The 72,089-nt window shown below is 34.6% G+C and overlaps 2 protein-coding genes and 2 long non-coding RNA genes across 4 annotated transcripts; 3 read left to right on the top strand and 1 right to left on the bottom strand.

Moving 5' to 3' along the window:
- The first annotated feature begins 26,191 nt into the window (after positions 1-26,191).
- Positions 26,192-27,459, top strand: LOC123883822. The gene is made up of 3 exons (XR_006800469.1): positions 26,192-26,236; positions 27,088-27,151; positions 27,439-27,459. It is a non-coding gene; the product is annotated as an uncharacterized LOC123883822 (long non-coding RNA).
- A 19-nt stretch (positions 27,460-27,478) lies between these two features.
- LOC123883821 lies at positions 27,479-28,098 on the top strand. The gene is made up of 2 exons (XM_045932756.1): positions 27,479-27,658; positions 27,869-28,098. The coding sequence occupies exons 1-2, from the start codon at positions 27,499-27,501 to the stop codon at positions 28,081-28,083; spliced, it is 375 nt and encodes a 124-aa protein (XP_045788712.1). The 5' UTR covers positions 27,479-27,498; the 3' UTR covers positions 28,084-28,098.
- A 4,365-nt stretch (positions 28,099-32,463) lies between these two features.
- Positions 32,464-36,509, bottom strand: LOC123883817 (histone H3.2-like). Its single transcript, XM_045932753.1, has 5 exons — positions 36,383-36,509; positions 34,692-35,531; positions 34,445-34,607; positions 34,021-34,137; positions 32,464-33,775 (listed from the first exon to the last, which is right to left on the bottom strand). Exon 5 carries the CDS (start codon positions 33,157-33,159, stop codon positions 32,641-32,643), a length of 519 nt encoding a protein of 172 aa, XP_045788709.1. The 5' UTR covers positions 33,160-33,775; positions 34,021-34,137; positions 34,445-34,607; positions 34,692-35,531; positions 36,383-36,509; the 3' UTR covers positions 32,464-32,640.
- Positions 36,510-66,416: 29,907 nt separating this feature from the next.
- LOC123883820 lies at positions 66,417-68,178 on the top strand. Its single transcript, XR_006800468.1, has 4 exons — positions 66,417-66,461; positions 67,315-67,378; positions 67,666-67,885; positions 68,096-68,178. It is a non-coding gene; the product is annotated as an uncharacterized LOC123883820 (long non-coding RNA).
- Positions 68,179-72,089: the final 3,911 nt, after the last annotated feature.

The following is a 72,089-nucleotide window of genomic DNA, read 5'->3' as shown; positions in this document are numbered from 1 at the left end:
TCATTAATCAGAGCTTAATTGAATCTAAGTCCTGCACACTTAAATTAAATTTTTAGTCCTTCCAATTGTTTATTAATACTTTGTTATCATCAAAACCTTAATAGATTTAGGGGCAAACATTTTTAAATCAATTTTGTTCCAACAGATACGCATTACACCGGCCTAAGTTTCTCGAAAAACCACCAAGCCATTGACCATCCGAATTTCTAAGTAATCCACCACAACCAGCTGACATGTGTTCAAGCTTAACCAACCTTCTTCCACCTTCTATCGATTTGATAGCACAATAGTATACCACTGACATTGATGTCATGTATTGCAAGACCCATCGCAAGATGAACTGCCAAGGCTGCATAGGTCGCAATCGAGAGTCACCGTGCACTTCTCTATTCCGCACAACCAAAGAAAGTGGCAGCTGGAAGTCCACACGCTTGCCCAACTCAAATTACAGTCACGCCAAAGATGCTGCTGCATATTCAAAACAATCCACTAATCAAGAGCAGCTGCAAAAAACCAATCTCTATCATCACCATTTAGCAAATTACACCAAACACTCTTTGCTAAAGGACAATCATTTTTACCCAAATACTGTAGTTCATTTTTACCCAAACTAGTTTTCCTAGCATATATAGCAGTAGCAGTGTTTACTTTGAAGTAGCAAAGTTTTTCACAAGAAAGGGGGGGGTTTGAATTGTGACCCTTTTTAAATTTAAACTTAAGTCACAAAATAAATAGTTAGTGATAAAATTATTTTTGTGTTCAGTGAGATCGTTCTAAGAATGATCTGTGCTGTGTAAAAACAGTTGCAGAAAATAAAAGTTAAGGGAAAGAAGATAAACACAAAGAGTTATCCTCGTTCACCCCTAATCTTTGGGTTACGTCCAGTCCCCACCTCCTGTGAGTTTGTCCACTAGAATCACTTAAAAGTTACAGATCCAAGACTTACAAATTCACTTTGATCTTGACCTAAGATCAACAACTTACCAAAGCTCCTAGAGCTTTGAACTTTCCTAGTCACCTTGACCAAACAACACTCAATCAATAGTCACGTATTGACTTGAGTAATTACAATATAAATGATTTGGTTCTAAGCTTATTTTCAGACTCACTATAAAAGAGAACCTTAGATGAAAGCACTCTAAAGAGATTTGTACTCAGATTTTGATATAAAAGAGTGACTTGAAAAAGACTTTGAGCTAAAGAGATTGAATGTGTTTTGTATGACTTGAATTGCTTGAAAACTCTTGCTCTTTCTCTTGGACTTGATTGCCTTTTATAGATGCTTGCTTGAGATTGAAGCTTGGCCTTCAAGTATATCAGTTAGAGGGCAAAATAGAGTTGTTACTCAGTGTTCCATATGCAGCAGACAACATCTGCATAATTTGCAGATTCTCTGTTTAGTCTTGGAACAGTCTTGATCTTCATTTAGCTTTGATCCATAAGATCCAAATGTGTGTGAGCTGTTAACAAGTACATATGAGTTGTTTCTTACTTCCTTCTACTGTCCTGTATCAGATATAGCCGTTTGGATACTCAGAAAAGGACTTATGACAGTTGGAAATAGTTTTGAAAAACTGTGTGCAGGATCAGTCTTGCATCAGTCTTGAAACAGTCTTGACTGCACCAGCAAATGTAATGAACCTTCATCCTTCCTTTCTTGTGGCATGCAGCTGTTTAATAGCTCTAAGGGCTGATCAGTAGTAGCCTTAGCTTGAGAATAAAACCAACTGGAGTTGTACAAAGTATATGACGCAGAACGGAAGCGCTAAGGTTAGCAAAACGCTAACCCTAATGGATAAAGACAAGCCGCAAGCACAAACTTGTCAAAATAGGGTTTCGGAGTCCACCGAAAGAGTAACTAATCTAGAATCCACTAGACTTCCGGAATCCACCAGAAGGAGTAATTTGGAATCCACCAAATTTAAGAGAAAACTCTATATCTTATTAAATCAAAAAGTTTCCTTCAAGGCTACAATAATTTAGTTTAAATAGGAGTGAAAAATAAAATTAACAAATCTCCTAAAAGATTTTAAAAATAAAAACCACAAACCTAGCTAAATAAAAATTACAAATCTACCTAAAATATAAAAAAATAACTAACCTAGGTGAAATATAAAAATAAGAAATCAACCTAAAATATAATAAAACTAAATCTAACTAAAATAATAATATACAGAAGAAATCCTCCTACATCAGACTCCTCTACCTCAAAAGAACTCGACCCCGAGTTCTCGTCTTGATAAAGAGCTTCCTTTGCAGGTTGACTCCTCAAATGAACAAGAGACCACCCTCCTGGATCCCATTGAATGAAGTGAGAGGAGCTGTCTCGTGTCAACACATCCAAACGAGGTATTAGAATATCTGGGGTGCAATTCTCAGTGAAATTTAGCACTGCAGAAGCAATACCAACTGACAATACATGCTCCAGATTCTTTGTCATCACCTTTGAACAACCCTCTGCAATTTGTGCGATGGAAACGAGCGCAACATTGTGCTTTTGCCATTCAGGGGAAACCAAGTAAGTCGGCAACAACTCAGACGCAACCGGCACAATCGTGTTCCCACCCAAAGAAATTGAAAGTCTGTCCAAACATTCCTGTCCAAATCCATAGTTAGTAGTCTCACCAGAATCCTCATCCTCGGTCAGTGCAGCATGCCAAGCAGGATCATCTTGGTCGTTGGAGGTTGACATGAGATTTGTAATTAGGGATTCGAAGTGAGTGGAATCTTGGCCGAGAATTAACGCCATCTGAGTTTGGTTGTTTGGATCGTTGGCGGCGGCCATGGTGAGAGAGGCGGTGGCGGAGGAATTGAATTGAGTTTTTTGAGTGGTGGTGTTGTTGGATAACTTTGTCACCTGTGTTGTCAGAGCTGTGATGGCCGCGGTTAAAGCCGTCATGGCACCGTAAAACTCTGCTTTCGTCACTGGGTGATCTCCCATCTGATCACGTTAGAAAAGAACAGGAGAAACCTGCTCTGATACCAACTGACGCAGAACGGAAGCGCTAAGGTTAGCAAAACGCTAACCCTAATGGATAAAGACAAGCCGCAAGCACAAACTTGTCAAAATAGGGTTTCGGAGTCCACCGAAAGAGTAACTAATCTAGAATCCACTAGACTTCCGGAATCCACCAGAAGGAGTAATTTGGAATCCACCAAATTTAAGAGAAAACTCTATATTTTATTAAATCAAAAAGTTTCCTTCAAGGCTACAATAATTTAGTTTAAATAGGAGTGAAAAATAAAATTAACAAATCTCCTAAAAGATTGTAAAAATAAAAACCACAAACCTAGCTAAATAAAAATTACAAATCTACCTAAAATATAAAAAAATAACTAACCTAGGTGAAATATAAAAATAAGAAATCAACCTAAAATATAATAAAACTAAATCTAACTAAAATAATAATATACAGAAGAAATCCTCCTACATCAGTATATAAGACAAAATTGTACTTCTTATGACAAGCCATGGAAGAATGTTCCATTTATGTACTTTGCATAAGTACAATACAACTCATAGTTCAAATCTGGTTGTTCCATTGTGATTGGTCTATGATATTATATCAGATATATTCATTGGTTAGCCAATACCACAATTGATCAAGCTCATGGTTTTCTTCATGATATATGACTAGGAAAGCATATACTTAATTCCATCACATGTTGTTGATCCCAAAAGAGATTATCTCCTGTAGTGATTTGGTCCAAAAATCTATTGTAAAGTGCTTATTTGTTTTGTTCTTAGTTGACTTGAAAAACCAGAAAGCACTTATTCCAAAACGTGCTTATTATCAAAATTGCAGTCTGTCTGTTAAGAATGCTCTCAGAATGGTCTTAAAACAACTTTGCAGGATTTTTACTTTGCAAGTGAATTGTTAGAATCTGTTTAAACTTATATGCCACTCAAAAGCACTTGTTAGATAACAAAATGATCAGAATCATTTAAAATATAATTAAAGATGTTTGTAATCTTTAAAACATCAAAAGTGGATTTTGCCTCAACATACTTCTCTAGCAAGTCACTCCAACCAGTGAGTTTTCCTGGCATTATTCTTCTTATATTAAGCAACAGCGAGTGTTCCAACCATGCAACTAAGAGAAGAATTGAGAACACAAGTAACTAACATGCAACTAAGAGTAGGGATAGCCTTTGTTTTCCAAATCCGGTGATGACGGTTTACATCTCTTCTCTTCTCCATTAACCAATTGCATTGCAACTGAGATGAATATATGCCATCAAATACATTCAAGGCACGCTACTTTTCCAAACATAGCAATCGGTTGATGAAATTCTGATAGGATAGGAAAGTTAATTAAAAATAAGATCGAATATAGTATATTGTACATGATAAGCTCTTATAACTAACTATTCAATATGAAATTAAATTTTCCATAGTATGATGGATATAGTTCTTTATATATCCAATGCACAAATCTTGTATTTGCACAGTGATGAGTAATAGGCCATACAATTTTGTACCAAAAAGAAAAATTATTGTTAATGAAACCTGATAAGAAAGGCAGTAGTAATGGTATGTAGCAAATTAAAAATGTTATGCTTTATACAAAATGAAGGGAAATGAGGACAAATGAGTTATACTTCATCAGTATAGCTGAAAAAACCTTCAAATTTGGAGTAATGAATAATTATGAAAGAAAAAAGCAGGATGCCTAACCAACAACTAAAAACCTGTCTGACATAGAAAAGTGTGACATAAGCTCTAAGCATTTCAATAAGCTAGGATAAAAAAAAGGGTAAATAGTGTTATACCCCCCTGCAAAATAGGCGAGTTTTGCGTTACCCCCCCTGCAAAATATTTTTTTGAGATTACCCCCCTGCAATGTCAAGATTCTTTGCGTTACCCCCCTGGCTCAACAAGTGGGCATATGACATGGAAGAATCTTGACGTGGCATGACACATGGAAATTAATTTATTTTTTATTTATTTTTAATTGCCAACTCATTAATTAATGTGGGTTTTTAATTAAAAAAATGAAAAAAAAACTTAAAAGTTGTTATATTTTTATGAACTTACTTAAAAGAAAGTTTTTTTTTTTTTACTAAAAGTTGTTATTATATATATATATATAAAAAAATTCTTATATATATATAATAACTAATAATAGAGTAAGCAAAAAAAAAACGAAGATGAAAAAAAAACTAATAATAATAGTAACCAAAAAACTAATAATAATAATAATAATAATAATAATAATAATAATAATAATAATAATAATAATAATAATAGAGTAACCAAAAAAAAAAACACTGCAATCACATAGTAATGCAAGAACAATCGCTTTGCCCTAACCCCCAAATTGAAATTGAAAACGAAGAACAATCGCTGCATATGAACGGAACGAAAAAAAAAAGTTTCTTTAAATAAAAAAATTTCTTTAAAAAAAAAAGTTTCTTTAAAAAAAAGTTTCTTTAAAAAAAGTTTTTTTTAAAAAAAAAAAGTTTCTTTAAAAAAAAAAGATTTCTTTAAAAAAAAGTTACCGTAAAAAAAAAAGTTTCTTTAAAAAAAAAAAGTTTTTTTCATTTTTTTTTTAATAAAAGAAATAATAATTACTGAGTTGGCAATTAAAAATAAATAAAAAATAAATTAATTTCCACGTGTCATGCCACGTCAAGATTCGTCCATGTCATATGCCCACTTGTTGAGCCAGGGGGGTAACGCAAGGAATCTTGACATTGCAGGGGGGTAATCTCAAAAAAATATTTTGCAGGGGGGTAACGCAAAACTCGCCTATTTTGCAGGGGGGTATGACACTATTTACCCTAAAAAAAAACTCTAGAGCTATTAATAAGCTAGGATAAAAAAAAAACTCTAGCTTTTAGTGTGACATAAATAGAAAAGTGTGAAATAAGCTACTTGGGTAAAAGATAATAATTAAGCTATTGATTTATAGCTATAACCTCTAGAGCTGGAGTAGAAAAGAGATGAACATAATCAAAATTATCAAAATTAAGTGAAAAAATAGACACGAATGGGATCGATGGTCTTAAGAAACCTTTGTTACAAACTCAAGAAGCTGATGTTACACCTGAACACACATGTGAGATAATATGCAGAATGTAGCAGAGAAAGAAATACCTGCATGCTTAGGCTTGAAAGTGATAATCATTTTGAAATGTTGTCTGTGAAAAATGTTAGATAATATGTTAGTGATTTAATAATATAATAATAATGGGCTTTTGGTTGTAATTGGGCTTTGGGCATAATAGTAATTTAGTCTATTTATGTTTTCTATATATTCATATGACAACTCATTGTATTCTATGTTATTGTAATGTAATTCTATGAAACCCTAGTAGTCTCCCTTTGTTCATTCTCTCTACTTTGTTTGTCTAAATCTAACATGGTATCTAGAGCTTGTTTCGATCCACCTTGAATCACCGGTTCTTTCCGCCGTCAAATTCTCAAAAGTTTGAGAATGTATTTGGTTTGATCTTTGATGATTTGTTCTTTCCCTGGGTTAGTTCTTTCTCTTATTGTTGGTCAATTTTTCAAGTGGGTATTATCTTGGATGGTATTTGTGAATTCTGTGTGTCGTCGTCTATTATTGCTTGGAAGAAACAAATTGGTTATTACTTATTTCTTGATGGGTTTTGAATTTTATTGGTCGATATTTGCAAGGTTCATCCACGTTTTGAATTTTAGTGACATGAGAAGGTATTGTTCCACCATTGCCTTTCCTCTTTTTCTCTGGTTTGTCCATTATAGTTTGATAAAATTTGTTTGTTTGTCCTCTTGCAACATTTAATTTGGATAGTGAATTTATTTGGGAGTTTATTGCAAGTTCTGTTGTGGATTTCCTCTCTCGGCTTGTTTGATATGCTTGATAATGTTGGCTGCGGCTGTGTCGTCAATTTCATTTGGCGTGGTATTTTTTGGTTTAGTTCCATTTGGTTTTGGTATCGTTTAAGTTCAGTTGATTTGGTTTCATTTGGTTTGGTTTGAAATGGTTTGGTTGGTTTGGTTCGACTAATTTGGAAATTTGTTTGAATGAATTTGGTTGTTTGGTGAGTCTAGTACTCACAATTTGGTTTCTTATGATCTCTCTGATTTGATTGTCTCTCCCCTTTTGATTTCTTCTTTGTTTGATTGGTATTCTCCCTCATTGGTTTCTTCTGTTTAATTGGTTCTCTCTATTTGGTTCTTCTCTTTGATTGTCTCTCTATTGATTTCTTCTGATTGATTGACCTCTCTTTGTCGATTCTTCTGATTGATTGCATTTCTCGCTATTGACTTCTTCTATTTGGTTGCACTTCTCCCTATTGTTTCTTCCGATCGATTGCACTTCTCCCTCTATTGATTCTGATGGATTGCATTGCATTTCTCCCTGTTTGGTTTCTTCCGTTTGATTGCCTCTGTCTGAATTCTGTCTGATTGCTTCTCTATGTTGATTTTCTGATTGCATCTCCCTCTGCATTGATTCTTCTTCTATTGGAATGCTTCTCTTTCTCTCTACTTTGGATTGGTTTGATTTGGTTCAATTTGGATTGAAACAATTTGGTTTGGTTTCCTCTTCGGTTTGGTTTTGTTTGGACGTTTCTACTGGTGATGGTGCTGCATTTTCAATGATGTCAACTCACTTTGGTTGCTGCTCTCTGTTAGTTATTTTGGTTTGATGTCTTATTTGACAAACTCTCAATGCTTCATGTCAAGGCATTGCGAGTTTGCAGGGAGATGTTAGATAATATGTTAGGGATTTAATAATATAATGGGCTTTTGGTTGTAATTGGGCTTTGGGCATAATAGTAATTTAGTCTATTTATGTTTTCTATATATTCATATGACAACTCATTGCATTCTATGTTATTGTAATGTAATTCTATGAAACCCTAGTAGTCTCCCTTTGTTCATTCTCTCTACTTTGTTTGTCTAAATCTAACAAAAAATATGTCACCCTTTGTATGGTGTTCCTACAAAGAATTTTGTACAACTTTATAATAATTTTGTACTAAGCCACATTTGAATACAACATGACTACAAAATGTTAATCTTTATCTTTGGTTCCAACAGAGCTTCTCTATAATATTGTCCATGAATACATAAGGACTCAATAGGTCATTTCAAACAATCCAACAACAATCATGTAAAAACTATCCCCAAATATGTGTTAAACCGATGAAATATATATTTTCAAGCTCAATAGGACTAATGTGTTGAGAAAATAAACAAACAAATTATTATTGAAAAGGAAGAAAATAACATACAAACATCATCATAAAAATATGATGGTCTTTGATGGATTGAATGTTGTTCTACTGATTTGTGGATACTGGCTGAAATCTGGCACGCAGTGAACACAATGCTGCACAAGATGCTATAGCACACGTTGCAGCAAGACAGTCGCAGAACACAGTAAATAAATAAATAAATTGCAGAACAATAAATAAGACAGGTAATTGTTAACCCAGTTCAGTGCAACGTCACCTACTCTGGGGGATACCAATCCAGGAATGAATCCACTATAATAGCTCTAGTTCAAAGCCCTCGACCAACACCCGGTACTTGACTTATCACCTAGACACTACCCGTGCAATCCTACCTAAGAACCTCTTAGATAATGAGACCCCGTCCCAAATTCCCTCTAACAACACATACCATGTTGCTGTCAATAATAACGATCAAGATGGAGACACTCTCCTAGAAACTAGACCACACTCTTGCTTAAAAGCTCTTGAGTGAATCACACACACTAACTCCGTGCTTCAAAGCTTAGGAGCAGCTTACAATAAACAACACAAACACAGTCCTAAACTTGCATCAGATTGACACAAGAAAGGCTGACAAAAGACACAAACTCTAAACCCTTAAAAACTCACACTTTGTAAAGAACACGGTTTAGGATACATGAGTAGAATAGCTTGAGGCTTCACATATTTATAGTCTTCAATTGTCTTGATGGGCAAGCTAGGTCTTCAGACAAAATTGTGGCCAACCCTAAATTATTTCCAGAAATATAATTCATGTTGTACCAAACAAAAAAAACGCCAAAAATATAATATAATTATATTTTTGTTTTAAATAACATTCCTTCAACCGACTTCAATAAAACTTGCTGAGCAAGGCTCGTTTTGCCTAGACGCACGTGCCTGAATATATAATTGAAGCAAATCTTGACTCAGATTTGAAATAAAAATTCTGCACGAAAACAGAGCTTCAGTATGCTGTACTATAATGCTACAACATCTCAGTCCAGCATCTGGCTGGTTGGCTTTTGCAAAATGTAGCCAATCAAAACACCAACACTGGCTGAATGGGCAAAAAACAAATGAGTTGACACAACTAATAATGAAGAAAGGCGACATGTTCTTCACTGGAAAGAAAGTCTTCCATTTTAGCATGATGCTTAATGGAAGCTAACATGGTAGTGAAACAAGGAACATAAGCTTTAACAGACGGGGTCATCGGTACAAAAGAGCTCACAACCTCACCATCCATACGAAGACCAGTCAAGAATGGCAAGTCGAAGAGAGTCAGCTCTTAACAGCTCTTAACAGATCTAATGCAAATCAAGTACTTCACTTACTTATCAGCTCTTAACAGATCTAATGCAACTTGCACAGATATACACAAACTCGGATTCCCTGCAGTCAGCAAGAACCCACAGTCGTGCGGTCAGGACGACACGGATCGTCTAATCTTCATGGGGCGGTTAAAAAAGAAGGGCATATTTAGTTTTTTATTTTAGAATTTAAAATATGAAGCTTAGATTTGGATTGTTGAATCTTGATCAGACAACCCGCGGCGTCTAATTGCACGACTGTGGAAAGAAATATATCTTAGTATGCTAATAAATTGACAAAGGATGCTTGCACAATCTATAGATGTGGAAAAAGAATGCATGAGGCGGTATATTACATGACAAATATTTTAATTTCTAACGAGGTTGTAGAAGATTCCAAACTATCTATAGAACAGACAATAATAGATTAGCTGCTGATACCTTTTGAAAGTTTATACCAGCATCTGACTTATATTAGCAGATGGTGGAGATTAAATTACAAGACAATTTAGTGGATAATTTAACCTAAATTATCTAGCTCCAAACTACATCACTTGGAAACGCAACAACAATATAGTTGCATCTTGGCTTCTAAATTCCCTTTCACGGGAAATGCAATCCCACTGTTCTTCATTGCTCCACTGCAGCAGCAATTTGGAGTGACCTTAAAGAACGTTTATAACAAAGCAACGAATCCAAATTTTAACAGATCAAGTGAGAACTCATGGCTATTCAACAAGGTACTCAATGTCTGTAGATATAATTCGTGCAATTCGTGGCCACGTTTTGCTTTGCCGGCTCCCACTTATTCCTCCTTTCTAGTTCAAATCTTTGCTCTATAAATACTCTTGAGTTATCATAATTTTACTCAATCCGATTTCACAATTCGAAATCTTTTTTCTCCTCTCTTGCTGCTTCTATTCTTACTCGAAAAAAAAAATTCTTTTTTGTTGTTTCACAGAAAGTGGTTGTTGCCACTTCGAATTGATATTTGTATATCAATATAGACTGGTTCTTTAACAATCGAAGGTGTTTTTCTGCCAGTTTTCTACGGTGCAGTAGAGAACGATAATTTCAGTGATTGGCTGTTTTATCCTGGGGACTTCAAGGGTGCTAGTCTACCTTGCACAATTTGGGTAGTGCCGTGAAAAGTCTTAAAGAAAGCGTATCGAACCGCGACTCGGCCAGTAATTTCTTTGTTGCTTGTTTTTATATTCGAATTTTTCAAAACCGAAAAATAACAGATTGTGATTTGAGGGAGAGGAAGGAAAATTAAAAATTGAGATGTGAGGGAAAGAAGTGTTTGGGGAATATATAGGGAAGAGGAAGAATGAGAGTAAAGCGGGAATTGGGAAAATTTTGAGAAATTGAGAGGGGGAAGATGGTGACCGTCGATTGGAGAGTTAATCTACGGTTGCCGATTTCTATTGAGATGGGTATTTAGATCGCGATCCGTGGCAAGTCAAACTAACCAATAGGATTATTTCATTTATATTTTTGTTAGAACGTGAACGAGTACAATGAGGGTGTTGAAAAATGAATTAAATAGTACTCCCTCTGTCCCACAATAAGTGAGCCAATTGATTTGTCACGTGCGTCACGTATGTCAATGCATAACTTTGACGATTTATATTTTTAATTATATAATAGTAAAAATTATAAAATTATGATATTTTGAAAATATTCATCGAGATGAATCCAACAACATCTTATATGCTAATATTTATTTTAATTTATCGGTAAAAAAATAAGGTCAAAATAAGATATGTGACTAGTGCATATAGTCAAAATGACTCACTCATTTTTGGACCGAGGGAGTAGTTGAAAGTGTTGTAGTGGAGTTTTGAAAGTGAGTTGGATTGTTGGAGATCGAAAAGATTAAACATGTAACACTTGACAAAATTTTATTGGTTGTTGTGATTTTCAGATTTTTATCTCAACTTATTTATTTTGGGTCAATTATTTCATAGTAAATTTATTTTTAATTTTTTTTTCCACTAGAATTCATCATTTTTTTTTTCTATAAATAGAGATTTGGTTCATTTGATTTGCACACAGAAAAGAAACGAAATGTTCCCTCTAATTTTTCTATTTAACCTTCAATAAACTCTTGTTTGTAGTTCTAAACATTTTTTTTTAGTGAAATGGATCCCAACAATAACTTTTTTAACACCCAAAATTCTACTAATTACTCATTCAACTATACCCAAATCCCAACAACTATAGATTTCAAAATGAATCTTCCAACCAACGAGGTCCCCAAAATATACCAAATTATGGATTTCCTCCAAATTTCATCATGCTGTCATCTAATCCAAATTATCGTCCATATTATGGATCAATGATGCCTTATTCAGGTCAAGCACCCCGCTTATTATTCTTCTACTTCAATAAAAAATGAAAATGTTCCGAATGTTGGACTTGATGAATTTCCTGAATTTTCAACACAAATCTCCATGATCAACCATGTTATTGTTGGAGTAAGCCCTAAAAGCCAATCTATTTTGATAGAATCGTCTTTTATATGATGACTTTGATTTATATATTTAATATATATAATAAGGCATTTCTTTATTATGTTTGTTTCAAACTAATAAAGTCCCTAGAATAGCTAGTCTAATTAATGGAACATTAAGTGTGACTTAATAGTGAGACTTCATTAAACATAGTGACACTATTCTTAAAGTATCCATAGTCAAGTTTTACTGTGATGTGGGATAACAGTAAAACATAGAGACTATTATGTGAGTAGACTGATGACTTCATCTCACGAGTCATGGATATGAGATATCAAGTCTTCACATAGATATAAATATTAGGAGTAATATTTATATTGGATTGACCCGCCATGAGAATGCTACATAGTATGTTATGAAAAGTGTCATAAGTTATTCTCATAGTGATAATGGTGTATACCACCCTTCGACCTGAAACCACTATGGACCCTAGATGTGGAGTAGAGTACTTAGTTGCCGTTCAAACATTGTCCGTAACAGGATGACTATAAAGTCGGTTGATGGGTACTCTATAAATCATGCTGAGGGACATGAGTGACCTAGATGGAATTTGCCCCTCCTACATAACAGGAGCAATATTTGTAGGCCTCTTGATGGAATATGACTGATAAAATGCGTGGCCACGCCGAACTAAGTCAATATGAGATATTGAGCTTATTCGTTGCTCAGTATATTCTGGGATCAAGAAATAAGATATTGAACCATACAAGGGTGACACGATCTATGCCTTATGTTCAATATAGATATAAGGGCAAAGGGGAATTATACACATAATCATTATCACGGAAAGGTTACGTCAGATCACATGACATTCTCGTCACTTGGGTAGCAGTGATGTGTTGCTAGATACCGCTCACTGTTTATAATATTAAATAGTTATTTAATATTATTGCCAACGTTCCGAGAACCTATAGGGTCACACACATAAGAACAGATAGAAGAGAGATTAATTAAATGGATGAGATTCATTTATAATTTGGTACACCGTAAGGTACGTTGGAATTAAGTGAGAAATACAGTACACCATAAGGTATGGCACACACAAGTGGTTCTATAAATAGAACCTTTGTGGTGACTTATTTTTCACGTGAAAACAATTAGAAAACCTAGCCGCACTAGGATTTCTTGTTCTCTCAATCTCTCTACTTCCGATCATTCACAGCTAGCACTGTAGACGGAGGGGCTGTTCGTGTGGACTGAGTAGAGGCGTTTGTCGTTTGTGCAGCGCTCGTGATCAAACTCCTCGACGCTTCAAGAGGTAAACATATGAACTCATAGTGATTCTTATTATTCTAAGTGTTCTAGGTAAAGGGGTTTTTCCGCTCTTGAGTTTGATTTTTAAAAGAGTTTTAAAAGTCTACCTCATGATAACCCTACAGTGGTATCAGAGCTTTCTTAGATATCATGAATTCTATATGTTTGTTTATTGTCTTGATAATATGAATATGATTCATACGATTGTTTTTCTTTACGTTATGGCTATACGTTTTATTCCAATACATGCGATGTGTTATTTATATATTTTATTTGACACGATGAGTCGGTCTCAGATCGTGTTTTGATTTTGATTAACATGAATACATGCTTTTATCAATTCTGTACATGATTCAAATTTATTGGCATGTGGTTTTATATATATGAGATATATATGTGTGATTTGTTAATCTTTTGTCACTAGAATGCGTGAATGAGATTGTCTCAAATTTCATTGGCATGTTGTTTTGTCTTTATTATGATATTGGCTATTCAAACTAATTTTAAATATGTTCCTATTTGATTCAAAATTTTGGATATCAGAACCCGTGAGATGTTTATCAATTTTGACTTTTTGGATTCAAATAAAGAGTCTTAAATAATTTACCATATTTATTTTGTAATATATTGATACATATCATTACGGGATTTGATTTAAATTTATGAGTATCAAATAGTGTGAGCCAATTACGGAGATATGATTTTTCCAAATCAACATATCATTTAATTAGCATACCAAAGAAACAACACCTCATTAATCATAAAAGTTTAACGGTATGAGCCTATTTATATAAACTTCCTAAGAAACAATTATGGCCACAGTGTCATAGTTTTCTATGTCTCACGAACGCATCACAACAGCAGATAATTTTAATTTGGTTCGTATATATACATGTGTTAATTAATTATTAAATTTTAATTAATTATTAGAGGTGTATAGTTATGGCCTTAGCGTGTTTGGTGTTTATTTTATTTGGTTCAAATACGGCCTGCGTGTCGTGGTTTATTATTATTATTTTAAATACGACCTGCGTGTCGTGGCAATTTATTTACTTTATTTATTTATTTTAAATAATTGTAATTGCTCGTGATGACGGGAGACAAAGTCAAACAAAGGATGACGATGGAGAAACTTGAGAAGTTTGCTCGAGGGTCAAAGAATTGTAATAAATTAGTTTATTTAATTCTTTCGTTTTAGGAGGCCATAACTATACTACCTTAGTTTATTTTATGTATGTGATGCATGAGATGAATGTTTTAATTATATATGTTTTGAATATTTTATATAATTGTTAAACAAATATTTACATGAGTGTCATGTAAATTGAAACACGTTTTGTATGAGATACAAAATACGGTGAGATTAAATTTAATTAAAATCCCTTAAAAGAAATATTAAGTTGAAAGCTTTCCAACATTTAGCACCCTTCAAGATCAATATCGATCAATGTAGGTTTTGCCAACGTAAAGTGCATTGTCTATATTGATAAGTTGCGGTGAGGTAACTAGTTTACCCGATTGCTATTCATTGGGTCTAACTTAACTAAAAGAAATATAATATGATTATATGATTTTAGAAGCAAGTGTTGGGTTACTCCATATGATGGATTAGAATAAGTGTTATTCACCCAACGGAAAGGATATGAGAGTTGTATGAGATACAATTGGAAAGAAGTTTCCTACCTAAAATCACTATGTTTTGTGTAATCAGTCCAACGCTGACTTAGAACATAGTAAAATATGGATCTCATTCCCACTAGAAAATCTTCCAACGGGATTTTCCGAATCAAATGTCGAGGGTCATTTGGTTTGAGTAAAATAGTGGGAGCATATTTAATTAAAGACCTAGTTAAATATGTTTTAATCATGATACAAATATTCTTATTTTCGTAGTTAGATATATTTGACATATATTTTATATTTTACTGTAAAATGTCCTTACGAAGGATAAATAGTTCAGAAAGGAGTTTCTGAATTGGTACATGTATTGAGAATTGTTCTCTCAAATACGAGAAAAACTACTAATGATTTTGAAAGAGTTAAAGTTGAAGAAAGAAGTAAGACTTCTTCATTGACCTTGTTATAGAAAGTTAAATTATCCACTTTTTATCTTAGGTATATGATACCGGTTGTTAATTTCATATTTGTTGAAATATGAATTTGTTTTAAAGAAGTGAAAATTTGACTATAGATAAAATCAACCTACGATTAGAATGAAATAGTCTCATTGATCGTAGAAGTTGAGTTTGACACTGAACCAAATCATTGTTATTAAGTTTCCTTTAATAATAGAAACGTTGAACCTAAACCTTGTATTGACAAGAAAAATGACTGCTTGCATGAATAATAGACAAGTGTTGTTACATTATTCCAACAATGTTTTCTATTCTAGTGTTCTAATCAAGTAATGGAATTGAGTTCCATCAACTTGATAACCTTATATATAACAATCATGAAAAGGAATCAAATAAGATTTGAACCTTATGCATATTAGTAGCAATATTGTTTAGTATTAATAAGTGAGTCACACATTTCTAGATTCCATAGATAGGAATTTTGGACTCATTTGATTTATATCATTTGAAGGATGTGAGTTCCACTTTTAAAAATAGTTCAGTATGTCAATTACCAACTAAGGTAAAGTGACATTTGATGTATTTGAAATATATACATATGAGATGTATATGAACTATTAAACTAATTATTTGCTAGATATAATTTTATTTCTTTTACTTCATTTACGTTACTAATTAGCTTAGTAGATGTGAATATGTGTGGTTGACACAAAGTATGATTCTTTGAATTTGTTCAAAGAATTTATGAAGTAAATGAATAATTTTGAAAAAGTATTAAGACCATACAAACAAGTTGTAATGGTAAATACTTAGATAAGGAGTATAGTAATAACTATTTATATTACATCATGTTTGACATGATTACAAATAAGATAGTTCTTTTATCTCCGATGACTCTTTCGAAAAATTATTTTAATTAGAGTTGTTCTTTACCCACAAAAGTTCCAATAAAAGAAATCATAAAGACACCATATTTGATATGGAGGTAAAAGTACCTAGTTTGACTTTATGGTAGTTTGGGATTGCATTGTTTATAAGATAAACATAATTCCAACTTGGATTAATGTGTATTTGTGGAGGGATCCTAAAGAAACTTAGAAATATTAATTCTACAACACTCTCTAGGACAAAAGTTGTTTTGTTACTAGAATTAAAATATTCCTTTAGAAGGAAGTGTCTCTAGAAGAGATAGTGGGAGTGATGTAGAACTTGAGTAAATTCGAGTACCACAAAACACATGTTTTGAGAATGGAACATGAATCGGTTCAACAAGAGTTGTTGTTGGATCACCAGTTCGAGTAGCACAAGACCTATATAAGTCGGATATGTCATATCACAGTTGAGAGTCACGGTTTTACCATGACTCGACAAGGTGATATATGATGCTCATGGAAGATGAGAGTGTGACTTATAAAGAGTCCATGTACACAAAACATATATGGATATTGTTTTGTCATCCAATTGAGTAAGACTCATAGGATAAATATGAGTCTTGTTGTAAAGACTCACATGGATGGTATTGTGAATACATTTAAGGTGTGATTAAATATGAAAGGTTTCATACAAATCATGATGCAATTATGATGAAACCTTTATTTCAATCATAGTGCTTAAACTCAATTGATTCCACTTGCAATTATTGTATGTTTTACTACGAGTTCTGGCAGATGGATAACGAGGTTGCATTCCTTAATTGGAATGACCTTACATATGTATTTGACATATGGATAGGGTTTCGTTAATCTAAAGGATGCTAGAAAAGTATATAAATTACAAAATTCATTTATGAATTTGTTCAAATTTCTCAAAGTTGAATTATCAGTTTTATTGATCAAGTTTTATGAAAACTAAGATTAATAAAGGAACTCTTGTGCACACAAGAAAGTCAGTGGGAGTATTTAAATTAATCTGGTATTGTATGTGGATGACATACTGATCATCAAGACAATTTTCATACACTACACATGTAAGACATGATTAGGTAATTGTTTCTTGATGAAATACTTAGGCGAGACTTCCTAAAAGTTAGGAATCAAGATCTATAGAAATAGATTGTTGACATATCTCAACCTTAACCTATGTACAAATTTGATGAAGTGTACAGACACCTCATGTGCTTAATTGTATTGAAATTATTGCATACGTCACATGATGTATTTTTGTCTCAAAGACAATATTCAACCTCATTGGATGAGAAAGGGATGCATGAGAAGTATACAAATGCTTTGGCAATTGGGTTGATCATGTATATCATGATATGTACTAGACCAGATGTACTATATGCTATTAGCATAAACAATATGTACCAATTATTTCTAGTGATTTTCATTAGATCACCATCAAGAATATCGATGGATATCTTAAAATCACTAAGGATGGTTTCTTGATCGGATCTGGAAATGATCATTGTAAATGAGTTACAATGATACTGATTGTCCAAAACCGAAGAACAGTATACCCAGATTGTAGTCTGGAATAAACTTTATGCTCGGATGTCAAATCTGTAAGCTTACAAGCTTCATAAGATTGATATATCTATTACAAAGGTCAAATATATGATTTGAATAGTTTGTCTCATAAGATGAGCCAGAAAATTGTTTTCCTTACATTGCAGATTCCCTTGACCTCATTAAAGATGGTAATGGTTTAATCTTGCAAGCAACGGAAAACCAGATCTCACCAACGATTCAAATACAAGTTTTGACACTTTATTTCTTTTGATAGAAGATCAAAAGTGTAAATTGGAAGATGTATCGGGTACCAACATAGGAAAGAGTTCCTTATCCACTAATAGAAAATCTTGCATAAAAGATGCTTGATGATGACGCTAGTCCAATAGATGTTGAGTTAATATCTGATTGGCTTTAGTGCTAGTGGGAGATTGTTGGAGTAAGCCCTAAAAGCCAATCTATTTTGATAGAATCGTCTTTTATATGATGACTTTGATTTATATATTTAATATATATAATAAGGCATTTCTTTATTATGTTTGTTTCAAACTAATAAAGTCCCTAGAATAGCTAGTCTAATTAATGGAACATTAAGTGTGACTTAATAGTGAGACTTCATTAAACATAGTGACACTATTCTTAAAGTATCCATAGTCAAGTTTTACTGTGATGTGGGATAACAGTAAAACATAGAGACTATTATGTGAGTAGACTGATGACTTCATCTCACGAGTCATGGATATGAGATATCAAGTCTTCACATAGATATAAATATTAGGAGTAATATTTATATTGGATTGACCCGCCATGAGAATGCTACATAGTATGTTATGAAAAGTGTCATAAGTTATTCTCATAGTGATAATGGTGTATACCACCCTTCGACCTGAAACCACTATGGACCCTAGATGTGGAGTAGAGTACTTAGTTGCCGTTCAAACATTGTCCGTAACAGGATGACTATAAAGTCGGTTGATGGGTACTCTATAAATCATGCTGAGGGACATGAGTGACCTAGATGGAATTTGCCCCTCCTACATAACAGGAGCAATATTTGTAGGCCTCTTGATGGAATATGACTGATAAAATGCGTGGCCACGCCGAACTAAGTCAATATGAGATATTGAGCTTATTCGTTGCTCAGTATATTCTGGGATCAAGAAATAAGATATTGAACCATACAAGGGTGACACGATCTATGCCTTATGTTCAATATAGATATAAGGGCAAAGGGGAATTATACACATAATCATTATCACGGAAAGGTTACGTCAGATCACATGACATTCTCGTCACTTGGGTAGCAGTGATGTGTTGCTAGATACCGCTCACTGTTTATAATATTAAATAGTTATTTAATATTATTGCCAACGTTCCGAGAACCTATAGGGTCACACACATAAGAACAGATAGAAGAGAGATTAATTAAATGGATGAGATTCATTTATAATTTGGTACACCGTAAGGTACGTTGGAATTAAGTGAGAAATACAGTACACCATAAGGTATGGCACACACAAGTGGTTCTATAAATAGAACCTTTGTGGTGACTTATTTTTCACGTGAAAACAATTAGAAAACCTAGCCGCACTAGGATTTCTTGTTCTCTCAATCTCTCTACTTCCGATCATTCACAGCTAGCACTGTAGACGGAGGGGCTGTTCGTGTGGACTGAGTAGAGGCGTTTGTCGTTTGTGCAGCGCTCGTGATCAAACTCCTCGACGCTTCAAGAGGTAAACATATGAACTCATAGTGATTCTTATTATTCTAAGTGTTCTAGGTAAAGGGGTTTTTCCGCTCTTGAGTTTGATTTTTAAAAGAGTTTTAAAAGTCTACCTCATGATAACCCTACAGTTATGGTAGTCAGGTAGGAGGAAATATTGGCTCTAGAAGTAGTGGATCTAAGAGAGCCCACGAGAGTGATACAAGTGATTTCAACTCTGTAGGATCTAGTGCTCGCTCAATGGGGAGGGATGCAGCTAAAAAAAAGGGTAAAAAGAAAAGCAAGGGCGCATCCTTAGAATCGGTCAATGAAGAGTGGAAGGAATTCAAACAATATAAGGAGAAAGAGTTGGAATGATTGGACATAGCCATGAGGCAAGAGGAGGCTAACCATTTGTTGAAAGAAAGTATTAAGGCTAAGAAGATGAAGATGTTTATGAAGCTAAGTTCAAAGGAGCATCTCGATGATCGGAGCAAAGAGTTGTTGGAAAAGTTGGGTCGCGATCTGTTTGGAAATTAAATGTTATCAAGTCATTGTTTGTATTTTGTCACTTTTTGTCTTATCTACTATTTAACTCTATTGATTTAAATTATGTATTGTCAAGTCGTTGTTTGTATTTTGTCACTTTCTGCCTTATCTATTATTTAACTATATTGCAGTATTTGTTTTGAGTCCGTCAATTTCAATCACTCAATCTGATTTCTATCCTTACCTATTATTTAACTATACATTGCAGTATTTGTTTGGAGTCCGTACATTTCAATCACTTGATTTCTATCGCTATCTATTTTTATTTTTTTTTATAAGCAAAAAATTGAATTATAAGGAGTACAATGGGTACTCATCCCTTACAATTCAAATAAAATCACCCTAGACAGACTAAAGGATTGTTACACCAGTCAGAAAATGCTAAATTAGCATTATTCCCTAATCGGCCTAAAAACCAAAACCAAAAAATGTAAATAATTTTGTTCACTAAAGAAGATACATTAACTCAATCTCCTCTAAATACAATATTATTTCGAAAGCGGGTTAACATCTTTGTGCCCCCCATAGGTTGTGAATGAGAAAATCATCACTTTCTTTGTTTCTTGAAGTAAACAAACATCGAAAACACCTTTTTGAAGAAACGAACTCAACTGCCGCTGTTTAGCACTTCCACCCCACCCTCTATTATTTAACTACATTGCATTATATGTTTGGAGTCCGTCCATTTGACCAAGTCAATTTCTTATTTAAATGAAAGCTCATTATTTCATTGTTGAAACCTAAAATAAATGTAAGGGACCAAATATGTAGTTCAGCAAAAAAAAAAAAGTATCAATGTGAAACGCACCGTTTCATTTAAAAAAATAAATAATAATAATCTCACATTTCTTCTTTTACTTTCTCTACTTCCCCTGTTCCACGTTTCTTTCTTTCTTTCTTTCTTTCTTTCTTTCCATTTCACCTCTTCTTCTCATTCCAACAACAAATATCAACCATACACTTAAAAGGAAGACACTACATCTCTATTATAAGCTTTCTCATGCTTCCACAAATTGTTATGATTTAAGAATAGAGAGGGAATTGAAGAGAATAATTCTTTATTATGAAAATTGAATTGTGATTCTTACACAAAGACTACTTATATACATTCTATTGAGCCTACCATAAGCTATGCTACACTATCTCTACAATAGCTTGAACTACAAGTTAGTTACAAAATGGTTAGCTATACAACTGATGCTGCTGCTTAGGCTTGTTCTGAATCACCACTTAACATCCTCCCACAAGCTGATGCTTGGTATATATCAAGCAATCCAAGCTTGGACAAGAAATTATTGAACTTTGGTGCAGGCAATGCTTTTGTCAGAAAGTCTGCTAATTGATCTTGTGTTGAAATGGGGAGCAGCCTCATTAAGCCTTCTTGTACCTTCTCTCTAACAAGGTGGCAGTCTATCTCTATATGCTTAGTCCTTTCATGGAAGACAGGATTGGAAGCTATGTGTAATGCACTCTGGTTATCACAAAATAATACTGGCTGTTTGGAACTTTCAATGTGTAAGTCTTTCAGCAAGTATAGCAGCCATGTTAACTCACAAGTTGCTGAAGATAGTGCTCGATATTCTGCTTCAGAGGATGATTTGGATATAGTTGACTGCTTCTTAGCTTTCCATGAAACTAATGATGAACCTAAGAAGAAGCAATACCCAGTTGTTGATTTCCTTGTATCTAAGCACCCTGCCCAGTCAGCATCTGAGTATCCAAGGAGTTGGATATCTGTGTTTCTGTGGAACATAAGGCCTCTACCAGGATTATGCTTGAGATATCTAATGACTCTACAAGCTGCTTTGTAGTGTGTTACAGTAGGGCTATGCAAGAACTGGCTTAGTTGTTGTGTTGCATATGTTATGTCAGGCCTAGTGTTTGTGAGATACAATAGTTTCCCTACAAGTCTCCTGTACAAGCTTATATCTTCAAATGGTTTCCCATTGTCTTGATGTAGCTTGATAGAGGGATCCAGAGGTGTAGATGCAGGTTTGGAGCCAAGTAAACCTGAGTCATTGAGCAGATCAAGACAGTACTTCCTCTGAGATATACTAATGCCTTCTTTGGAATGAGCAACTTCCAATCCAAGAAAGTGTTTCACAACTCCCAAATCCTTGATTTTGAAGTTATGATCCAGAATAGTTTTGATTCTATCTATTTCTTGCATATCAGTACCAGCCAATATCACATCATCAACATATATAAGTAAAGCAGTGAAATTGTTTTGTTGATTGAGTGTGAATAATGAATAATCAGAGGTGGATTGTTTATATCCCTCCCTGACTAACAAAGATGTAAGCTTCTCATACCACTTTCTACTGGCTTGTTTCAAACCATACAAACTCTTGAGTAGCTTACAGACTTGGTTAGGCTTATTGCACTGAACACCATCTGGTATTTTCATGTAAACATTCTCCTGTAAATCTCCATGTAAGAAGGCATTATTTACATCCAACTGATGTAAGAACCACCCTTTAATAGATGCAATGGCAAGTAACATTCTAACTGTAGTGAGTTTAGCAACAGGTGAGAAAGTGTCAAAGAAATCAAGACCTTCTACCTGATTATAGCCTTTAGCTACAAGTCTAGCTTTGTATCTCTCTATGGTGCCATCAGACTTGTGTTTAATTTTGTAAACCCACTTGTTGCCAATTGGCTTAACATGAGGTGGTAAGTCTACAATCTTCCAAGTACCAGTACGAGCCAATGCCTCAAGTTCAGAATTCATAGCTTGAATCCAATGTTCTGACTTACAAGCTTCATTATAGGTTTTAGGTTTTGTGTGTTGTGTGAGAGACATTGTGTAGACACTATGTGAAGAAGACAAATGATCTAAAGAATGAAATGAGGAGATAGGATAGAGAATACCTGGAGATGATGATTGTGTTGATGAGTTAGAAGAGCTGCACACATAATCAGACAGATAGGAAGGTTTATGCTTTTTCCTGTCAGGCCTAACCAATGGTGATGTAGTAATGGGTGTATTGTTAGGTAAATTATCTTGTTGGTTAGAAATGTTAGAAGGTGAGTTATCTGGTGGTGGAATGGTAGAAGTGTCAGATGATTGAGGTGAATTATCTGATGGTGGAATGATAGAATCACAGTCAAGGGTGGAATGGTAATGCCAATGGATTTTTGAATTATTGGTGGTATAGGGCAAAATATGATCAAAATGTTTGACATTTCTGGAAATGAAAATGTCTCTAGACTCAAGATCAAAAAGAATTGTGCCTTTGACACCTTGCTTGTAGCCTAAGAAAATACATTTTCTGCCCTTTGGGGATAGTTTTGATCTATTAACAGTCAAAGTAGATGCATATGCAAGGGAGCCAAAAACTTTTAAATCATTTAAGTCAGGTAAAGATTGATGTAACATTTCATAGGGTGATTTATTTTCAAGCACAGGTGTAGTAATCCTGTTGATAATGTATGTAGCATGCAATACAGCATAAGACCAAAAATGTTTAGGCAAATTTGACTGATATAAAAGAGCTCTAGCAATGTTCAAAAGATGTTGATGTTTCCTCTCCACTCTACCATTTTGTTGTGGAGATTCTACACAACTTGTTTGATGTACAATACCTTTAGAAGAATAGTAATCATGCATTAAAAACTAAGGTCCATTGTCAGACCTAACAATTTTAACTTGATGATTATACTGAGTTTGTATCATTTTAAGTAAATTTACTACATGATTTCTAGTTTCAGCTTTGGACTTCATTAAGATAATCCATGCAAATCTGCTATAATCATCTACAGCAGTTAAGAAATAAGAATGACCATGAATAGATTTTATTGATATAGGGCCCCAAATGTCAAAATGGATTACATCATAAGCATTGACTGCTTTATTAAAACTACTACTAAAAGGAAGTTTCTTAAACCTAGCAAGGTGACAAATGTCACAAATTCCTTTAGGATCTGCTATTACATAAGGAAATTTATTTTTCAAACTAACAAGTCTATGATGGGAAGGGTGCCCTAATCTAAAATGCCAAAGAGCAGTTTTGGGAATGGTGGCATGGTTAGAACCATCAATGGAAGCCACATGAGCCAATCTATCTGTGAGTTTAAGGTGATACAGGCCTTCATGCTCATCACCAGAACCAATCATCTTCAAGCACTTCTTGTCCTGAATGATACATTGTGAACCAGTGAAATTAACAATGTAATTAGATGAACTACATAATTTTGACACAGCAAGTAAATTGATTGAAAAAGCAGGCACATACAAAACATCATTGATGACTAAATTTGAAGAAAAATTAACAACACCAGAATACTTTGCAATTGCAAAGTTTCCATTAGGCAATTTAATATGGATAGGATTGATTTCAATATATGATTGAAACCAAGACAATGAATTGCATATGTGGTGACTAGCACCCGAATCAATAATCCAAGTACCAAGAACACATGCATTATGAGAAGAAAGTTGAATACCTTTGTGAATCACTGATGAATGATCAGTGATGATGGAAGAACCAACCTGATTGGAGCTTGCAGAGCCAGAATTGGATGCAAGATTGAAATTCTGAAGGAGAGTCATGAGCTTATCATACTGATCTTGAGAGAGTGATGGAGGAGTAGAAGCAACATTAGAATCATTACTACCTCCCTCAGCTACAGCATTGTGAGCAGATGAAAACTTCTTCATATATGGTGGTACACCATTCTTTTTGAAGCAATTTTCAACCACATGATTGTCCTTTCCACAATAAGAACAATTACGTGAAGAAGCTTTGGAACTAGAAGAAGGTTTCGCAGATTTTGCAGCATTAACCAAGATCTTAGAATCATCAACTTCAGCAAAATTACCTTGACGTTTGTGCTGGATAACTAGGGAGAAAACTCTGTTAATTGGAGGAAGAGGCTCCATGATCAAAATCTGTGATTTAACTGTGGAAAAATTCTCATTCAAACTACTAAGAAAACGAACGGTTTGAAGCAAGGTGTGATTTCTACGCGCAGATAGCATAGCTTCGCAAGCACATCGCTGACGGCAAGTACAAGAAGGAATTGGAAGATACAACTCCAATTCTTCCTAAAGAGTCTTGAGTTCAGAGTAAAAATCAGTTACAGAACGGTTATCTTGTTTCAAAGCATAAATTTCTTGTTGAAGTTCAGAGATACGAACCAAATCACCTTGTGAGAAACGTTCACGAAGATCATTCCATATATCAATGGCGTTCTCCATGAACACTACAGACTGAGCAATCGAAGGAGAAACAGAGTTCAAAATCCAAGATGAAATCAGCTGATTGCAACGATGCCAAGCACGATACGCAGGATCAAAGTCATCGTCCGGCATTGGAAGAGCACCGGTGATGAAATCAAGCTTCATCTTCGCACCGAGAGCACGTTTCATAGAACGTGACCAAGAGTGGTAGTTAGAACCGGTGAGAAGAGGAGTAACAACGACGGAGGAAGGTCCATCGCCGGGATGAACATAGTAAGGAGAAGAATTGTCAAGAACAGGATCAGGTTGAGCTCGAACCATGATGAAAAAGATGAAGAAATGAAACGGTTACGGCGGCGGAAGAAAACGGTTACGGTGGTGGAAAAACGGTTAGGATCTTAATGGCAGATGATACCATGTTATGATTTAAGAATAGAGAGGGAATTGAAGAGAATAATTCTTCATTATGAAAATTGAATTGTGATTCTTACACAAAGACTGCTTATATACATTCTATTGAGCCTACCATAAGCTATGCTACACTATCTCTACAATAGCTTGAACTACAAGTTAGTTACAAAAGGGTTAGCTGTACAACTGATGCTGCTGCTTAGGCTTGTTCTGAATCATCACTTAACACAAATATTATTGGGTATAATTTTGGGGTTAGGGTTAATGCTTTAAGGAAGGAGATGAATACCCACTCTTAAAAATTGTTCATTGAGATTGAGACTCTTTGAGGTATATTTATCAACTTACATTTCAATTAGTGCATATTTAAACATGATGATTAGTGAGTTAGAAATTAATTTCAATCCAGAAATTAGAGTATATATTAGAGAATATTTCATGGTTACTGAAGTTCTATAATGAGTTTGTGAATCTAAAGAAAATATAATATTTATTGTTACTCAGATATTACGTCGGAAGCTTCACATTCTTCGCAGGAGTGGTTGGAGAGCAAACTTAGTTGATTCGTCATAACAGTGAGTTGATGATGATCATTACTACTTATTTTTAATATCAATTTTATGTTATTCCTTTTCTATGTTAATATTTACTATAAATGTTCCTTTGAAACCTTTTTCGTCATCCTTTATTTATTTTAAAGTCGTTGACATTTACATGGACTCTAGTTTGATTTATTTATGATATTTAAAGTAGCGGATTTGAAATTGTGGTTTGATTTCGTTTATTTTTACATCGATTTGGAATTTGGGTTAAAACATTATTCTAATGAAGTGTTTTTGCGAAATCACGGTTTTGACCATTTGGCTGTTAACGGAAATAACGATCTAGGTGCACCTAGTTATATAATATCGAGCAGAAAAGGGCTATTCGTTAGATGGAGCCGCCCCTAAGTGAAAGGCTCCTCTTAGGAGGAAAGGGCTATCAACGAGATGGAGCCGTCTCTCGATTCTCTCGTAACGAATTGACTATCAAAGAGTTGTAGACTCCCTAATTAAAGATGAGGATGTGTTTTCATAATCGAGGAGAAAAGGGTTATCCGTTAGATGGAGCTGCCCCTAAGTGAAAGGCCGCTCTTAGGAGGAAAGGGCTATCAACGAGATGGAGCCATCTCTCGATTCTCTCATAATAAATTCTTTTTATTTGATTGGATTTCCATACTTTTCTTATTTCAAATTTCAAACTCTATAATGATTTGTATCGAGTATTATTTATATCACGTAGTTACTACTTTACAATAATTATTACAAGCTTTTTAAAAAATCAAATGCTCGTGCCTTTGTGTGTTTCCCATTTAGTTGGTAGTGGTCGTTATCTCTCACCAAGTCCTTGTGACTTACTCCATCTTCTTTTTTCTTTTTTTTTTCAGATTCAAAGTCAGCTGAGTAGGGGGTTTCTAGCAGATATTGAGAGTCGTCAGTGTCATTCTTTTGGTAGGCTTCCTTGATGAAATGTTATTTTGTATATGCATATTTTGAGTTGGTTGAGTATCTACAGCTATTTTGAGTCTAGGAATATCTTGTTTTGAAATGTATAAATTTAAACATGTATATTTTGAAACTCTTGACTGAAAGATGTATATGCTGCAAACAGGATTTATGTTGATTTGGAAACAATGAAAATGCAATTGAGACTTTGTTGAAATTTCAGTAAATATTGTTCTGAAGTATATAGTCATTTGGAAATATTATATTTATTGTTTGTTAAATTTTGTCATTAGGCTTGCCGGACTAGTATTAGTTCGTGTGCCGGTTACGATTCGAGTTTGGTTCGTGACACAATGGATCCTTCAAAATTTCTTTTTGATATCGAAGCTTACAAAAGACGGTCTGAAATCGAAGAGAGGTATATCGTCAACCGGTTCAGGGAGCGACGAAACCAAATAGAGGAAAGATATACACCTCGTGTCAAGAGAAAATATCATGCAGCGGCAAACCAAGGTTTCAAATTGAAATATATGAAACATATACTTTCAAATTTTAGATTTGACGTGTATATATATTTATATTGTGTGTTTTTGTGTCGATAAGGTTTTGCTATTATCGAACTACAATGAGTTGTTTCCAAGGTTTGTTAAGTTGTCAATCTTGAAAAACAACGAGGAATTAGAATTTTGTTTTCTAAACTATGTTTCTTTGAATTTTTTGCAGGATCAACTAAGTGTTCGGGCAGTGAAGAGTGGAATGAATTCAAACAATATAGGGAGAAAGAGTTTGAACGATTGGACAAAATAGCCATGAGGCAAGAGGAGACTAACCAGGCTAAGAAGATGGAGATGTTTATGAAGCTAAGTTCAAAGGAGCATCTCGATGATCGGTGCAAAGAGATGTTGGAAAAGTTGGGTCGCGATCTGTTTGGAAATTAAATGTTGTCAAGTCATTGTTTGTCTTTTGTCGCGTTGTGTCTTATTTACTATTTAACTCCATTGCATTTAAATTATGTATTGTCAAGCGTTGTTTGTATTTTGTCACTTTCTGCCTTCTCTATTATTTAACTACATTGAAGTATTTGTTCGGAGTCCGTCCATTTCAACCACTTAATCTGATTTCTATCCTTATCTATTATTTAACCACATTGCATTATATGTTTCGAGTCCGTCCATTTCACCAACTCAATTTCTTATTTAAATGGGGGCTCATTCTTCCATTGTTGTACCAATAATAAAAATCTCATATTACTAAAAAAATATCAATGGATCCTTTAGAATTTCCTTTTGATATAGAAGCTTACATAAGACAGTCTGAAATAGAAGAGAGGTATATCGTCAACCGGTTCAGGGAGAGCCGAAACCAAATAGAGGAAGGATATACACCTCGTGTCAAGAGAAAATATCTCATCATGCAGCGGCAAACCAAGGTTTCAAATTGAAATATATGTTCAAATTGAAATATATGAAACATATGCTTTCAAATTTTAGATTTGGCGTGTATATATATTTATATTGTGTGTTTTTGTGTTCGCTACGGTTTTGCTTTTATCGAACTACAATGAGTTGTTTCCAAGGTTTGTTAAGTTGTCGATCTTAAAAAACGAGGAATTATAATTTTGTTTTCTAAACTATGTTTCTTTGAATTTTTTGCAGGACCAACTAAGTGTTCGTCTCAAGATGAAAAAATAGACGCGAATGGGATCGCGGATCTTAAGAAACCATTATTGCAGATTCAAGAATGCCGAATCAAGATTAAGGGAATGATTTGCACAAGTTGTTCACAATCTGTTGAGCATGATTTGCAAATGGCTGAAGGAGTCAAAAAGGCAGTAGTTGGTTTAGCCTTGGAGGAAACAAAAGTACTCTTTGATCCTAAACTCATTAATACCAACAAAATAATTGAAGTTGTAGAAGATTCCGGCTTTGAAGCATAACTTGTTAGTTCAAGGAATGATATGAACAGAGTGCATTGGATTTGGAACTAATGCTGCTTGTTTTTTACTCAGTATATGTTGTAATTAAAACACTGACTTCAGCTAAATTTCAAGGACAAGATTTCTTTGAGACCAGTTCTATGCTGATATCATTTATTCTATTAGGAAAATATTTGGAGATTATGGTTCCAACATCTAAATACATGACTACAAAATTTTAATCTTTATATTTTGGTTCCAACAGAGCTTCTGTCCATGAGTACATAAGGACTCAATGGGTCATTTCAACAATCCAACAACAATCATGTAAACACTATCCCCAAATATGTGTTAAACCAGTGAAATATATATATTCATGCTCAATAGGACTAATGTGTTGAGAAAATAAACAAACAAATTATCACTAAAAAGGAAGAAAATAACATAGGAACGTCATCATATAACATGCCTATTTTAGCTTAATAAGAAATGCAGATACTCTAACTAATATGCTTGCGATATGTTCTTCGCCGGAAAGAATGTCTTCCCATTTAGCATGATGCTTAATGGAAGCTAACATGGTAGTGACACTAGGAACATAAGCTTTAACAGACGGGGTCATCGGAAGAGACAAAAGAGCTCACAACCTCACCATCCGTACGAAGACCAGTAATTGCGACATGTTGAAGAGAGTCGGGCCATTTACAACATATATTTTACTTTATAAATCCATTTACAACCGATTGCCTTCTTACCTGCAGGCAATTTTATCAAAATCCAAGTATGATTCAGAATCTGATGAAGAGAAGAAATTTCTTGATTCATAGCCAATTGCAGACATTTGAGTTTATAACAACTTGTTTAAGTAGGAGAATGTTTATTACAAGTTGAAGTCCTAGTATAGAGCATTGAAATTTCTTGATGTTGTCAATAGATGAATTATCAGGAACATCATGAACATAATGCATAACAGAAGGAAACATGTTGGAAGTAGTATCATCTAATTTGTGACAACATTGTTAGAGAGATACAAAGTAGTATCATAAAATCATATATGTTGTAATGGTTCAATGGCATAGTGGTGTTTTTCTTACTCGTCTGCATGGGTCCGACTATGTAGAGTTGGTTGGACAAGCTGTGAACCGGCCCTGAATCTGAATATGCCAAAATTTTCTTTATTGTTCTATATTCTTTTTCATTTGGTTTCAAAATGCTTATTCACAATTTATCTCTCACAAGATAACCATGATCCAAAAAAAAAAAAATAGTTGGTAGTGTTCGCAATAGTTGCCATAATGCTATTTTGCAGCTAATGACACTGGCCATATTATATAGGACCAACGTTGAAGCCTAATTCTATCTTATGAACTAAATGCTTCAACTCTTAACAAACAAACCCCTTAAATTTTTAATTGCAGTTGTATGGTTCTTTGATAGCATTTGTTGTTAAAACTAAAATATTTTGGTTCTGCATAATCTTATATTGAAAGGTTAAGCATATTAATATGTCAATAATTACCACACCGAGTCATCGAACAATGAATCAAAAATCCTTTTTCATTAAGAATGGGATGCAAATCAAGTATTTCACTTACTTATCACCTTATAATAGATCTAATGCAACTTGCACAGATAACACAAACTCTGATTCCCTGCAGTCAGCAAGAACCCACTGTCATGATTGTCCAATCTTAATCAGTCAACCTGCAGCGTCTAACTGCGCGACTGTGGAAAGAAATATATATCTTAGTAGGCTAATAAATTGATAAAGGATGCTTGAACAATCTATAGATGTGGAAAAAGGTTGCATGAAGTGGTATATTACATGACAAACATTCTAATTTCTAATGAGGTTTTAGAAGATTCCAAACTATATCTAGCACAAACAATATTGGCAACTGTGATTAGCTTAGCTGATGATGTACCTTTTGAAAGTTTATACCAGCTTCTGAAAAAGGAGGGTATATGACTTATATTAGCAGATGGTGGAGATTCAATTACAAGACAATTTAGTGGATAATGATGATAGGTGTGTTACAATACCAACAACATCATATATATGTCACACTAAGCAAAGAGGTTTTGACAATAGTTTCAACTTTACTCAACAACTTGGCAATATTCAGTTTTGCCAATGGTTCCATTGCTGAACAAGATGCTAAAGCTCCAAACTATACCTCGCATGACGATGCAACGACAATATAGTTGCATCTTGGCTTCTAAATTCCCTTTCGCGGGGAATGCAATCCCACTGTTCTTCAATGCTCCACTGCAGCAGCAATTTGTAGTGACCTTAAAGAACGTTTGGAACAAAGCAACGAACCCAAATTTTTTCAGATCAAGCGAGAACTCATGGCTCTTCAACAAGGTACTCTATGTTTGTAGTTATTATTTGTGCAATTATGGTGGGATTAAACCCTGAAGTAATTTCACCTAAATGGAGTTTGTTATGAATTTTTTTATGGGACTAAACGATTATTTTGTTGCAATTCGGGGGCAGATTCTTTCCTTGGATCTATCCCTCTGATGACCAAAATTTTCTCGTGCTTCAAGATGAAACACAATGGCAAGTTGGTTCCTCCTGTGCTCTTTACAACTCAATGCTCAACAATACACTCAGTTGGTGAATCTCTTACAGCATGAAGCACCTTCTTCAGCTATTGATTCTTTTGCTGGCAAGTTTTTGGCTGTTATTCCTGAAATTTTCAACAAGCCTATACCACATATGGATTATTAATTCTGGTGCCAATGATCATATAGCATGTACACTTGATTCTTTTACTTACTATAATCTTGTTTCATATACGAACTGTAAAGCTAGCTCATGACATATTTATGAACAATGTTATGCATATCCCTGATTTTCACATCAACCTTTTATCGGTTAGTGAATTATTAGCAGAAAAGTTCTTACTTCATTTACCATTTAAAAAATCATTATTTTCATTAGAAAGAAATTTAAGTGGAAGTAGAATGACCATCTATGAGCTACCATTGTAAAAACACAACGACACAAATACTGTAATATTGACCTAGATAATAATTTGAGAAAATGATACACTAATAATTCAATATAATGTGTCCAACACCAAGACACAGCCGATCCGATGAGCATATACGTTTCATAGTTATGACTTCTCGAGTTACATTATTTTCATGAAAAAATATGTCCAAAACTAGTCTCAGATTCTACAAAATGCATGATTCCACTATCAACCATGAAGGGTAAAATTTGAGCAATAGAACTGGTTTGTATCGATAATGTCCAGAAACAAATTAAAACAAGAAACCAGTAGATTGCACAAACACAGCAAAATAAGAAATTGAAAAAATCACTAACAATTAAAACAAAAGTAATTGAACAAAGATAAGAGAAAACATGAACAGCAAAAATTATAATTTCTGAAACAAAGACTGTTAAACCCATTCAATTCAAATTTAATCTGATTACATTAAAAAGTAGATCGAAACTTTCTTACAAGATAATGATTAGTCAAGATTCAAACCCTAACATAAATCTAACCAAGAACCGAACCCTAACAGAAATCTAATCGAGAACATAAACCCTAAGAAATCAAATCTAAGCCCTCTCGCCTCTAATCCTACGAGCAAGTTGAATATCCTTAGGCATAATAGTAACTCTCTTAGCATGAATAGCACAAAGATTAGTATCTTCAAACAAACCAACAAGATAAGCTTCATCAGCTTCTTGAAGAGCAGAAACAACACTACTTTGGAATCGTACATCAGTTTTGAAATCCTGAGCGATTTCTCTGACCAATCTTTGGAATGGAAGTTTCCTAATGAGAAGCTCAGTGCTCTTTTGATACTTTCTGATCTCTCTTAAAGCAACTGTTCCTGGACGAAATCTGTGAGGTTTCTTCACTCCTCCGGTCGCCGGAGCAGATTTCCGTGCGGCTTTTGTTGCTAGTTGTTTCCTTGGTGCTTTTAGTCCAGTGGATTTGCGAGCGGTTTGTTTTGTACGTGCCATTTTGATCGGAGAGAAAAGAGAGGGAAAATGAGTGTTTGGTTGTGATTTGAGAGAGAAGAAGGAAAATTGAGATGCGATGAGAGAGAAAGAAGTGTTTGGGGAATACATCAGGCTTATGCTCCATTGGGATTGAAACCCTATCAATAATGTGTCTGAGATTAGGGAACATAACTTCCAGATCAAAAGGAATATGTCAATGGTGCTATGAATAAAGTCTGCAACAGTAGCAGAAAGAAACTGATGAAGATTGACAGGTATGTGTAATGTTTGAGCCAAAGAATATTTATCACACCATCTCTCATTCCAGAAATTTATAGTAAAAAGCTAGAACTCCGACTTGAAACTACTCCATAAGGATGAAAAAATGTGGTGATTGATGCATTATTTATCTCTACAGACCTTGCTTCTCAGTAATATAGCCGAATGTTCCTGTTAATGTAACATGTCCCAACAAAGCTTTAAATTTGAGGCCTCGTTGAGAGTAAATAAAGACCTGTGGCCACAACCACCATGATTAAAAGGCTTGCACACGTTCTTCCAACTAACAACTACCAGCTTCCTTTGAGTGATATCCCCTGACCAAATAAAGCTCTTTATCAGTATCTCCAAATCCCGTAGTAAAGATAATGGCCATGAGTAGACAGTTCTTTATCCTCTTGCATCCATTGGCACAAATTAGGCTCTTCACTTGCATAATCAGTTAGCATCTTAATCTCTACCATTCCTACAAAACAAACAAAGGAAAAGCCTAAACTGAATCTCTTCACGCTCATGACTTGTAGAAATAGGCACTGCATCATCAACCCCCCCCCCCTTTTTTTATTGAAATAACTACAATAATATGAATTGAATTATGAATGTTGCAAAAAAATTGTAGTGATTCTACTACTAAAACGAAGGAATGAAATCACTAGCCATAAAAGTCACAGATCTAATCTCCAGTTCAATGACATGCTTTATATGCAATACCTCAATGTGAAGAACCAAAAGTGTCTTTGAAGACTCTTTGTTTTGATGTTGCATGCCATTGCCCATTTGTTGTTTTTGTTTGTTCCTCAATCCTGTTTTATCAAGCTCTTCAGCAACCTGAGTTTGAGTAGCAGAGAATAAGCATTTATCTGCTTAGGCAACTAAGTTATGATAGTATTTATCTACTTCATGAACCCCATATCTAAGAATCTAACAACCTCATCCAAAATCAACATTTGTAGGCACAATTACAATTAAACCCTACTCCTACTAATACACAAATGCAGTAGAAGATAAGGAATCTTAAAGCATGAAGCTACAACATGAATTAATTAATTTGTACAATATGATGGCATAATAAATCCAGAAAATTCTTTTACAGCATGTATCTGCATGTATGTTGTATAAATAGTGAAAGATATACCTCAACTTTTGAAATCCAAAACATCCGTCCAATTCATCATGTCGTGTAATCGACCAGGCCAGCTGATCAAGATGTTTTCTCCTTGTTCCTCAATTTTCTTCATGTCAGTTTTTACTTCCACTCCACCAATGAGGATCATTGACTTAATAATCGATAAGAAAGGCTTCACGTGCGTAAACTGAACATAAGCTCAGTAAATAAATAAGTTTGAATCGACACAACAAGTGAAATGAGAAGATGGAGGAACCTGAAGAGGTTTTTCCTGAACGGTGCCAGTGGCGTCCTTGAAGCTTGCTCAATAAGCATACCAACCTGTCTTTGACAGAACAAAACTTTGCAAATTTTATGTCTAACAAATGACATAGTGATGGTTGAATAGAATGCATCAAGAAGTGTTGATTAAAACCAAAATGACCAGAAAAAATGAATAGTTCGAAATCAATTACTTAGATGGAGTCGGATAAGAAAACTTAATGGAAAACTAACTTACCTTATAATCCAAATGATCAATAAAGTAGCAGAGAGATCAACAGTAGATTTTGTGATAATCCAAAATATTAACTTACCTTAATGAAACCATTATTACCAATCTAGGTGACTTTGGCAAAGGATCTTTGATTTTGCTTTTATGCTCATCAATTCATGAAAGAATGACACATGAAATAAACAATAACAAGTGTAAGAATATGAATTCAAACATAAAAACATCATACAAAAACTCAAGTGTCATAAATTCCACTACCAAAACATCGAAACAGAACAAGTTATAACAAAAATAAGATGATAAAATCCTGTTCATTCAATTCAATTAACAAAAATAGACATTTTTTAAGTTAGTCATATGACATTTTTATCTTCTGCTGTGTCATTTCTCCTCTCGAAAAATCAAAAACCTCTTCACTCAAAAGCTGAACAGACATTTTTTAACTTAGTCATAGACATAAGAAATAAAATCTAATGAAAACAGGGATAAACCTACTTTCAGTATAGCCATGCAATTCTCGTAGATTGTTTCACTAGTTTTAGCTGCTGAGACAACATCAGGAATGAAGCTTCGCCATCTTGCTGGCCACTCGTGCTTCAAAATCTGTTTATGAGACACCCACCATTACATACAAAAAGATACAAACAATAATATCTTATAGGGAGATTTTAAATCCAGAATAACAACAAAGTGAAAAGAAATCGACAACCCGAAACTGCAGAAAATATCGTTTTCATCTCGAATCTTGATATAAATGTGAGTGTATTAAGCATTGCACCAAAAATAAAAGACTTATTATAGAAAAAAGGGAAAATAAAAATCTAAGCAGATTGAATATATAAATGGAAAAGAAAAGGATAAGCCACATGCACAAAATAACTGGTTTAGAGACTAAAAGGTAATTCAAAAAAATTGACAACATCACCCACACGAAAACAAGGTGGCTTCTAGGGTGAGGGCTCAACTAAGTCCATCACCGGTGTTGCAGTAAAATTTTACAGTTAGATTTACTCAACCGCCAGATTTGATGAAAAAAAGAGAGAATATATAAACATTTTTACACACAATTTTGTCCCTTTTTCCTATCTATTTGACGGTTGCATCTCTGTAATGTTTCACTGGTGAAATTTCACAAGTACAGTTACAACTGCTTTGAAAAAAGAAAACACCAAGGATAAAGATAGAACGATGGATAACGTTGAAGTTAGAAAAGAGTATAAATGATTCGTACTAACAAATGACATATAGTGATGGTTGAATAGAATGCATCAAGAAGTGTTAAAGATTAAAACCAAAATGACCAACAAAAATGAATAGTTAGCAATCAATTACTTAGACGGAGTCGGATAAGAAAACTTAATGGAAAGCTAACTTACCTTACAATCCAAATGATCAATAAAGTAGCAGAGAGATCATCAGTAGATTTTTGTGATAATCCAAAAATATCAACTTACCTTAATGAGACCATTATTACCAATCTAGGTGACTTTGGCAAAGGATCATTGGTTTTGCTTTTATGCTCATCAATTCATGAAAGAATGACACATGAAATAAACAATAACAAGTGTAAGAATATGAATTCAAACATAAAAACATCATACAAAAACTCAAGTGTTTCAATTCTATACTTCATATACAAGAATAAATTCCACTACCAAAACATCTAAACAGCACAAGTTATAACAATAATAAGATGATAAAATCCTGTTCATTCAATTCAATTAACACAAATAGACAAAGGATCATCAACACCTTGCTTTTTCATCGGAAAGCTTCAATCTTTTACCGTTGTTATCGTGATTATCCGCATCAAAATATAATGATTTCCCACAAGACATATCTAACAATGATTGAGCAACCTCACGGACATCATCATCAATGACAAATCTCTTGGAACGTTTACGGGTCTTGTAGGTTTTTGGGGGCAAAAACCTTGACAAGTCAATAGCATCTTGACAAGTCAAAAATGGAGAAGTACCCTTCTTGGAACTGTGACATCTCATATGTCCATTCAAAGCTCGGTTGGATGTAAAAGCCCTTGCGCAAACACGACACAAATAAGGTTTCTCCTGTTGTTGTTTCTCCTTGTTACGAACAGAAGAGGAGAAAAAGGTGATCTTCAAGATGCGATTTTGATCGTTTGTTTGAGGTGGTTGAACAACAGGTTTGGAGGTTGTGTGTGCTTTGGCAGAGTTGAATGTTTTCTTCTTATCAGTTTGAAGATCATTGAGATGATGATCACCCTTGTTGAAAAACAGGGTTGGATGATGATGAGAAGCAAAATCGATCATGGTGTTGTGAATTAGGGTTTGAATTGTGGAATTGATTGAGAAATTGATGAGCAATTGATTGAGAAATTGTGGAACAAACAAGAAATTAGGGTTTGAGGTTTCAAAGAAAGAAACGTTGCAACGACGTGAGAACGAGTGAGTGAGTGAGTGAGTGAGTGAAGAAGTTGAAGTGACTGATTATCAAAGCAAGAAAGAAATAAAACACGCCCAACGGCGCGAGACTTACCAACTAGCCCCAACGTCTCTTTTTTTTTTTTTTTTTATTTAAAACAATTAGGTATTCTGCCCAATGACTAACTAATTTGAGTAGACTAATCCCACGGCTCATTTACGGAGGCCTATTTAAAGTCAATTTTTTTTTGTTTTGTATGAACTAGTCCATCGAATGACATCAGAAAAAATCGAACCTACGACAATGAGAGAAGCACACTCTAAGGTCTCAAGTCAATACCACTAGACCAACTCACATGGGTTAGCCCCAACGTCTTTGATCGGAAAAATTTGAATCAGTTGAGTATGAGTCTGGGTTTGTGTTTTCTCTGATTGAAAAGAGTGGACGAAAATGGGAATATCTGAACTTATAAACGAATCCATCTATTAAAATTATATTTTTACCTTTTTAAATTATAAAATTTTAAACTAACACTAAAATTACATTAAATTTGTTTCTTTTTTTCCATATAGCGAATCTTAGATAAATCATTTTCTCTATTGTCTATTACTAATATATTAAAATTGATTACCACCAAAGTTGCTAATTTATCCTCATTACTTTTAACCACGTAGTAAGTTTTATATCATTCATTGTAATTTCACTATATATATATGATAAATACAATAAAAAAATAATATGCTTAAAAATAGGAATAAAACAAATTATAAATAGGAACAAAATAGAATAATATATTTATGCTTAAAAATCGGAATAAGATGAATATGCATAAATAGAAATATAAAAAATTGAAACATAAACAATATTTTTGTAAAAAAAAAAACTATATTTCTCATAAATAAACAATATTACCATCAAATTTACTCTTAATTTTTAATAATAATATAATAAAGTTATTATAAAAAAATATAATAATAAAGTTTTTCTTTTGAGCAATATAATAATAAAGTTATTATAAAATAATATAAAAGTTATTATAAACAAATATAATAAAGTTAATTACTATCAAATTTACTAAATTATCCTAAATATTCCTAATTAAATTTCTAATTATTTTTATTAAAAAATATACACGGGATCATTATTTGTCATTGATAATTTTTTCATTTAATAAATTTTACAAGAAATAACATAACACAAGTTTCACTTAAATTTTAAATATTTCATTCTAAATAAATATTTGCCTTAATATAATGAAAAACTTAAATATCGAATAAAAGTCAAAAGACTTGTGCGAATGCATGGATCTTTTAACTAGTTTTTGTTTAAAAAGATATAATTTGTAGTTTTTTATTTTTATATTTTTTTAATAATTTTTTTATCAAAATATAGTTCAAGTTCATGGAGGAATGATGTTCTTTATTTTGAAGAAGTTAAATTAGTTCATCCAAATTGACCTCAGAGAGAGTCGAACTTGAGACTTTAAGGAGGAGCACACTCCTTGGTCCCACCTTACCAACCCAACTCGACAACTCCTTGGCCTCTGCATGAATGATGTTCTATTTTTCAACACCGTTAAAGATGAGGATGGATACAGGAATATCTAAACCCCCATCGGATTCAAGGAACGGAAAAGACAAAACTCATCCCTGCCCAATTTTTATGGCTACTAACAAATTAATTACTAGGTATTTCTTTGATCAAAATATCAACTTCTTGGTTTTTTTGGTAAACAAATTTTAAATTCTTCACTAAAAAAATATGAATTTGCACCTTTGTGGCACCTCTGTTACGCGCAAGACAAAAACCATCATAAAATCCCAAAGTTTCGCTAGATACGCACTACACCGGCCATCCGAATTTCTAGGTAATCCGCCACAACCAGCTGACATTTGTGTTTAACAACTTGTTTAAGTATGAGAATGTTTAATACTAGTTGAATTCCTAGTAGGAGCATTGAAATTTTGGATTATGGGAATTGGTGTTAATGTTGTCAATAGATGAATTGTGAGGAACATCATGAACAGAATGCTTAACAGAAAGAAACATGTTGAAAGGAGTAACATCTAATTTGTGACAACATTGTTAGAGAGACACAAAATAGTATCATATATCATATATATTGTAATGGTTCAATGGCATAGTGGTGTTTTTTACTCATCTGCATGGGTCCGACCGAGGACGGAGCCAGGATTTTAGCTTAAGGGGGCCAAGTTTAAAAATAAAAGTTAGTAAAGAAAAAACTAAATTTTGAAAGCACAATATATATAAGAAGTTATAAGATAAGTTTAAAGCTAATATTGTGAATCACATTTTATAGACCATTTTTTTTAAGTAGAACTTTTTGGCCTTTATTTTTATATGTTTGTAATTTTGGTCTTAATCTATGCACTTTGTCTTTAAAATTCCAACTTTACCTTACCAAAAGATGGAAAAAAAATTGCAACTTTTTACATCAAAAAATGCGAGTTTTAATCTCAAAAAAGATTTTTTTTTTATTGAATTCATTATTGGAGAAATAAATCACCTTTTTTTGTACAAAAATACTATTTTTAGTTGGATAAACATATGTTTTCGGATCAAATATACACCAAGTATGAAAATAAAGCCAAATTTTTGACTAAAAAAAGTGACCATTTTTATGAGTTTAATAGAATAGGAGGACCAAAAGTAAAATTATGCCATAGTAGTATAAAAAAATATTCAAAAATATTTAGGGGGTACCGTGGCCTCTGTTGGTCCCCCTTCTAGCTCCGTCCCTGAGTCCGACTACATAGAGTTGGTTGGACCGACCCTGAATATGCCAAAATTTTCTTTATTGTTTTATATTCATTTTCATTTGGTTCTAAAATGGTTACTCACCATTTATCTCTCACAAGATAACCATGATCCGAATTTTTTTCATTGTAGTGTTCGTATTAGTTGGCCATAATGCTATATATTTTGCAACTCATGATAATGGCCATATTATATAGGACCAACGTTGAAGCCTAATTCTATCTTATGAACCAAATGCTTCAAGTCTTAACACACAAACCCCTTAAATTTTTAATTGCACTTGTATGGTTCATTGATAGCATTTTTTGTTAAAACTAAAATATTATGGTTCTGCATAATCTTATATTGACAGGTAAGCATAATAATATGTCAATAATTATTATACATCGCATGGCAACGCAACAACAATATAGTTGCCTCTTGGCTTCTAAATTCCCTTTCGCGGGAAATGCAATCCACTTTTCTTCATTGCTCCACTGTTTTGTTGCGATTCGGGGTCAGATTCTTTCCTTGGACCCTTTCCCTCCCATGACCAAAATTTTCTCTTGTGCTTCAAGATGAAACACAATGGCAATTTGGTGCCTCCTCTGCTCTTGTTATAGTTGAATTGCAGGATTCTCATGCACCTTTGCTGTTAAATATAGATCTCTTTGCTCACATTGTGGACTTCTTTGTCATCCTAAAATCAAATGCTACAAACTTCATGGTTTTCCACCAAATTACAAGAAGACACCTGCAGGATGTCTGCATCTGATAATGTCAATCAGGTTTCTATGGATCCCATAACACCTTTTCAGCTCAAATGCTCACCAACACACTCAGTTGGTGAATCACTTACATCTTGTAGCACCTACTTCAGCTGTTGATTCTTTTGCTGGTAAGTTTTTTGCTGTTATTCTTAAAATGTTCAACATGTCTTCGACATCTGGATTATTAATTCTGGTCCCAATGCTCATATAGGATAGCATGTACACTTGATTCTTCTACTTCCTATAATCTTGTTTCAAATAGGAATGTTACCCTTCCAACAAATAAAAGTATCATTCCTGTTGTTGCTATTGGAACTGCAAAGCTAGCTCACGACATTTTTATGCACAATGTTATGCATATCCCTGATTTTCACATCAACCTTTTATCAGTTAGTGCATATCAGCAGAAAATTCTTACTCCATTACCTTTTTAAAAATCATTATTTTCACTAGAAAGAAATTTAAGTCGAAGTAGAATGACCAACTATGAGCTACAATTGTTTGTATTGTTCAAGACCTTTGAAGCATAAACACTAACAACAGATATGACACAAACACTTACATGTCGACATAGATAATAATTTGAGAAAATGATATACCAGTAATTCAATATAATCGTATGTGTCAATGTGAGATATTGTGTGTCCAGTACCAAGACACACCTGATCCAATGGGTGTATATGTTTCATAGTTCACGACTGCTCGAGTTACATTATTTTCATGAAATAATAAGTTCAAAACTTGTCTTAGATTCTGGAAATGCACGATTCCACCATCAACCATGAAGTGTAAAATTTGAGCAATAAACTGGTTTGTATTGATTATGTCCAGAAGCAAATTAAAACAAGAAACTAGTAGATTGCACAAATACAGCAAAATAAGAACTTGAAAAAATCATAAACAATTAAAACAAAAGTAATTAAACAAAGATAAGAGAAAACATGAACTTCAAAAATTATAATTTCTGAAACAAAGACTGTTAACCCATTCAATTCAAATTAAAACCTGATTACATTCTAAAGTAGATCGAAACTTTCTTACAAGAACATGATTAGTCAAGATTCAAACCCTAACAGAAATCTAATCAAGAACAGAACCGTAACAGAAATCTAATCAAGAACCAAACCCTAACAAATCAAATATAAGCCTTCTCGCCTCTAATCCTACGAGCAAGTTGAATATCCTTAGGCATAATAGTAACTCTCTTAGCATGAATAGAACAAAGATTAGTATCTTCAAACAAACCAACAAGATAAGGTTCAGCAGCTTCTTGAAGAGCAGAAACAACACTACCTTGGAATCGCAGAAACAACACTACCTTGGAAGTTTCCTAATGAGAAGCTCTGTGCTCTTTTGATACTTTCTGATCTCTCTTAAAGCAATTGTTCCTGGACGAAATCTGTGAGGTTTCTTTACTCCTCGGTCGCCGGAGCAGATTTCCGTGCAGCTTTTGTTGCTAGTTGTTTCCTTGGTGCTTTTCCTCTGGTGGATTTGCGAGCGGTTTGTTTTGTACGTGCCCATTTTGATCGGAGAGAAAAGAGAGGGAAAATGAGTGTTTGGTTGTGATTTGAGAGAGAGGAAGGAAAACTGAGATGCGATGAGAGGGAAAAAAGTGTTTGGGGAATACATCAGGCTTATGCTCCATTGGGATTGAAACCCTATCAATAATGTGTCTGAGATTAGGGAACATAACTTTCAGATCAAAAAGGAATATGCCAATGGTGATCATGAATAAAGTCTGCAACAGTAGCAGAAAGAAACTGATGAAGATTGACAGGTATGTGTAATGTTTGAGCCAAAGATTGTTTATCACACCATCTGTCATTCCAGAAATTTATAGTAAAAAGCTAGAACTCCGACTTGAAGCTACTCCATAAGGATGAAAAAATGTGGTGATTGATGCATTGTTTATCTCTACAGACCCAACTTCTCAGTAATATAGCCCAATGTTCCTGTGAATGTAACATGTCCTAACAAAGCTTTAAATTTGAGGCTTCATTGAGAGTAAATAAAGACCTGTGGCCACAACCACCATGATTTAAAGGCTTGCACACGTTCTTCCAACTAACAACTACCAGCTTCCTTTGAGTGATATCCCCTGACCAAATAAAGCTATTTATCGATTTCTCCAATCTCGTAGTAAAGATAATGGCCATGAGTAGACAGTTCTTTATCCTCTTGCATCCATTCGCACAAATTAGGCTCTTCACTTGCATAATCAGTTAACATCTTAATCTCTACCATTCCTAAAAAGAAAATAATAAAATTCATTACAAACTCATAAATTACAAATACAACATGACAATACGCTTAATCTGAATAGCAAGAATGCATGGTAGAGAGCAAAAGAACAGTCTTTCTATCACAATAACCAATTCTAGTGTATTTTTCTACATGCAAAATTGCCCTTATAAAACTATTATTAGTAGCTCAGCTCAAGGTGTATGTTTCAAATTCTTTTTACCTCACTCACACTAACAAGCTTTACAAGGAAGTCACATCAAAAAACTTTAATGTAATGCTGAAGTATGAAGCCAAAAATACAAGGCATAAATGCTATTATAAATAATCCAAATTAAGTTCTGGAGGAAACATGTTCAGTCTGGAAACTTGAACAAGTAAAAGAAAAACATACAAGTTACTCCCTTTGTTACAAGACCCCAATTTACAGCTCTAGGTTGCAAAGAACTAAGGAGCTCCAGGTAAGAAATGGAATGGAGATGTGGACTTACCTTTCACTCCACTAGCCTTAATATCATACAACTCATAGCCTAATATGCTTAGCATGTCAACAATGTGAATGCATACAAGGTGATTAAAACATGAAATACCAATCACTTCGCTTCCATTTTCTGAAATTGGTGAATTTATTTTGAATTAGCAATCGAATTTAGTCCATTATAACCATACAATAGAATAAACAAACCACTCAAATAGTTATCAAATATGAAAACAAACAAAGGAAAAGCCTAAACTAAATCTCTTCACGCCCATGACTTGTAGAAATTGGCACTGCATCATTAACCCTTTTTTTATTTTTTATTTTTTTTATTTATTTAAAACAATTAGGTATTTGGCCCAATGACCAACTAATTTGAGTAGACTAATCCGACGGCTCATTTACGGAGACCTATTTAAAGTCTTTTTTTTTTGTTCTGTATGAACTAGTCCATCGAATGACATCAGAAAAAATCTAACCTAAGACCATGAGAGAAGCACACTCTAAGATCTCAAGTCAATACCACTAGACCAACCCACATGGGTTAGCCCCAACGTCTTTGATCGGAAAAATTTGAATAAATTGAGTATGAATCTGGGTTTGTAGGAATGGCAATTTGACCCATACCCAGCGGGCACCCGCAAAAAATACCCATAACGGGTAGGGTAAAAACCGCATTTTGGGTACGGGCACGGGTATGGGTAATTACCCGCAAAAATGAACGGGTATGGGTGCGGGTACGGGTACCTTAGTACCCACCCCGCCTCATACCAGCATAATACTCCCTCCGGTCCTTATTATAAGGAACACTTTGGGAAAAAAATTTGGTCCTTTTTATAAGAAACTTTGACCAATTTTCAAATGTTCTAAATGTTCAATTTCACTTATGCCCTTATTTATTATGAAAGAGAATTTAAAAATAAGTAAGTTAGTTGAATAAAAAGAAATTAAATAAGGGTAAACATGGAATAAATTTAAATTTATAAGAGTATTAAATGAAAATAACTATGTTAAATGTGTTTCCTTGGTCTGTGTGATTTTTTCAAAGTGTTCCTTATAAAAAGGACCGGAGGGAGTATATATTTATTTATTTTATATATATATATATATATATATATATTATCGTATAAATTACATATGTATATCAATTTTAAAAAATACAATACTATTAAACTATTACACATTTTTAATAAAAAAAATTATTTATAACATAATACAAACATCATGTGAATATGTCAACAAAGAAATTAACTTTAACATGAGGTTAGTAAAAATTTTGTTTATAATTTTGATGAGTCAACATTAAATCTTTTAAAAAAAATTAATTATATTAAAACGATATAATATTTTATAATTGATCGATTTAGTTTTAGTAAAATTGCGGGTAACAGGTACGGGTATGGGTACCGTACCCATAGAGTATAGGACGGGTACAAAGGTTGTTACCCACGCGGGTATGAGATAGGTACGGATATTTTTTCAAACTGCGGGTATGGAGATGGGCAATATAGTACCCTACCCATATCCTACCCATTGTCATCCCTATGGGTTTGTATTTTCTCTGATTGAAAAGAGTGGACGGAAATGGGAATATCCGAACTTATAAACGAATCCGTCTATTAAAATTATGTGTATTTTTTTAACTTTTAAACTAACACTAAAATTACATTAAATTTGTTTCTTTTTTTTCCTTATAGCGAATCTTTGAGAAATCATTTTCTCTATTGTTTTCTTAAAAAAAAAGACATAATTGGTAGTTTTTTATTTTTATATTTTTTTTTATCAAAATATAGTTCAAGTTCATGCATGAATGATGTTTTTTATTTTGAAGAAGCTAATTTAGCCATCCAAATTGACCCAGAGAGAGTCAAACTTGAAACCTTAAGGAGGAGCACACTCCTTGGTCCCAAGCCAATATCACCAGACCAACCCAAGCGGATTTGCAGGAATGATGTTCTATTTTTCAACACCGTTAAAGATCAGGATAGATACAGGAATATCTAAACCCCCATTGGATTCAGGGAACGGAAAAGACAAAAATCACCCCCCCCCCCCCCAATTTTTATGGCTACTAACAAATTAATTACTAGGTTTTTTTTTTTTTTAGTATCAAATAGCATTTTATTTTACTTTATATTTCTTTCATCAGATATCAATTTCTTGGTTTTTTTGGTAAACAAATTTTAAATTCTTCACTAAAAAATTATGAATTTGCACCTTTGTGGCACCTCTGCTACACGCCCAAGACAAAAACCATGATAAAATCCCCAAAGTTCCGCTAGATACGCATTACACCGGCCTAAGTTTCTCAAAAACCACCAAGCCATTGACCATCCGAATTTCTAAGTAATCCACCACAACCAGCTGACATGTGTTCAAGCTTAACCAACCTTCTTCCACCTTCTATCGATTTGATAGCACAATAGTATACCACTGACATTGATGTCATGTATTGCAAGACCCATCGCAAGATGAACTGCCAAGGCTGCATAGGTCGCAATCGAGAGTCACCGTGCACTTCTCTATTCCGCACAACCAAAGAAAGTGGCAGCTGGAAGTCCACACGCTTGCCCAACTCAAATTACAGTCACACCAAAGATGCTGCTGCATATTCAAAACAATCCACTAATCAAGAGCAGCCGCAAAAAACCAATCTCTATCATCACCATTTAGCAAATTACACCAAACACTCTTTGCTAAAGGACAATCATTTTTACCCAAATACTGTAGTTCATTTTTACCTAAACTAGTTTTCCTAGCATATATAGCGGTAGCAGTGTTTACTTTGAAGTAGCAAAGTTTTTCACAAGAAAGGGGGGGTTTGAATTGTGACCCTTTTTAAATTTAAACGTAAGTCACAAAAAAAATAGTTAGTGATAAAATTATTTTTGTGCTTAGTGAGATCGTTCTAAGAATGATCTGTGCTGTGTAAAAACAGTTGCAGAAAATAAAAGTTAAGGGAAAGAAGATAAACACAAAGAGTTATCCTGGTTCACCCCTAATCTTTGGGTTACGTCTAGTCCCCACCTCCTGTGAGTTTGTCCACTAGAATCACTTAAAAGTTACAGATCCAAGACTTACAAATTCACTTTGATCTTGACCTAAGATCAACAACTTACCAAAGCTCCTAGAGCTTTGAACTTTCCTAGTCACCTTGACCAAACAACACTCAATCAATAGTCACGTATTGACTTGAGTAATTACAATATAAATGATTTGGTTCTAAGCTTATTTTCAGACTCACTATAAAAGAGAAGCTTAGATGAAAGCACTCTAAAGAGATTTGTACTCAGATTTTGATATAAAAGAGTGACTTGAAAAAGACTTTGAGCTAAAGAGATTGAATGTGTTTTGTATGACTTGAATTGCTTGAAAACTCTTGCTCTTTCTCTTGGACTTGATTGCCTTTTATAGATGCTTGCTTGAGATTGAAGTTTGGCCTTCAAGTATATCAGTTAGAGGGCAAAATAGAGCTGTTACTCAGTGTTCCATATGCAGCAGACAACATCTGCATAATTTGCAGATTCTCTGTTTAGTCTTGGAACAGTCTTGATCTTCATTTAGCTTTGATCCATAAGATCCAAATGTGTGTGAGCTGTTAACAAGTACACATGAGTTGTTTCTTACTTCCTTCTACTGTCATGTATCAGATATAGCCGTTTGGATACTCAGAAAAGGACTTATGACAGTTGGAAATGGTTTTGAAAAACTGTGTGCAGGATCAGTCTTGCATCAGTCTTGAAATAGTCTTGACTGCACCAGCAAATGTAATGAACCTTCATCCTTCCTTTCTTGTGGCATGCAGCTGTTTAATAGCTCTAAGGGCTAATCAGTAGTAGCCTTAGCTTGAGAATAAAACCAACTGGAGTTGTACAAAGTATATAAGACAAAATTGTACTTCTTATGACAAGCCATGGAAGAATGTTCCATTTATGTACTTTGCATAAGTACAATACAACTCATAGTTCAAATTTGGTTGTTCCATTGTGATTGGTCTATGATATTATATCAGATATATTCATTGGTTAGCCAATACCACAATTGATCAAGCTCATGGTTTTCTTCATGATATATGACTAGGAAAGCATATACTTAATTCCATCACATGTTGTTGATCCCAAAAGAGATTATCTCCTGTAGTGATTTGGTCCAAAAATCTATTGTAAAGTGCTTATTTGTTTTGTTCTTAGTTGACTTGAAAAACCAGAAAGCACTTATTCCAAAACGTGCTTATTATCAAAATTGCAGTCTGTCTGTTAAGAATGTTCTCATAATGGTCTTAAAACAGCTTTGCAGGATTTTTACTTTGCAAGTGAATTGTTAGAATCTGTTTAAACTTATATGCCACTCAAAAGCACTTGTTAGATAACAAAATGATCAGAATCATTTAAAATATAATTAAAGATGTTTGTAATCTTTAAAACATCAAAAGTGTGTTGGTGTTTTGATTGGCTACATTTTGCAAAAGCCAACCAGCCAGATGCTGGACTGAGGTGTTGTAGCATTATAGTACAGCATCCTGATGCTCTGTTTTTCGTGCAGAATTTTTATTTCAAATCTGAGTCAAGATTTGCTTCAATTATATATTCAGGCACGTGCGTCTGGGCAAAACGAGCCTTGCTCAGCAAGTTTTATTGAAGTCGGCTGAAGGAATGTTATTTAAAACAAAAATATAATTATATTATATTTTTTGCATTTTTTTTGTTTGGTAACACATGAATTATATTTCTGGAAATAATTTAGGGTTGGCCGCAATTCCTACAGCTGTATTTGTTTGAAGACCTAGCTTGCCCATCAAGACAATTGAAGACTATAAATATGTGAAGCCTCAAGCTATTCTACTCATGTATTCTAAACCGTGTTGTTTACAAAGTGTGAGTTTTTAAGGTTTAGAGTTTGTGTCTTTTGTCAGCCTTTCTTGTGTCAATTTGATGCAAGTTTAGGACTGTGTTTTGGTTGTTAATTGTAAGCTACTCCTAAGCTTTGAAGCACGGAGTTAGTGTGTGTGATTCACTCATAAGCTTTTAAGTAAGAGTGTGGTCTAGTTTCTAGGAGAGTGTCTCCACCTTGATTATTATTATTAACAGCAACATGGTACGTGTTGTTAGAGGGAATTTGGGACGTGGTCTCATTATCTAAGAGGTTCTTAGATAGGATTGCACGAGTAGTGTCTAGGCGATAAGTCAAGTACCGGGTGTTGGTCGAGGGCTTTGAACTAGAGCTATTATAGTGGATTCATTCCTGGATTGGTATCCCCTAGAGTAGGTGACGTTGCACTGAACTGGGTTAACAAACGATCTGTGTTATTTATTATTCTGTCGTTTATTGCTTTATTTTATTCAGCGCCTGTCTTGCTGCAACATATGCTATAGCATCTTGTGCAGCATTGTGTTCACTAGGTGCCAGATTTCAATTGGCATCAGAGCAGGCACCCTTTCTGGTTATAGGGTGAGCTCCAGGGAGAATGTCTGGCAACATGGACAAAGAAGGAGGGCTTGTAAGCAGACCACCGCTTCTTGTTGGTGTCTCCAACTATGATTATTGGAAATCACGCATGATTGCTTTCCTAAAATCTATGGATAGCAAAACTTGGAAAGCTGTTCTGAAAGGATGGGACCCCCCTATGGTCATGGACAAAGATGGAAAGCCAACACTTGAACTAAAAGCTGAGGAGGACTGGTCTAAAGAAGAAGATGAGCTTGCTTTGGGAAACTCAAAAGCATTATATGCATTATACAATGGGGTAGACAAACACATCTTCAAACTGATCAAAAAATGCGTCTCAGCAAAGGAAGCTTGGAAGATTCTTGAAACTGTTCATGAAGGTACCCCTAAGGTAAAAATGTCTAAGTTACAGATTCTTACTACTCAGTTTGAAAATTTACGTATGAAGGATGAGGAAACGATTCAAGATTTTCATATGACTATTCTAGATTATGATAATCAATTTGATTCTTTGGGGGAGAAAATTCCCGAAGAAAAGTTAGTAAGGAAAATGCTCAGATCTCTTCCAAAGAAGTTTGATATGAAAGTCACAGCTATGGAAGAAGCCAAAGACATATCTCAGATGAAGCTGGATGAACTGGTTGGATCACTCCAAACTTATGAAAGTGCTGCAAATGAAAGAATTGAAAAGAAAAACAAAAGCATTGCTTTTTCATCCAAAAATGATGAAGAAGATCTGGAGGAGGATGAAGAATCTAATGAAAGTATCTCTGAAGCTATGGAGTTGCTGGGAAAACAGTTCAACAAAGTTCTAAAACAAATGGACAAAAGACCCAGACCAAATTCTAAGAATGATGCTCAAGGCACTATGCGCAGCATTGTGAATCAAGGAAAACCTAAGAGTGATGAAAAGTCAAGCTTAAACAAGAATATTCAATGTCATGAATGCGAGGGATATGGTCACATCAGACCTGAATGTCCAACATATCAGAAAAGAACGAAGAAAGGACTAACTGTCAGTTGGTCTGATGATGATGACTCAGAAGATGATACAGCATCTGTGACTGCCAAACATATCTCAGTCTTAACAGGTACTATTACATCTGATACAGAATCTTGTGATGGAGAGGTAACCTACGAAGAACTTGCTGATTCTTACAGAGAACTCTGCCTCAAGAGTGGAGAAATATGCAGAGTCATTGAGAAACAAAAGGTAACCATCAATCAATTGAAGGCAGAAAAATTTGAAAATATATCAAAGATGGATGAGCTCCAGAAGAAGGTAAATTATCTATCCTCTGATCTTGATGAAGCTAAGGAAGTCATTGAAAAATTAAATGCTGATATTTGACGTTTGAGAAAATTCTCTGACATGCTGTATAAAGATGATGATCATCTTGATAAACTTCATAAAGCTGATGGTCAACTAGAAGAAATCTTAGAGAAAAATGTTCTAAAGCCTAAACATATTGGGCTTAGTTATGAGAATGTCAACAAACACAAAGGTTACAGCTCAGATCTCACGTACATGCATCCAAAAGAAACTCATAAGCGAAAGATGCCTCAACAGATGCTACAGCATCATAAGCAGCATCCCTTGTCAAAGAACAAAAGAAAACATCACTCTTGGATATGTCACTACTGTGGTAGAAAAGGGCATATAGGACCTTTTTGTTACAAATTGTTTGGATACCCTAACAGGCATCATCAGCCTAAACCAGTTTCCACAACTGCCCACACTCAACAAGAATGGAAACCTAAAGGTAAGAATGTGAAGACCAGTGATGGTACTCAACTTGAGAAGAAGATTACTGCTCTGGTTGCTCGCACATCACTTAGAGCTTCATCAAGGGAAGACTGGTATTTCGATAGTGGTTGTTCAAGACACATGACCGGAATTGGAAAATTTCTTGTTAATTTAAAGTCTTACTCAACTAGTTTTGTAACTTGTGGTAATGGTACTAAAGGAGAAATTGTTGGTATAGGGGAGCTCAACAGTAATAGCTTGCCTAAACAAAGCAATGTGTTGTTAGTAAAAGGATTGACTGCAAATTTAATAAGCATCAGTCAATTATGCGACCAAGGGATGAAGGTAAACTTCACCAAGTCTGAATGTTTGGTTACAAATGATGAGGGTGAAATTTTGATGAGGGGCGTCAGATCAAAAGACAACTGCTACTTATGGGTTCCCCAAGAAGAGGCAAATGTGTCGACATGCTTAATCACGAAAGAAGATGAAATAAAATTGTGGCACCAAAAACTTGGTCATCTCAACCTAAGAAGCATGAAGAAAGCTATACCTGAAGAAGCCATCAAGGGCTTGCCAAATCTCAAGATCGAAGAAGGAAGCATTTGTGGTGAATGTCAAATTGGAAAACAAATCAAGAAGCCACATCCAAAGCTGCAGCATCTTACCACTACTAGAGTTCTTGAGCTTCTACACATGGATTTGATGGAACCTATGCAAACTGAAAGCTTAGGAGGAAAAAGGTATGCCTATGTTGTTGTAAATGATTTCTCTAGATATACCTGGATAAATTTTATTGGAAAGAAATCAGAGACCTTTGACGTATTCAAAGATCTATGTATTCTACTTCAAAGAGAGAAAAACAATGTTGTGTTAAGGATCAGAAGTGATCATGGAAAGGAGTTTGAAAACTCTAGATTCTTTGACTTTTGTGCCTCTGAAGGCATCATCCATGAATTTTCATCTCTCATTACACCACAACAAAATGGTGTAGTAGAAAGAAAGAATAGAATTATACAAGAGTCTGCAAGAGTAATGTTACATGCAAAGAAACTCTCTCATGGTTTTTGGGCATAAGCTATGAACACTGCTTGTCATATTCATAATCGTGTCACCTTGAGATCTGGAACTACATCTACTCTGTATGAATTGTGGAAAGGTAGAAAACCTACTGTTAAGTACTTTCATGTGTTTGGAAGTAAATGTTATATCTTGTCTGATAGAGAACCAAGAACTAAAATGGATCCTAAAAGTGATGAAGGCATATTCTTGGGATACTCAACAAATAGCATAGCCTACAGAGTATATAACTACAGAACCAAAACCATGATGGAATCTATAAATGTAGTAATAGATGATATTTCAAGTGAAGTTGTGAAAGATGATACAGAAGATGCTACAGCATCTATCCCAGGTAGTATAGATTCTGAAACTATTGAGGAATTCAAGAATGATACAGAGATCACTACACCTAAATCAATCTTTGCTACTTCAAAGAAAGGGTCATCCATTCGTACTCAAAAGAATCATCCTACAGATCTGATTATTGGTAATCCTAATCATGGAATTACTACTAGAAGGACACTTGACTTAGTTCCTAATGCTTGTTTTGTTTCTAAGTTTGAACCCAAAAATGTGATGGAAGCCCTCACTGATGAGTTTTGGATAAATGCTATGCAAGAAGAGCTAAATCAGTTCAAGAAGAATGAAGTTTGGGACTTAGTTCCTAGACCAGAAAATACTAATGTGATTGGTACCAAGTGGGTCTACAAGAACAAGTCTATGCTAGAGGGGTATTGTGATGCTGATTGGGCAGGTTGTGCATATGATAGAAAAGGCACCTCAGGAGCTTGTTTCTTTTTAGGCAACAATCTTATATCCTGGTTCAGCAAGAAACAGAATTGTGTATCTTTATCTACAGCTGAAGCAGAGTACATAGCTGCTGGTAGTAGTTGTTCCCAACTATTATGGATGAATCAAATGTTGCTGGAGTACAATGTGATACAAGATGTTATGGCATTGTACTGTGATAACCTTAGTGCAATCAATATTTCAAAGAATCCTATCCAACATAGTAGGACGAGGCATATTGATATTAGGCACCATTTTATCATAGATCTTGTTGAAGAAGGTATTATAACTCTTGAGCATATTGCCACTGAAGAACAACTGGCTGATATTTTTACTAAGGCTCTAGATGCGGTCCAATTTGAAAAATTGCGAGGCAAACTTGGGATTTGCCTATCTGAAGAGTTATAGCAATTATTGCAAGTGTGGCGTGCAGTTTTCTCTTCAACTTATTTAGTAATGCACGTTGTTATGGGTAATGTTGAAACATCTGAAGATTTGGTAAGAATTGTGTGTTTGTTGATGATAAGGATGTTTCTTGTGGTGAGAAAGTATTTGTCAGAGAAAGTTATGTGGTGTTCTCCCCTGCTGCGTTTAACATTTGTTGGTAATGATATTAGCGCTCCAACTGAGGTCAAAGATGACTCTGTGTTGGAACATGTCAAGAAGAGTGTTCCTGAGAAAGATGCTGCACATGATGCTACAACATCTGCAGCACGGGAAAATTTGGATAACATCGTGATACCCGAGTCTCCAAATGATGTTATTGTTCCTGACAAAGAAAAGGGTTCTGAAGCAACTACTACTGATAATGTTTTTGTTCATGATATCTATGTGATCCCTTATGTTGATGATAGTGGTAAAACTATGTTTGTTCCTTTGAATATTGATGAATCTGCTGAGAAAGATTCAAATGTTATTTATGTGGACAATCTCAACCTTACTGAGAGGACTCCTACTTCTAGTACTATGAGGTTAAGGAGCAATGGTGGTAAAGGTGTAGTTGTTTCTAATGTTCCTGTCAAGATTGCCAAGGAAAAGAAAATCTATGGTCTTAAAAGACAGTGGAGTAAGATTACTAGGCCCTCTGAGCCAAAGAAGAAGCTTTTGAGGAGGAAGACTATTTCCTCTAGTGATTCAGAGTTTGAGGAAGACCAACATGCTACTGCATCGCCTGCAGCATCCTCAAAGAAGTCTGTGAAGAAAAAGAGGATCCCTCAAGATGTATCCCCTGTACCCATTGACAACATTTCCTTTCATCGTTTTGAAAATGTTGACAGGTGGAAATTTGTGATAAAAAGAAGGCTTGCTGTGGAAAGGAATTTAAGTGAAGTTTTATTTTACAATGCCAAAAGCTTGTTGATTTGATTAATGCAGCTGGATTGATGAAAACTGCAACTGGGCTCCAACTACTCATTCCAATACTGTGGCTACAGGTTTGGCTAGGTTTATATATGTTGTAGGGACTAGATCACCTTTTGCCTTTGGTTCTTATATTCTTGATGAAACTGTTCTGCATGGTAAGTCATGTACTGTGAAGATGTCTATAGTCTTTCCTACACTGATGTGTGACATTATTCTAGCTCAACATCCTGACATTTGTACTAAGGCTGGTGTTCCTAGTAAGAGAGGTTGTGATTTGTCTTTTGATTTTAGACTGTTTGAGGGTACACATGCTGCAGACTGTGCTGCATCATCTGTCAACCAGTCAAACTGATGTTTTGCCTAGGAAGCAAATGACTGTTGACCTCAAGGTGTTTTTTCAATGTCAATCCTGGTGTTCTTAATGATATTGCAGGTGGTGATACTGAGGTATAGGAGGAGGACTCTGATGCAAGTCCTTCTATGTGACCTGCTTATGCTTTATTTGCATGTCCTTTCGGATTTTAATTTTGTAGGCTACGCCCTGATGCTCTCTGGATTGTAACATGCACAATCCATGTCTGTTGGCTCCGATACTCCAGGTTTTCTATGCCCCGATGGTTTGTATATGCACTTTATGAGTTCCTATGCTCTGATTCTCTCTGCACTCTATGTTCTCTATGATCTGATAACTCTGTGAAAATATGTATTTTGCTCCTACTATGTGATACTGACTTTATTTGTCAAAATTTATGGCTAAAAAGGGGGAGTAATATGTTGTGCATGATGTGATGCATAATGCTATAGCATCTAGTATAGCATGTCTGTTCTATGTGATATGCAAGTTTTGAGGGGGAGTGAAGTTTATGCATATATTGAGGGGGAGTAGGTAGAATTTACTTTTCTACTACTTATGATATGCATGTTTACATAGGAATTTATATTCTCTGTGGCGTTGCTTAATTATTAAGGAGTTTATTTCTCCGATCTTGAATCCACTATGTGAGAGTTTATTTCTCTCTATCTGTACTTTGAGGCTAGATGTGTTATATTCCGCTGTTGCATGCCTCTGATGCTTACGTGCTAGCTATCTATTCATCTAATGAATTTCTTTACTCTCTTTCCTAGTTGTGTGCGTATGTTGACTCGAAGGAAAGTTTAAATAGTTTAGCATCGTTCTACTTTCTTTCCTAGTTGTGTGCTTATGTTGACTCGAAGGAAAGTCTAGACTGTATCTCTCTATGCACTGGTCCAAGGTTGTTTTAGCCAAAATTTGCCAAAGGGGGAGATTGTTGGTGTTTTGATTGGCTACATTTTGCAAAAGCCAACCAGCCAGATGCTGGACTGAGGTGCTGTAGCATTATAGTACAGCATCCTGATGCTCTGTTTTTCGTGCAGAATTTTTATTTCAAATCTGAGTCAAGATTTGCTTCAATTATATATTCAGGCACGTGCGTCTGGGCAAAACGAGCCTTGCTCAGCAAGTTTTATTGAAGTCGGCTGAAGGAATGTTATTTAAAACAAAAATATAATTATATTATATTTTTTGCGTTTTTTTTGTTTGGTAACACATGAATTATATTTCTGGAAATAATTTAGGGTTGGCCGCAATTCCTACAGCTGTATTTGTCTGAAGACCTAGCTTGCCCATCAAGACAATTGAAGACTATAAATATGTGAAGCCTCAAGCTATTCTACTCATGTATTCTAAACCGTGTTGTTTACAAAGTGTGAGTTTTTAAGGTTTAGAGTTTGTGTCTTTTGTCAGCCTTTCTTGTGTCAATTTGATGCAAGTTTAGGACTGTGTTTTGGTTGTTAATTGTAAGCTACTCCTAAGCTTTGAAGCACGGAGTTAGTGTGTGTGATTCACTCATAAGCTTTTAAATAAGAGTGTGGTCTAGTTTCTAGGAGAGTGTCTCCACCTTGATTATTATTATTGACAGCAACATGGTACGTGTTGTTAGAGGGAATTTGGGACGGGGTCTCATTATCTAAGAGGTTCTTAGATAGGATTGCACGGGTAGTGTATAGGCGATAAGTCAAGTACCGGGTGTTGGTCGAGGGCTTTGAACTAGAGCTATTATAGTGGATTCATTCCTGGATTGGTATCCCCTAGAGTAGGTGACGTTGCACTGAACTGGGTTAACAAACGATCTGTGTTATTTATTATTCTGTCATTTATTGCTTTATTTTATTCAGCGCCTGTCTTGCTGCAACATATGCTATAGCATCTTGTGCAGCATTGTGTTCACTGCGTGTCAGATTTCAAAGTGGATTTTGCCTCAACATACTTCTCTAGCAAGTCACTCCAACCAGTGAGTTTTCCTGGCATTATTCTTCTTATATTAAATAACAGCGAGTGTTCCAACCATGCAACTAAGAGAAGAATTGAGAACACAAGTAACTAACATGCAACTAAGAGTAGGGATAGCCTTTGTTTTCCAAATCCGGTGATGACGGTTTACATCTCTTCTCTTCTCCATTAACCAATTGCATTGCAACTGAGATGAATATATGCCATCAAATACATTCAAGGCACGCTACTTTTCCAAACATAGCAATCGGTTGATGAAATTCTGATAGGATAGGAAAGTTAATTAAAAATAAGATCGAATATAGTATATTGTACATGATAAGCTCTTATAACTAACTATTCAATATGAAATTAAATTTTCCATAGTATGATGGATATAGTTCTTTATATATCCAATGCACAAATCTTGTATTTGCACAGTGATGAGTAATAGGCCATACAATTTTGTACCAAAAAGAAAAATTATTGTTAATGAAACCTGATAAGAAAGGCAATAGTAATGGTATGTAGCAAATTAAAAATGTTATGCTTTATACAAAATGAAGGGAAATGAGGACAAATGAGTTATACTTCATCAGTATAGCTGAAAAAACCTTCAAATTTGGAGTAATGAATAATTATGAAAGAAAAAAGCAGGATGCCTAACCAACAACTAAAAACTCTAGGCATTTCAATAAGCTAGGATAAAAAAAACTCTAGAGCTATTAATAAGCTAGGATAAAAAAAAAAACTCTAGCTTTTAGTGTGACATAAATAGAAAAGTGTGAAATAAGCTACTTGGGTAAAAGATAATAATTAAGCTATTGATTTATAGCTATAACCTCTAGAGCTGGAGTAGAAAAGAGATGAACATAATCAAAATTATCAAAATTAAGTGAAAAAATAGACACGAATGGGATCGATGGTCTTAAGAAACCTTTGTTACAAACTCAAGAAGCTGATGTTACACCTGAACACACATGTGAGATAATATGCAGAATGTAGCAGAGAAAGAAATACCTGCATGCTTAGGCTTGAAAGTGATAATCATTTTGAAATGTTGTCTGTGAAAAATATGTCACCCTTTGTATGGTGTTCCTACAAAAAAATTTGTACAACTTTATAATAATTTTGTACTAAGCCACATTTGAATACAACATGACTACAAAATGTTAATCTTTATCTTTGGTTCCAATAGAGCTTCTCTATAATATTGTCCATGAATACATAAGGACTCAATAGGTCATTTCAAACAATCCAACAACAATCATGTAAAAATTATCCCCAAATATGTGTTAAACCGATGAAATATATATTTAAATTCTCTCTCATAATAAATAAGGGTATAAGTGAAATTGAACATTTAAAACATTTGAAAATTGGTCAAAGTTTCTTATAAAAAAGACCAAATTTTTTGTCTTAAATGTTCCTTATAAAAAGGACCGGAGGGAGTATATCTTAGTATGCTAATAAATTGACAAAGGATGCTTGCACAATCTATAGATGTCGAAAAAGAATGCATGAGGCGGTATATTACATGACAAAGATTTTAATTTCTAACGAGGTTGTAGAAGATTCCAAACTATCTATAGAACAGACAATAATAGATTAGCTGCTGATACCTTTTGAAAGTTTATACCAGCATCTGACTTATATTAGCAGATGGTGGAAATTGAATTACAAGACAATTTAGTGGATAATTTAACCTAAATTATCTAGCTCCAAACTACATCACTTGGAAACGCAACAACAATATAGTTGCATCTTGGCTTCTAAATTCCCTTTCACGGGAAATGCAATCCCACTGTTTTTCATTGCTCCACTGCAGCAGCAATTTGGAGTGACCTTAAAGAACGTTTATAACAAAGCAACGAATCCAAATTTTAACAGATCAAGTGAGAACTCATGGCTATTCAACAAGGTACTCAATGTCTGTAGATATAATTCGTGCAATTCGTGGCCACGTTTTGCTTTGCTGGCTCCCACTTATTCCTCCTTTCTAGTTCAAATCTTTGCTCTATAAATACTCTTGAGTTATCATAATTTTACTCAATCCGATTTCACAATTCGAAATCTTTTTTCTCCTCTCTTGCTGCTTCTATTCTTACTCGAAAAAAAAAATTCTTTTTTGTTGTTTCACAGAAAGTGGTTGTTGCCACTTCGAATTGATATTTGTATATCAATATAGACTGGTTCTTTAACCATCGAAGGTGTTTTTCTGCCCGTTTTCTACGGTGCAGTAGAGAACGATAATTTCAGTGATTGACTGTTTTATTCTGGGGACTTCACGGGTGCTAGTCTACCTTGCACAATTTGGGTAGTGCCGTGAAAAGTTTTAAAAAAGCGTATCGAACCGCGACTCGGCCAGTAATTTCTTTGTTGCTTGTTTTTATATTCGAATTTTTCAAAACCGAAAAATAACAGTTTGTGATTTGAGGGAGAGGAAGGAAAATTAAAAATTGAGATGCGAGGGAAAGAAGTGTTTGGGGAATATATAGGGAAGAGGAAGAATGAGAGTAAAGCGGGAATTGGGAAAATTTTGAGAAATTGAGAGGGGGAAGATGGTGACCGTCGATTGGAGAGTTAATCTACGGTTGCCCATTTCTATTGAGATGGGTATTTAGATCGCGATCCGTGGCAAGTCAAACTAACCAATAGGATTATTTCATTTATATTTTTGTTAGAACGTGAACGAGTACAATGAGGGTGTTGAAAAATGAATTAAATAGTACTCCCTATGTCCCACAATAAGTGAGCCAATTGATTTGTCACGTGCGTCACGTATGTCAATGCATAACTTTGATGATTAATATTTTTAATTGTATAATAGTAAAAATTACAAAATTATAATATTTTGAAAATATTCATCGAGATGAATCCAACAACATCTTATATGCTAATATTTATTTTTATTTATTGGTAAAAAAATAAGGTCAAAATAAGATATGTGACTAGTGCAAATAGTCAAAATGACTCACTCATTTTGGGACCGAGGGAGTAGTTGAAAGTGTTGTAGTGGAGTTTTGAAAGTGAGTTGGATTGTTGGAGATCGAAAAGATTAAACATGTAACACTTGACAAAATTTTATTGGTTGTTGTGATTTTCAGATTTTTATCTCAACTTATTTATTTTGGGTCAATTATTTCATAGTAAATTTATTTTTAATTTTTTTTTCCACTAGAATTCATCATTTTTTTTCTATAAATAGAGATTTGTTTCATTTGATTTGCACACAGAAAAGAAACGAAATGTTCCCTCTAATTTTTCTATTTAACCTTCAATAAACTCTTGTTTGTAGTTCTAAACATTTTTTTTAGTAAAATGGATCCCAACAATAACCTTTTTAACACCCAAAATTCTACTAATTACCCATTCAACTATACCCAAATCCCAACAACTATAGATTTCAAAATGAATCTTCCAACCAAAGAGGTCCCCAAAATATACCAAATTATGGATTTCCTCCAAATTTCATCATGCTGTCATCTAATCCAAATTATCGTCCATATTATGGATCAATGATGCCTTATTCAGGTGAAGCACCCCCCCTTATTATTCTTCTACTCCAATAAAAAATGAAAATGTTCCGAATGTTGGACTTGATGAATTTCCTGAATTTTCAACACAAATCTCTGTGATCAACCATGTTATGGTAGTCAGGTAGGAGGAAATATTGGCTCTAGAAGTAGTGGATCTAAGAGAGCCCACGAGAGTGATACAAGTGATTTCAACTCTGTAGGATCTAGTGCTCACCCAATGGGGAGGGATGCAGCTAAAAAAAAGGGTAAAAAGAAAAGCAAGGGCGCATCCTTAGAATCGGTCAATGAAGAGTGGAAGGAATTCAAACAATATAAGGAGAAAGAGTTGGAATGATTGGACAAAGCCATGAGGCAAGAGGAGGCTAACCATTTGTTGAAGAAGATGTTTATGAAGCTAAGTTCAAAGGAGCATCTCGATGATCGGAGCAAAGAGTTGTTGGAAAAGTTGGGTCGCGATCTGTTTGGAAATTAAATGTTATCAAGTCATTGTTTGTATTTTGTCACTTTTTGTCTTATCTACTATTTAACTCTATTGATTTAAATTATGTATTGTCAAGTCGTTGTTTGTATTTTGTCACTTTCTGCCTTATCTATTATTTAACTATATTGCAGTATTTGTTTTGAGTCCGTCAATTTCAATCACTCAATCTGATTTCTATCCTTATCTATTATAACTATACATTGCAGTATTTGTTTGGAGTCCGTACATTTCAATCACTTGATTTCTATCCCTATCTATTTTTATTTTTTTTTATAAGCAAAAAATTGAATTATAAGAAGTACAAGGGGTACTCATCCCTTACAATTCAAATAAAATCACCCTAGACAGACTAAAGGATTGTTACACCAGTCAGAAAATGCTAAATTAGCATTATTCCCTAATCGGCCTAAAAACCAAAACCAAAAAATGTAAATAATTTTGTTCACTAAAGAAGATACATTAACTCAATCTCCTCTAAATACAATATTATTTCGAAAAGCACCCAGTTAACATCTTTGTGCCCCCCATAGGTTGCGAATGAGAAAATCATCACTTTCTTTGTTTCTTGAAGTAAACAAACATCGAAAACACCTTTTTGAAGAAACGTACTCAACTGCCGCTGTTTAGCACTTCCACCCCACCCTCTATTATTTAACTACATTGCATTATATGTTTGGAGTCCGTCCATTTGACCAAGTCAATTTCTTATTTAAATGAAAGCTCATTATTTCATTGTTGAAACCTAAAATAAACGTAAGGGACCAAATATGTAGTTAAGCAAAAAAAAAAGTATCAATGTGAAACGCACCGTTTCATTTAAAAAAATAAATAATAATAATCTCACATTTCTTCTTTTACTTTCTCTACTTCCCCTGTTCCACGTTTCTTTCTTTCTTTCTTTCTTTCTTTCTTTCCATTTCACCTCTTCTTCTCATTCCAACAACAAATATCAACCATACACTTAAAAGGAAGACAGTACATCTCTATTATAAGCTTTCTCATGCTTCCACAAATTGTTATGATTTAAGAATAGAGAGGGAATTGAAGAGAATAATTCTTTATTATGAAAATTGAATTGTGATTCTTACACAAAGACTACTTATATACATTCTATTGAGCCTACCATAAGCTATGCTACACTATCTCTACAATAGCTTGAACTACAAGTTAGTTACAAAATGGTTAGCTATACAACTGATGCTGCTGCTTAGGCTTGTTCTGAATCATCACTTAACATCCTCCCACAAGCTGATGCTTGGTATATATCAAGCAATCCAAGCTTGGACAAGAAATTATTGAACTTTGGTGCAGGCAAATGCTTTTGTCAGAAAGTCTGCTAATTGATCTTGTGTTGAAATGGGGAGCAGCCTCATTAAGCCTTCTTGTACCTTCTCTCTAACAAGGTGGCAGTCTATCTCTATATGCTTAGTCCTTTCATGGAAGACAGGATTGGAAGCTATGTGTAATGCACTCTAGTTATCACAAAATAATACTGGCTGTTTGGAACTTTCAATCTGTAAGTCTTTCAGCAAGTATAGCAGCCATGTTAACTCACAAGTTGCTGAAGATAGTGCTCGATATTTTGCTTCAGAGGATGATTTGGATATAGTTGACTGCTTCTTAGCTTTCCATGAAACTAATGATGAACCTAAGAAGAAGCAATACCAGTTGTTGATTTCCTTGTATCTAAGCACCCTGCCCAGTCAGCATCTGAGTATCCAAGGAGTTGGATATCTGTGTTTCTGTGGAACATAAGGCCTTTACCAGGATTATGCTTGAGATATCTAATGACTCTACAAGCTGCTTTGTAGTGTGTTACAGTAGGGCTATGCAAGAACTGGCTTAGCTGTTGTGTTGCATATGTTATGTCAGGCCTAGTGTTTGTGAGATACAATAGTTTCCCTACAAGTCTCATGTACAAGCTTATATCTTCAAATGGTTTCCCATTGTCTTGATGTAGCTTGATAGAGGGATCCAGAGGTGTAGATGCAGGTTTGGAGCCAAGTAAACCTGAGTCATTGAGCAGATCAAGACAGTACTTCCTCTGAGATATACTAATGCCTTCTTTGGAATGAGCAACTTCCAATCCAAGAAAGTATTTCACAACTCCCAAATCCTTGGTTTTGAAGTTATGATCCAGAATAGTTTTGATTCTATCTATTTCTTGCATATCAGTACCAGCCAATATCACATCATCAACATATATAAGTAAAGCAGTGAAATTGTTTTGTTGATTGAGTGTGAATAATGAATAATCAGAGGTGGATTGTTTATATCCCTCCCTGACTAACAAAGATGTAAGCTTCTCATACCACTTTCTACTGGCTTGTTTCAAACCATACAAACTCTTGAGTAGCTTACAGACTTGGTTAGGCTTATTGCACTGAACACCATCTGGTATTTTCATGTAAACATTCTCCTGTAAATCTCCATGTAAGAAGGCATTATTTACATCCAACTGATGTAAGAACCACCTTTTAATAGATGCAATGGCAAGTAACATTCTAACTGTAGTGAGTTTAGCAACAGGTGAGAAAGTGTCAAAGAAATCAAGACCTTCTACCTGATTATAGCCTTTAGCTACAAGTCTAGCTTTGTATCTCTCTATGGTGCCATCAGACTTGTGTTTAATTTTGTAAACCCACTTGTTGCCAATTGGCTTAAATTGAGGTGGTAAGTCTACAATCTTCCAAGTACCAGTACGAGCCAATGCCTCAAGTTCAGAATTCATAGCTTGAATCCAATGTTCTGACTTACAAGCTTCATTATAGGTTTTAGGTTCTGTGTGTTGTGTGAGAGACATTGTGTAGACACTATGTGAAGAAGACAAATGATCTAAAGAATGAAATGAGGAGATAGGATAGAGAATACCTGGAGATGATGATTGTGTTGATGAGTTAGAAGAGCTGCACACATAATCAGACAGATAGGAAGGTTTATGCTTTTTCCTGTCAGGCCTAACCAATGGTGATGTAGTAATGGGTGTATTGTTAGGTAAATTATCTTGTTGGTTAGAAATGTTAGAAGGTGAGTTATCTGGTGGTGGAATGGTAGAAGTGTCAGATGATTGAGGTGAATTATCTGGTGGTGGAATGATAGAATCACAGTCAAGGGTGGAATGGTAATGCCAATGGATTTTTGAATTATTGGTGGTATAGGGCAAAATATGATCAAAATGTTTGACATTTCTGGAAATGAAAATGTCTCTAGACTCAAGATCAAAAATAATTGTCCCTTTGACACCTTGCTTGTAGCCTAAGAAAATACATTTTCTGCCCTTTGGGGATAGTTTTGATCTATTAACAGTCAAAGTAGATGCATATGCAAGGGAGCCAAAAACTTTTAAATCATTTAAGTCAGGTAAAGATTGATGTAACATTTCATAGGGTGATTTATTTTCAAGCACAGGTGTAGTAATCCTGTTGATAATGTATGTAGCATGCAATACAGCATAAGACCAAAAATGTTTAGGCAAATTTGACTGATATAAAAGAGCTCTAGCAATGTTCAAAAGATGTTGATGTTTCCTCTCCACTCTACCATTTTGTTGTGGAGATTCTACACAACTTGTTTGATGTACAATACCTTTAGAAGAATAGTAATCATGCATTAAAAACTAAGGTCCATTGTCAGACCTAACAATTTTAACTTGATGATTATACTGAGTTTGTATCATTTTAAGTAAATTTACTACATGATTTCTAGTTTCAGCTTTGGACTTCATTAAGATAATCCATGCAAATCTGCTATAATCATCTACAGTAGTTAAGAAATAAGAATGACCATGAATAGATTTTATTGATATAGGGCCCCAAATGTCAAAATGGATTACATCATAAGCATTGACTGCTTTATTAAAACTACTACTAAAAGGAAGTTTCTTAAAGCTAGCAAGGTGACAAATGTCACAAATTCCTTTATGATCTGCTATTACATAAGGAAATTTATTTTTCAAACTAACAAGTCTATGATGGGAAGGGTGCCCTAATCTAAAATGCCAAAGAGCAGTTTTGGGAATGGTGGCATGGTTAGAACCATCAATGGAAGCCACATGAGCCAATCTATCTGTGAGTTTAAGGTGATACAGGCCTTCATGCTCATCACCAGAACCAATCATCTTCAAGCACTTCTTGTCCTGAATGATACATTGTGAACCAGTGAAATTAACAATGTAATTAGATGAACTACATAATTTTGACACAGCAAGTAAATTGATTGAAAAAGCAGGCACATACAAAACATCATTGATGACTAAATTTGAAGAAAAATTAACAACACCAGAATACTTTGCAATTGCAAAGTTTCCATTAGGCAATTTAATATGGATAGGATTGATTTCAATATATGATTGAAACCAAGACAATGAATTGTATATGTGGTGACTAGCACCTGAATCAATAATCCAAGTACCAAGAACACATGCATTATGAGAAGAAAGTTGAATACCTTTGTGAATCACTGATGAATGATCAGTGATGATGGAAGAACCAACCTGATTGGAGCTTGCAGAGCCAGAATTGGATGCAAGATTGGAATTCTGAAGGAGAGTCATGAGCTTATCATACTGATCTTGAGAGAGTGATGGAGGAGTAGAAGCAACATTAGAATCATTACTACCTCCCTCAGCTGCAGCATTGTGAGCAGATGAAAACTTCTTCATATGTGGTGGTACACCATTCTTTTTGAAGCAATTTTCAACCACATGATTGTCCTTTCCACAATAAGAACAATTACGTGAAGAAGCTTTGGAACTAGAAGAAGGTTTCGCGGATTTTGCAGCATTAACCAAGATCTTAGAATCATCAACTTCAGCAAAATTACCTTGACGTTTGTGCTGGATAACTAGGGAGAAAACTCTGTTAATTGGAGGAAGAGGCTCCATGATCAAAATCTGTGATTTAACTGTGGAAAAATTCTCATTCAAACCAGTAAGAAAACGAACGGTTTGAAGCAAGGTGTGATTTCTACGCGCAGATCGCATAGCTTCGCAAGCACATCGCTGACGGCAAGTACAAGAAGGAATTGGAAGATACAACTCCAATTCTTCCCAAAGAGTCTTGAGTTCAGAGTAAAAATCAGTTACAGAACGGTTATCTTGTTTCAAAGCATAAATTTCTTGTTGAAGTTCAGAGATACGAACCAAATCACCTTGTGAGAAACGTTCACGAAGATCATTCCATATATCAATGGCGTTCTCCATGAACACTACAGACTGAGCAATCGAAGGAGAAACATAGTTCAAAATCCAAGATGAAATCAGCTGATTGCAACGATGCCAAGCACGATACGCAGGATCAAAGTCATCGTCCGGCATTGGAAGAGCACCGGTGATGAAATCAAGCTTCATCTTCGCACCGAGAGCACGTTTCATAGAACGTGACCAAGAGTGGTAGTTAGAACCGGTGAGAAGAGGAGTAACAATGACGGAGGAAGGTCCATCGCCGGGATGAACATAGTAAGGAGAAGAATTGTCAAGAACAGGATCAGGTTGAGCACGAACCATGATGAAAAAGATGAAGAAATGAAACCGTTACGGCGGCGGAAGAAAACGGTTACGGTGGTGGAAAAACGGTTAGGATCTTAATGGCGGATGATACCATGTTATGATTTAAGAATAGAGAGGGAATTGAAGAGAATAATTCTTCATTATGAAAATTGAATTGTGATTCTTACACAAAGACTGCTTATATACATTCTATTGAGCCTACCATAAGCTATGCTACACTATCTCTACAATAGCTTGAACTACAAGTTAGTTACAAAAGGGTTAGCCGTACAACTGATGCTGCTGCTTAGGCTTGTTCTGAATCATCACTTAACACAAATATTATTGGGTATAATTTTGGGGTTAGGGTTAATGCTTTAAGGAAGGAGATGAATACCCACTCTTGAAAATTTGTTCATTGAGATTGAGACTCTTTGAGGTATATTTATCAACTTACATTTCAATTAGTGCATATTTAAACATGATGATTAGTGAGTTAAAAATTAATTTCAATCCAGAAATTAGAGTATATATTAGAGAATATTTCATGGTTACTGAAGTTCTATAATGAGTTTGTGAATCTAAAGAAAATATAATATTTATTGTTACTCAGATATTACGCCGGAAGCTTCACATTCTTCGCAGGAGTGGTTGGAGAGCAAACTTAGTTGATTCGTCATAACAGTGAGTTGATGATGATCATTACTACTTATTTTTAATATCAATTTTATGTTATTCCTTTTCTATGTTAATATTTACTATAAATGTTCCTTTGAAACCTTTTTCGTCATCGTTTATTTATTTTAAAGCCGTTGACATTTACATGGACTCTAGTTTGATTTATTTATGATATTTAAAGTAGCGGATTTGAAATTGTGGTTTGATTTCGTTTATTTTTACATGGATTTGGAATTTGGGTTAAAACATTATTCTAATGAAGTGTTTTTGCGAAATCACGGTTTTGACCATTTGGCTGTTAACGGAAATAACGATCTAGGTGCACCTAGTTATATAATATCGAGCAGAAAAGGGCTATTCGTTAGATGGAGCCGCCCCTAAGTGAAAGGCTCCTCTTAGGAGGAAAGGGCTATCAACGAGATGGAGCCGTCTCTCGATTCTCTCGTAACGAATTGACTATCAAAGAGTTGTAGACTCCCTAATTAAAGATGAGGATGTGTTTTCATAATCGAGGAGAAAAGGGTTATCCGTTAGATGGAGCTGCCCCTAAGTGAAAGGCCGCTCTTAGGAGGAAAGGGCTATCAACGAGATGGAGCCATCTCTCGATTCTCTCATAATAAATTCTTTTTATTTGATTGGATTTCCATACTTTTCTTATTTCAAATTTCAAACTCTATAATGATTTGTATCGAGTATTATTTATATCACGTAGTTACTACTTTACAATAATTATTACAAGCTTTTTAAAAAATCAAATGCTCGTGCCTTTGTGTGTTTCCCATTTAGTTGGTAGTGGTCGTTATCTCTCACCAAGTCCTTGTGACTTACTCCTTCATCTTCTTTTTTTTTTTTTTTTCAGATTCAAAGTCAGCTGAGTAGGGGGTTTCTAGCAGATATTGAGAGTCGTCAGTGTCATTCTTTTGGTAGGCTTCCTTGATGAAATGTTATTTTGTATATGCATATTTTGAGTTGGTTGAGTATCTACAGCTATTTTGAGTCTAGGAATATCTTGTTTTGAAATGTATAAATTTAAACATGTATATTTTGAAACTCTTGACTGAAAGATGTGTATGCTGCAAACAGGATTTATTTTGATTTGGAAACAATGAAAATGCAATTGAGACTTTGTTGAAATTTCAGGAAATATTGTTCTCAAGTATATAGTCATTTGGAAATATTATATTTATTGTTTGTTAAATTTTGTCATTAGGCTTGCCGGACTAGTATTAGTTCGTGCGCCGGTCACGATTCGAATTTGGTTCGTGACACAATGGATCCTTCAAAATTTCTTTTTGATATCGAAGCTTACAAAAGACGGTCTGAAATCGAAGAGAGGTATATCGTCAACCGGTTCAGGGAGCGACGAAACCAAATAGAGGAAAGATATACACCTCGTGTCAAGAGAAAATATCATGCAGCGGCAAACCAAGGTTTCAAATTGAAATATATGAAACATATACTTTCAAATTTTAGATTTGACGTGTATATATATTTATATTGTGTGTTTTTGTGTCGATAAGGTTTTGCTATTATCGAACTACAATGAGTTGTTTCCAAGGTTTGTTAAGTTGTCAATCTTGAAAAACAACGAGGAATTAGAATTTTGTTTTCTAAACTATGTTTCTTTGAATTTTTTGCAGGATCAACTAAGTGTTCGGGCAGTGAAGAGTGGAATGAATTCAAACAATATAGGGAGAAAGAGTTTGAACGATTGGACAAAATAGACATGAGGCAAGAGGAGACTAACCACGCTAAGAAGATGGAGATGTTTATGAAGCTAAGTTCAAAGGAGCATCTCGATGATCGGTGCAAAGAGATGTTGGAAAAGTTGGGTCGCGATCTGTTTGGAAATTAAATGTTGTCAAGTCATTGTTTGTCTTTTGTCGCGTTGTGTCTTATTTACTATTTAACTCCATTGCATTTAAATTATGTATTGTCAAGTCGTTGTTTGTATTTTGTCACTTTCTGCCTTCTCTATTATTTAACTACATTGAAGTATTTGTTCGGAGTCCGTCCATTTCAACCACTTAATCTGATTTCTATCCTTATCTATTATTTAACCACATTGCATTATATGTTTCGTGTCCGTCCATTTCACCAACTCAATTTCTTATTTAAATGGGGGCTCATTCTTCCATTGTTGTACCAATAATAAAAATCTCATATTACTAAAAAAATATCAATGGATCCTTTAGAATTTCCTTTTGATATAGAAGCTTACATAAGACAGTCTGAAATCGAAGAGAGGTATATCGTCAACCGGTTCAGGGAGAGCCGAAACCAAATAGAGGAAGGATATACCCCTCGTGTCAAGAGAAAATATCTCATCATGCAGCGGCAAACCAAGGTTTCAAATTGAAATATATGTTCAAATTGAAATATATGAAACATATGCTTTCAAATTTTAGATTTGGCGTGTATATATATTTATATTGGGTGTTTTTGTGTTCGCTACGGTTTTGCTTTTATCGAACTACAATGAGTTGTTTCCAAGGTTTGTTAAGTTGTCGATCTTAAAAAACGAGGAATTATAATTTTGTTTTCTAAACTATGTTTCTTTGAATTTTTTGCAGGACCAACTAAGTGTTCGTCCCAAGATGAAAAAATAGACGCGAATGGGATCGCGGATCTTAAGAAACCATTATTGCAGATTCAAGAATGCCGAATCAAGATTAAGGGAATGACTTGCACAAGTTGTTCACAATCTGTTGAGCATGATTTGCAAATGGCTGAAGGAGTCAAAAAGGCAGTAGTTGGTTTAGCCTTGGAGGAAACAAAAGTACTCTTTGATCCTAAACTCATTAATACCAACAAAATAATTGAAGTTGTAGAAGATTCCGGCTTTGAAGCATAACTTGTTAGTTCAAGGAATGATATGAACAGAGTGCATTGGATTTGGAACTAATGCTGCTTGTTTTTTACTCAGTATATGTTGTAATTAAAACACTGACTTCAGCTAAATTTCAAGGACAAGATTTCTTTGAGACCAGTTCTATGCTGATATCATTTATTCTATTAGGAAAATATTTGGAGATTATGGTTCCAACATCTAAATACATGACTACAAAATTTTAATCTTTATATTTTGGTTCCAACGGAGCTTCTGTCCATGAGTACATAAGGACTCAATGGGTCATCTCAACAATCCAACAACAATCATGTAAACACTATCCCCAAATATGTGTTAAACCAGTGAAATATATATATTCATGCTCAATAGGACTAATGTGTTGAGAAAATAAACAAACAAATTATCACTAAAAAGGAAGAAAATAACATAGGAACGTCATCATATAACATGCCTATTTTAGCTTAATAAGAAATGCAGATACTCTAACTAATATGCTTGCGATATGTTCTTCGCCGGAAAGAATGTCTTCCCTTTTAGCATGATGCTTAATGGAAGCTAACATGGTAGTGACACTAGGAACATAAGCTTTAACAGACGGGGTCATCGGAAGAGACAAAAGAGCTCACAACCTCACCATCCGTACGAAGACCAGTAATTGCGACATGTTGAAGAGAGTCGGGCCATTTACAACATATATTTTACTTTATAAATCCATTTACAACCGATTGCCTTCTTACCTGCAGGCAATTTTATCAAAATCCAAGTATGATTCAGAATCTGATGAAGAGAAGAAATTTCTTGATTCATAGCCAATTGCAGACATTTGAGTTTATAACAACTTGTTTAAGTAGGAGAATGTTTATTACAAGTTGAAGTCCTAGTATAGAGCATTGAAATTTCTTGATGTTGTCAATAGATGAATTATCAGGAACATCATGAACATAATGCATAACAGAAGGAAACATGTTGGAAGTAGTATCATCTAATTTGTGACAACATTGTTAGAGAGATACAAAGTAGTATCATAAAATCATATATGTTGTAATGGTTCAATGGCATAGTGGTGTTTTTCTTACTCGTCTGCATGGGTCCGACTATGTAGAGTTGGTTGGACAAGCTGTGAACCGGCCCTGAATCTGAATATGCCAAAATTTTCTTTATTGTTCTATATTCTTTTTCATTTGGTTTCAAAATGCTTATTCACAATTTATCTCTCACAAGATAACCATGATCCAAAAAAAAAAAAATAGTTGGTAGTGTTCGCAATAGTTGCCATAATGCTATTTTGCAGCTAATGACACTGGCCATATTATATAGGACCAACGTTGAAGCCTAATTCTATCTTATGAACTAAATGCTTCAACTCTTAACAAACAAACCCCTTAAATTTTTAATTGCAGTTGTATGGTTCTTTGATAGCATTTGTTGTTAAAACTAAAATATTTTGGTTCTGCATAATCTTATATTGAAAGGTTAAGCATATTAATATGTCAATAATTACCACACCGAGTCATCGAACAATGAATCAAAAATCCTTTTTCATTAAGAATGGGATGCAAATCAAGTATTTCACTTACTTATCACCTTATAATAGATCTAATGCAACTTGCACAGATAACACAAACTCTGATTCCCTGCAGTCAGCAAGAACCCACTGTCATGATTGTCCAATCTTAATCAGTCAACCTGCAGCGTCTAACTGCGCGACTGTGGAAAGAAATATATATCTTAGTAGGCTAATAAATTGATAAAGGATGCTTGAACAATCTATAGATGTGGAAAAAGGTTGCATGAAGTGGTATATTACATGATAAACATTCTAATTTCTAATGAGGTTTTAGAAGATTCCAAACTATATCTAGCACAAACAATATTGGCAACTGTGATTAGCTTAGCTGATGATGTACCTTTTGAAAGTTTATACCAGCTTCTGAAAAAGGAGGGTATATGACTTATATTAGCAGATGGTGGAGATTCAATTACAAGACAATTTAGTGGATAATGATGATAGGTGTGTTACAATACCAACAACATCATATATATGTCACACTAAGCAAAGAGGTTTTGACAATAGTTTCAACTTTACTCAACAACTTGGCAATATTCAGTTTTGCCAATGGTTCCATTGCTGAACAAGATGCTAAAGCTCCACACTATACCTCGCATGACGATGCAACGACAATATAGTTGCATCTTGGCTTCTAAATTCCCTTTCGCGGGGAATGCAATCCCACTGTTCTTCAATGCTCCACTGCAGCAGCAATTTGTAGTGACCTTAAAGAACGTTTGGAACAAAGCAACGAACCCAAATTTTTTCAGATCAAGCGAGAACTCATGGCTCTTCAACAAGGTACTCTATGTTTGTAGTTATTATTTGTGCAATTATGGTGGGATTAAACCCTGAAGTAATTTCACCTAAATGGAGTTTGTTATGAATTTTTTTATGGGACTAAACGATTATTTTGTTGCAATTCGGGGGCAGATTCTTTCCTTGGATCTATCCCTCTGATGACCAAAATTTTCTCGTGCTTCAAGATGAAACACAATGGCAAGTTGGTTCCTCCTGTGCTCTTTACAACTCAATGCTCAACAATACACTCAGTTGGTGAATCTCTTACAGCATGAAGCACCTTCTTTAGCTATTGATTCTTTTGCTGGCAAGTTTTTGGCTGTTATTCCTGAAATTTTCAACAAGCCTCTACCACATATGGATTATTAATTCTGGTGCCAATGATCATATAGCATGTACACTTGATTCTTTTACTTACTATAATCTTGTTTCA

This window comes from Trifolium pratense, linkage group LG5 (assembly GCF_020283565.1).
Source record: "Trifolium pratense cultivar HEN17-A07 linkage group LG5, ARS_RC_1.1, whole genome shotgun sequence".
Taxonomy (NCBI): Eukaryota; Viridiplantae; Streptophyta; class Magnoliopsida; order Fabales; family Fabaceae; genus Trifolium; species Trifolium pratense.
Note: the sequence above shows the minus strand (reverse complement) of the source record. Positions and strands in the feature narration are given on the sequence as shown.

Bases quoted from the DNA above. Each gene is read 5' to 3' on its own strand.
- LOC123883817 (XM_045932753.1), bottom strand. From the start codon at position 33,159: ATGTATTCCCCAAACACTTCTTTCTCTCTCATCGCATCTCAATTTTCC.
- LOC123883821 (XM_045932756.1), top strand. From the start codon at position 27,499: ATGGATCCTTCAAAATTTCTTTTTGATATCGAAGCTTACAAAAGACGG. The intron at 27,659-27,868 runs GTTTCAAATTGA...AATTTTTTGCAG, and splicing joins TCATGCAGCGGCAAACCAAG to GATCAACTAAGTGTTCGGGC.